Source organism: Urocitellus parryii, chromosome 10, assembly GCF_045843805.1.
Source record: "Urocitellus parryii isolate mUroPar1 chromosome 10, mUroPar1.hap1, whole genome shotgun sequence".
Classification (NCBI taxonomy): Eukaryota; Metazoa; Chordata; class Mammalia; order Rodentia; family Sciuridae; genus Urocitellus; species Urocitellus parryii.
In genome coordinates, this window is record NC_135540.1 from 28,645,666 (window position 1) to 28,717,754 (window position 72,089).

The 72,089-nt window shown below is 34.4% G+C and overlaps 1 protein-coding gene across 1 annotated transcript; it reads left to right on the forward strand.

Moving 5' to 3' along the window:
- Positions 1 to 17,981: 17,981 nt before the first annotated feature.
- On the forward strand, positions 17,982 to 51,367 carry Rbm46 (RNA binding motif protein 46). The gene is made up of 4 exons (XM_026384738.2): positions 17,982 to 18,132; positions 18,995 to 19,462; positions 20,162 to 20,944; positions 51,168 to 51,367. Exons 1-4 carry the CDS (start codon positions 17,982 to 17,984, stop codon positions 51,365 to 51,367), a joined length of 1,602 nt encoding a protein of 533 aa, XP_026240523.1.
- The last annotated feature ends 20,722 nt before the right edge of the window (positions 51,368 to 72,089 follow it).

Here is a 72,089-nt window from a genome sequence, read left to right on the forward strand (position 1 = left end):
CCTAATACTTTTTTGGGAGGGGTACCAGGGATTGAACCCAAGGTGCTTAACCACTGAGACACATCAGTTGTTGAGGTTTGTCTCAAACTTGCCATCCTCTTGCCTCAGCCTCCCACCTCAGCCTCTTGAACCACTGGGATTACAGGTGTATGCCACCATGCCCAGTAAGGATCCTAAATATTTTTAAAGTAGCCATTTACTTACATCCATTTATTTGCAAATTTGGCAATAGGTATCAATCACTCTCATGTACTCATTAAGTTGTTTTCAAAGAATACTTTTTGTCAGTCTTATTGCTCAAATGTTTGTTTAAAATAAATACTTAAGGTGTTGGGGCTATAGTTCAGTGTCACAGCACTTGCCTAGCAAGGTGAGGCACTGGGTTTAATGAACACTGGGTTCAATCCTTAGCACCACATAAACAAATAAAGGCATGCTGTCTATCTATAACTACAAAAGAATAAAATTTAAAAAAATAAATGCTTAAGGTAAAATCCTCCTTTCTCCTTTTGATTGGAATTAGCAAAGTAAGTGTGTACTGTAAAAAAGAATCTAGTATAAAATATTAAGTACCACACAATTCCCAGGCTGACCTCTTGTTAACCTTCCTGACAGTGCTTAACCCATAGGGAGAAGCTGACCTATCCATGGTGATTCTAGGTCTTGGTCTAAGCAGTCCTAAGAAATGTTTTTTTTTTTTTTAACCTTGTGCATATATATATACTACCAGGGTGTGTTCAGCCAAGATAAACTGTGCATAACCAATTTATCATCTAATCCTTATTAAAATTAAACTCAACACTTATTTTCTTTGGCTAATTATAAAATTATTTTTTTCTTAGCTTTATGGCAGATAAAGGCTTGTTTTATTGAGTTATTGATGTATATAAATGCCTAAACCACTATTGTACAAATAAGAGAGGATGATCTTTACTTCATGATCTTTTCCTCCTTGGACAAAACCTTGATTATCTCTTCCTTAGCCTGGGGTGGCTCTTCAGGATGATCTGGGATTCCTTGCTCTTAGTCCCACAGGCTACAGTCTGGTCAGCAGGGAGTTTCCTGGAGGCTTTCTCTGCCTTCAGTTTGTGGATGTGTTCCAGGTGAATCTCTTTGATATCTATCTGCTTGAAAGATAATGTAATCTTTAAGATAAAAATCATCTAAGTTGCTTTTCTTTGGGCACTTCAGCCCCAACCACATGTATTGCTTCAGGCCTCTGAATAGGCTGGCTTCCAGCATCCTCTGCTGTGACATGAATGCTTGGTAGGATCCAAATGGGACCAATCCAACAGTCAATGCCAGCTCCAGTCACCAGATCTGGAAGCAGATCAAAGAAGAGTGGATCATTTGCCAGCCTACGATTATCTATTCCTAGGAAAAGGGGCAGGCATGTTCGGTGTAGGTAAGCATGCAGATCCTTCAGATGCTGAAATGTCTGAAAAAGTAACATGCATGAAGAGGATGAGGACTCTATTCTGGCTTCTTAAAAAGATAATGCAATCAAAGACTGATCGCCACCTGTATCACAGCATGTACCTGGAAAACACATGTGTCAGTTTAGAATCTAGCATGTACTTGCCCACATGGGATCTTCTAGAGTCTCCTTTTTGTTTATCATAGTAATTTGCAATGTAATAAAAAGTAGTGCTCCATCAGTCTGGGTTCCTGATTAAAGAGCTAAAGGAAGACTGTGCAATAGCAGAGCCACCGTTACTACAGATCAAGAGAGAAATAAGCTTTTATTGTTTTAAGCTTAGATTTTGTAGAATTGTTGGTTATTACAACATGACCCAGAATATACTGACTGACAGAGTACCTTAGTTGCTCCAGACAACAAACATACAAGGTATGTAATATTTCTATAAATTTAATTAATGTGTAAATGGAGACTTTGGGAGGTTACTTATTTCCAAAGCCAGCATTTGGATGATCTCATGCAAAATTCCTGTGTATTTACACATTGTCTTTCTGACTCAAAGAAAGTTTTGAAGTAAAATTCATTAGACTCCCTCACATGCTTAGAAATATGTAGATGATACACAAAATTGTGTTGAACAATGTTGCACATGCCTTTGGATCACTCTTCCAGTGATCTTGAGATTAGTAAAAAAATAGTCCTCTACAATACCAGCAAAGAACACTTCTAGAGACTAGAGAGAAGGCTGGCTTTGAAATCTGCAGGAATTTAAGCTTCAACATAATATCAATTAAGAGGTAAATGAACAAATATAGCATAAATTGTCTAAAACCTAATTTTAAAGTCATACAGCCCAAATTTTCAAAATACTTCAGCCACAACTTATCTAAATCATGGTTACTGTTAGAATCATCACTTACAGTTTTAAAATAAATATTCTATTTTTTTTGTAGACGCAGGGAGATAGAAAAGATATCTATGTTTTCAATTTGGGAGACCATATAGGAATCACACTTTCATTTATTAGGTCATTTTAGGCATTAAAATTTAAGAAGAAAATATATGTTCTAATTTTTATCTTTTCTTTATTCATTCATTTGAAAAATAATTATTATTATGGTAGGTACTGTACGTAAAGCAATTAATAACTTAGACAAAGATCTCTGCCCTTTTGGAATTTATATTTTAGTTGGGGAGACAGATAATAACAAGGTAAAATACAGAGTTAGAAGCACAATGGAGAAAAATGCTATAATGGGAAAAAAAGAATGCAATTAACATACTATGCCAGGCTGGGGATGTGGCTCAAGCAGTAACACGCTCGCCTGGCATTCGTGGGGTGCTGGGTTCGATTCTCAGCACCACATACAAATAAAGATGTTGTGTGTGCCAAAAAAACTAGAAAATAAATATCAAAAAATTCTCTCTCTCTCTCTTTTTTTAAAAAAACATACTATGCCCACAAGTGAGGCACATTGTACATTTTTGTTAATTTCCAAAATGATAGGTCTTATTGAGAAAGTGCAAGGTCTTACTGAGAAAGTGAAATTTGAAGAAAGCCTTATATATGGTGAACTAGCCAGCTACTTAGCTATCTGGAGGAAGAATGTTACAGAATCATGGAATGCCAACAGTAATGGCCCTAGGGTGGCAGTATAGCTCAGGAGATAACATGCTCAGCATGCAGTAGACTCTGGGTTCAATTTTCAATCAACAAAATGAAACAAAAAACAACAATAACAACAAAAAACCCACAATGACTCTGCGGCAGCATTTTGCCTGGTATAATTAGGAAAAAAAAAAAAGCTAGATCATTGTAGCTAGTAGAAAGTGAGGACAAGGCCTTCTATCTTGTTCACCATAAATCTCCATCCTAGCAATTAGCATAAGTGCCTGGTACTTAGTACGCTCTGTAAATATATGTCAAATAAAGGAACCAACCTATGGACAAAAGGAGTGAATGGCTTTAGGGCTGCCTGGTCAAAGAGGATGCTAACTGTATTGTATGTATGTGTATAGTTTTCTTTAAATTGAAAAGAATTAAGTCAATGTGACTAAATGCTAAGAGTGACAATTTTGTGTTGTAAGAAAGCACACTGCACTTTGTTTGGTTAATTTCCAAGATGATGGTGATCATCCAATTCAAGAGATGGTACCAAAAATTCCACACCCTACAAATGAAGTGGCTAGAAGGGGTGTAACATTTCCACTTGCTGTTTCATGTTATCCTACACATCTCTGAGAGTAGGTGCTACTCTCTCCTTTTTTCATCTGTGGAAACTAAATCTCAGAAAGCTTATGTGAGTTGACTAAGGTTTTGTACAACTAGGAAAAATAAGAGATAAAATTTCTTTATAGGCTTTTCTGACTCTAATTCCAGCATTTGTTTTTCATATAACACTATCAGGCATATCACATGAGAACCAGCAGGAATGATAAAATATATTTAACCTGTTTGTTACATCTAGTAAGTCATAAGAAAAGAAAATCAAGCTGGGTACAATTTTAGTATCATTTTATGCTATTAATATTTTTTATTAATAACTTAGAATTTACAACTTATAATAATTCTACCCCCTTCTTGCCTCTCATACCTCCAACTGACTTATTCCCTGCTCATGCAATTCTTCACCAACTGTGTTAGTTTTCCAATGCTATGTCAAAATAACTTGATAAAATCAACTTAAAGGAAGGAAGGTTTATTTTGGCTCATAGTTTGAGAGGTTTTAGTCCATGGTCAGCTGGCTCCATTGCTTTTAGGCCTGAGGCAAGAAAGGGAATCATGGAGGAAAGTTGCTCAGATCAAGGCAGCCAAGAAGGAGAGACAGAGAAGGGGTGGGGTCGGGGGAGAGAGAGAAAGGGAGAGCAAGCATGTTCATGCCGAGGGGTAGTAGGAGACGCATACCAGGGTCAAGATACACGCTTACAGGGCACACCTCTAGGGACCTCCTTTCTCTAAGTAGGCTCCAATTCCTATAGTTTCTGCCACCTACCAATAGTCCATTTAATTATGAACCTATGAATGAATGAATGAATGATCCCATTGATGGGATTAGAGACCTCATGACCCAATCACCTCCCAGAAACCCAACTCAATGCTGCTGTACTGGGGACCAAGCTTTCATTACATAAGCCTTTGAGGGCACACTCCAGATCTAAATCATAACACCATCTAAGCACATACTTACTCTACTCATATCTATTTATGGAACCAAGGACCTATATCTGGGTTACACAGAGCTACTAGACTGAACTAGAGAGGAAGGCCCAATTCAGTCTAGTTAGCCTGTCCTATAAATACAGGAACAAAAAATAGTCCTGATGAAAATCAGAATTACAGATTATAGCTATTCTGACAAATTTACATTTAAATAAATTATTTTGACAGAATGAGATTGCCTCTTTTTTTTTTTTTTTTGTCACTGGGCTTAGTAATTCAGTAGTATTAGGATACAAGTTGACCAAAAATGTATCTTGTCTACAATGACAATTATAATTGAGACAATGACAATTGTAGAATGAGAAGTTTGAAATGGTATATGTAAAAGCTGGCAAAAGACAGTGATTTTAGGAATGCCCTAGAGACTGTGCATATAAGCTGACTGATGCAAATTGAGCTGGATTTTAAATATTTATAAGGACTTCCCATTGTTTTTCTTCCATTTTGGGGAAGGTATTTATAGAAGGTATAGAAAGATCAAATACCTTAATTTAAGAACAAATTGTATGGTGGAGAATAATGGCACTCTTTCCTGTTTCAGAGTTTCATGAACTTTATGTCCTGAATTGAGAAAATGGAAGCAAAGCACAGTGACAAATGACAGAATTGGACAGTCAGAGCTGGAATCATCTAGGACTTCACCCATATAATGCAAAGAAAAAAATGTCATTACCAAGAAACTGCCTCACCTCAAACATTCTTTATGGGGAATTGCACTAACATCCCTGAACTAAAGCTGACCCTGCTGTCCTTAGCCAAAATAATTTTTCTCATCAGATATATTTATGATAGCTTCAAAAAAAACAACAATTTGCCAGTCAGAGTGTTGCATGCCTCTAATCCCAGTGATTTGGGAAGCTGAGGTAGGAGGATCACAAGTTCACGCCAGTCTCAGGAGCTTGGCAAGACCTTGTCTGAAAATAAAAAATAAAAAGGGCTGGGGATGTGCTCAGTAGTTAAGTGCCCCTCAGATAAATCCTCAGTACCAAAAGAAACAAACAAACAAAAAAAAACATCACCACCAAAACCATCCAACCTGAAATACAATTCAAAACCTTCTGAGAAAGCCACTGGAGCAAATTAGAAGAAAGGAGTTGGAGACTCAGACTAGTTGCTAACTGGCTCTGTGATTTGGGGCAAATTATGTCATCTTTCCAAGCTAACTGGCTGTTAAGGTATGTTTCAGCTCTAATTTCCTTGTAACTTATTACCCAGGGAAGCATACTATGAAGTTCTCCAGTGATATAAGACAGAAAATATTTAATAACAACAAAATATTTACTTTTTAATCAGTCTTCATGATCAGAAAGGTCTTTTTTATAACATATGTTAGTTTCCCCCATGTTTTAGGTAAAGCCTAATCATCATAGAGGAGGAAAAAAACCCCTTATTTCCAGTATCCCCTAATGCTATCACTAATATTGTAGTTTATTACTTTTAATAACTGGATGACTGAACTCTGATGATAAATACCTACTAACACAAAGAAAAAGGCTGGCTTCATCGATACTCCCTTTAGTTTGTACTTATGTTAAAGCCTGGGCCATGGGTTGGATTCCTATATAGGACTCTAGGCTACATACAAAAATCTCCATATTTGTTTTGTTGTCCTGTAAAATGATGTTGTTAATTGAAGATACAAAGATGGTTCATCAATACAACTAAGAAAGCAGAGCTAAAGTGCCTCTCTTACCTTAGAGTCATCTTGGTGCTGATGCTCACTGTCCACCAAAATAAAAAGTTCAAAAGAATCTGTTGAAGAAAGTGGCAAACCACAGTGAGAAAGAAAGGGTCAGTAGATTGGAATAAAACATATTTACTATCAGCATAAAAAAACAAAACCCAAGACTCCTTACTTTGGAAGGATATGACACGTAAATTCTACTGGAGTCACCATGTCAAAGAGCTATGTACTCTCTCCTGAGCTCTGTGCACACAAGTAGCTGTCACGTTTTGGGTAGATCTGTATGGTCATTGCCAGATTATGAACAAAAGAAGCTCCAACATGTGGAAAATAAACTAGACTACAATACACTGTTCTTTTATGGGGAACATTTCATATCTCATTATTTTTATCAAATGTAAGCTGGATTTTCAACATTTATAAGGACTTTCCATTGCTTTTCTTCCCTTTTGGGGGGTTTGTATTTTACAGAAGGCATATGACACTAATTTCCACATAGTCCAAAAAGCTTGTGTTTCATATGGGAAAAAACACTGTTTTAACCAACTATATTTTGCATAGCACTTCCATTGCTAACTTTTCTTCCCATGTCTTAAAGACAGTATTATTTCCCTTTCTGGTATTCATAGAGCTCTTCCTCACCAACAAAAGTCCCCAAGTCGTCTTTTCACTTAAAAACAGTTCTACATCACTTATCTTCAATCTTATTCATTTGGGTCTCCTTTTTCTATAAACCTGTAACAAATCCTAATTTAGTGTCTATTCCTGAAGAAGGATGCTAGCTGGCAAAACTCCCTTAGATTTCTTTTTCTAGGAGCCTTGAGCAACAAATATACCACTTACAGTAACTTTCAAGTGGAAAATGTAATTTTTATACAATTTGAAAAATATGCCTATAAAAAAACTTTGAATAATAAAAACCTCAGAAGGAATCTGACCTAAAGGACAAAGAATTTAAGTGGGGGAAGAGTCTTTAAACAATACTGTCTCATCTAATGAAAGGTTCTATGACCTGACTCTCATGCTTATTAAGAAACCCTTGTTTTTTCAGTTTTCCTTATATTTGGGGGAAATGGCCAGGCAAAGGGAAAAATCAAGGAAATTAAAAATGTTAAATAACAACTCCTCAGTCTGCTTTTAAGAACTTTCACACCTCAAAAGCTATCTCCACCCAATGACTGAAGGATCCTACAGCAAATTTTTGAAATTCTTATTTGTTTTAGCACCATTTTAGTTAGTTTAACCTTAAACACACTTGTATTTAAAATTAACTACTAGGAACTGAGAAGACATCAAGAAAATGAAGAATGTGGTGAGTCCTTTTCTGGAGAAATAAAAAAAAACAAAACAAATATTAATCAATATGATATAACTGTTATTAACCCCAGTTCTTGAGGTAGAGGATGGCATGTTTAAAAAAAAAAAGAGGTTTGGAGTTATAGCTCAGTAGTAGAGCACTTGCCTATCATGTGTGAGGCACTGGGTTCGATCTTCAGCACCACATAAAACTAAATAAATAAAATAAAGGTATTGTGTTATACTTTTATTTTATTTATTTAGAAAAAAAATTTTAAAAAAGAAAAGACAGCCAAGTAGTTCTACCACTGTAGTTGCTTTATTTTGTATGCATATAGCCTTCATAAAATGAGATTGGTATTCACTGACCAAAGGCAGAGAGCTCAAGAAAAAATATTTGTTGAGCTTCCAATGTGCTTATCTTCAATCTTGTTTTTTTTTTTTTGCCAAGTGTTCTTGTTTCTGGAAATATAGTGGTTATATCTGCAGGTTTTAGAGCTAAACTGGGTTCACTTAATTGCTGTAAAATCTTAGGCAAACTGCTTAATCCATTAAGGCCCATTGTTCTAGACACAGGGCAACTATAAAAACTTAAATTGAGCAACAAATATACTACTTACAGTAACTTTCAAAATAATCATTGTTTGTAAGAGTTCTATTCTTTTGAAAAAATAGGTGAATGACTAGAGCTTTTAAAAATATACATTTCATATATATATATATATATATATATATATGCATATATAAAGGCTATATAAACTCTAGATTATTATTTCCAACCTAGTTTAGAGCTCCCGCGTCAATTCTGTTGAAATTCTCAAAGAATTGAAAGCTTAAGACTTAATGAATTAAGCTTTCTAAATCTCAATTTCCCAATCTGTGGGGATAGTACTTTTATCAAATTTTGGTATTATTCATCATCGGATCCTCACAATCTCTATTTTGAACAGGAATTCAAGTAAGTTAAGTAGCTTTTTAAAAATTATTTATATGAGGAAGCGGAATGCATTACAATTCTTTTTACACATATAGAGCACAATTTTTCATATCTCTGGTTGTATACAAAGTATATTCATACCAATTTGTTTCTTTATAAATGTACTTTGGATAATAATGATCATCACATTCCACCATCATTTCTAACCTCATGCCCCCTCTCTTTCCCTCCCACCCCTCTACCCTATCTAGAGTTGTCTATTCTTCTCAATCCCACTATGAATCAGCTTCCTTATAAGTCACCTACTCCAGCCCTTCTTTTAAAAGGTCCACAGTTAAATATATGACTTTTTCGACATGCTAGTAATTTAAGACTTATAAATTCCTTCAAACAAGAAAAAGAAACTTCACGAAGTATGTATATTTCCCTAAGTAAGCAAGGTATATAAATTCAAATTACAAACTTTTTAGTGCCTTTAGATATGTGAGACTTTCATTTGTCATTGCCCCAGGCCCGTCCACACCCTAAATATTGCTTTTCTCGCCTCAATTGACTGCCGAGCTTGCGTGCGTGTCACTCCAAACACTCACACCTCTCCCAAGAACCTCCTAATTGATTTAAGCCTTGGTCCAGCCCACTCCTCCTTGCTCCTCCCCGAGGAGCTGCTGATTGGTCGAGGCACCCCGCCGCGTGGGGCTGTCTAGGCCACCTCGCGCAGCGCCCGCTGGGAGCCTAGCCAAGGCGCGAGGACTAGCGCGAGCTCCTCCTGGTGGGCCCCCTCCCCCTGAGACGACCCCCGCCCCTCCGCCCGACTGGTCCCCGAAACGGTGGTGGTGGCGGCGGTTTGTGGTCGTTGGTCCCAGGGATTTAGGACCAACCTTTGAAGACCCAAAGGGGTGAGGAAAGGATGGGGACAGTGGGTTTACTGCCAACTCACTTACCGCAATTAACGGCTGGAGACCCTGCCCCTTGGCCGCAAAAAGTCCGGTCCCACTCACTGTCACGCTGAACAGGCAGCAGGGATCTTGCCCCGCCAAAGGCGGTCGCTGTGGGCTCATCCCGCCCTCCCCAGGGCCACCCAAGTCAGCTATTGGACAAGTCCCTCCCTGGCCCAGGGGCATCTTGAGGCCAGACAGTGTCTGGAGCCCGCTCTCGCGCCGCCCGTCCCCGCCATCGGGCCTCTGCTGCTCCTTCCGCCCAGCGGCGCCCGGCCCTCTCTCCGCCTTATTTCCGCTCTCCCTGGCCGCCTTCCGGCTGCTTCCCGTCTGCTGCCTTCCATGTTCTCTCCTTGACCCTCTTCCTGCGTCGACTGCAGCAGGTCTGGGCCGCCCGCCTTCCCCTCCGGCAGTTGTCGCGCCCGCGCGTCTCTTCCAGAGCCTTTGAGACGACGCCTAGGGGCGTCCAGACTGCGGGGTGAGATTTAGCAATCACGTCGTGCCTCCCTCGAGTACTGAGAATGAGCCTCGAACTTTCCTCCTGCTGTAACTCCTTCCTGTCTCTTCCCCAAGCCCTCTCTTGCGTGTTGAGTAGTGGAAGGTTGCGGGTGGACCGGGAAGACCAGTGACCCCTCTCACCCGCGTACGCCTTGGGTAGCTGGACGCGCCACCACAGTACCATCACGGTTTCCTTACACTTGATGGCTTTAATGGCTAATTTTAAAATGTTTCCTGGAGGAGAACTAGGGAGTTCCTAGAATCTGGAAATTGGGGGTTTTACCTTAGCGTTAATACAAATGCTGAGAACCTTGGGTTGGCTGGGGCACCGCCTTCCTCCTCTGTAGATTTAATTTGGCTCACGTTGAAGTTCCTTTAAGCTTTGACTCTCTTTACACTCGTGGTAAATAGGCTCTACTCTTTACGTGATGTAAATCGTGTCTTAAAAAAAAAAAATCTGCCCCACGTTGTTTGGGAATGGCGTTATAAAGCAGGAAGCAGGATGCCCTGAAAGTAGACATTAATTCACGTGTGGGCAGAGATTTGCTTATTGAAATGATCGGGAGATATTTTCAAGAATGAACAAAACAGAAAGTTGAGGAATTAGACATATTTGGAGCTTTTCAGATTTAAATTTCTTATGAACCCTGATGATAGACTTATTCAAACCATTCCATTTTAATACTTATTTGCAACTGTGTGTCTTTATAGACATAAAGGTGACTGCAGTTCCTGCATATTAACAGTGCCTTGTGTTCTGCTTAAGATACTGCTTTAAATGCCGATTTCCACGTCAGGGGGAAGTAGTAAACTTGAATATTGCTAAAGATAATAATGTAGTTTAATACTTAAAACGTAAACATGTATTTTGGGATATATTATGACTTAAAGATTAAGAATATACCCAGTTTATGGATTGAAATTTAAGCCTCATGTTTCACAGTGTCATTTTTTTGTCTGATGACACCAGACATACTTAAGAAAGAGTTGTGAATAGAAATCAGTGAGTTGGCTTAAAAAGTTGGACATTTTAATGCTGGCTATTGTTTACCATTTTATTTTAACTACCTAGTGGTTGGTTAAGTTAGATAAGGAAATGTGGGAAGAAAATATGGTCTCGGTTATAGAAGAAATTTAAGAATAGAGGTATACTTAATTTGGACAATAATATGTGGATATATTTGTCTTGCATTCAAAGGGTGTATATACTTTTGTGTTAAAAAATATCTTAAAAGTTTCTTGAAAGTTGTAAATTAGTTTTTAAATTTTTGTTTTATGCAAAATTTAAATCTCTCTGCAGTAATTCTAGGTGCATGAAACACTACATTACATTTATTTTACTTTTTGCAACAAAATGTGCTGACTCTTTAAAATTTTAAATGGAATTCAGCTGATTCATCTGTGCACTTTTATTTTGAAATAATCTTAGATGCACCTATCTTCACAAGTCTTATTAATCCTTCTTATTTTCCAAACAAGTTGCTCTAGTGTATTCTGTCACTAAAATGAATTGCTGCTGAAAATCTCCACTGAATTGGCAGCCATGGTCTCACTATACCGTAGTGTATAACTGAACTGTAACGTATCAGGAATTTAACATCTACTTTTAAGAATTCCATAAATATCTAATTGCTTTCTTTAAAAGTTTTGATATCTTAAAATGTTTTCATTGTTACATTTAATTTTTAAAATCGCAAAAGATGGGACTGGAGTTATGACTCAGTGTAATGCACTTGCCTAGCATGCATGAGGCACTGGGTTTGATTCTCAGCACCACATACAAATAAATAAAATAAAGGTACAGAAACAACTAAAAAATATTTTTAAAAAATCGCAAAAGACCTGTTCACTTTCAAATTACTATTTGTTTTGTAGAAATTTGGAAGAAGTTTTAATTTAAATTGATGAAACCAACTTCCTTAGATAAATTGTGTTGTCCATTTATATTTTACTAAAATTGTATTTGTCTATTTTTTATTAATGTTTAATATATTTCCTTTTTTGTAAGACAATGAAAATCTGAAAAACGTATTTGTTAACGAAAGGTGCTTGAAATTAAGATGTAGTTAACAAAGCTAAAGATTTGGTGGAATTGTTGTATATCTGTTCTGTGATTAGCTATGTTGTCCTGTCCTTTTCATAATTTATTGAGTTTTTTCATTTTTTCAAAATTAAACTAGAGGTGAAAATATTTATCTCTGAAAGTGTGGTAAATATGGCAAAAGAACATTTATTTATTTTTGTAGGGAATATTTATTGGTTATTTTTTTCATATTTTTCATTGGTGCATTGGGTAAAACAACTTTTAATCTACTATTTCTACTTTTTTTCTTTCTTTTTCATAAACCATTTGTGTCATTCTCTTGCCCAGGAACCCTCCTTTTCCTACTCTATTCCTTGGGTCTGCAGAATAAAGAAAAAAATTGGTAGAATACTTCGGAGTTTGAATCCACAGCTGAAAGTAAAGAGGAAAGAGTGAGCCTGGAACCCTCAATTGGTATGTCAGCTTTGTCTTGATGATTAGGGCTGCTATGCTTCCTTAGACATTTAGGTTAGATCTCAGATTGATTCTGGAATGTTTTAGAATGAATATTTTAGATCTGAGTATAATTCTCTGGCTCTGAATCTTGAATTTTGGTTCTTTTAGAGATATAATTTGGTTAATAGTGTGTTAAATTTAGGCACTTGTAAACTTTCTTAATTGTGCATTATACATATATATTTGTGTGTGTATATATATATATATATATATATATATATTTTTTTTTTTTTTTTTGGAGATTTTAAGAACAGATACCTTTTTAGGAGCTCCAGTGGCGCAATCCGTTAGCGAGAGGTACTTATAAGAACAGATACCTTTTTAAAGAGATGATGGGATTGGTGACTCTCCTGTGTGTCTTAAATTTCTGTAATTTCAAGTTTTTGCAATATTTTGATTGAAATTTCTTGAACTGTACAAAGTCTTGCATATATTTCTTGTCATTCTCTAGTAAAAGGAGTGGGTGAAGATTAGATGGTAGGTAGGGAGAACTGGCAGTCAAATCTAATAAGAAAAAATTTAGCTGATTGTAAAATCTGGTTACTTAGTATATAGGTCAGGACAGATTTCTTTTTTTTTTTTTGATAGATATAACTCATTTGAACCAATAATTTTATGCAACTCTATTGGACACTAATGTGATCTTTCTCTGCACTAGTAACTTTTTAATTTTGGCTACCACACTTTTAAAGGAAATAGGATAGTGAGAGAACATGATGGTACAGCATATAAGAAACAGTTAAAGTAGCATTTTCCAAATGGTTCTATAGGAAATAAATAGTTTGCCAAGGGAAATTAGGAGATCATGCTGAAATAAATTTGGTAAACAGTGGAATTAATCAAAGATGAAAGTTCATTTTAACTGAAACTTTTAATGGCCTTAAGTATGCTTATGTTCATTATTATAGTTTGAGGAGGGAGGTATAGTGATTCTTTGAGACATAATTAGATGTGGAATACTTATACCCTGGAAAAGTGTTCTGAGGAACAGAACATCTTTCTCCCTTAAAAAAAAAAAAAAAAAGCTGTTTTTACTATATTTACCATACTTTAGGAAACCAATTTGGGAAATGTTGTTTTAAAGAAACTGAATATTTAGCCTGGAGAAGAGGAGAATTATCTTTTAGATGCAACTGTATGAAATTGGATAGGAGGGTAAATCAGGATCAATATTGAAATTTATAGAGAAAAAGATTATAATGCATTGAAAGAAAGATCTCAGTTAACCAAAGATACAGTGCTCTAGATGATAGTCCATGTAAGAATCATGAATAAAATGGGTATCTGCTGTCTATGGGTGTTACAAAAGAGGATGTAGATTTCACATGGGTAAATTTGATATTTAAGGTCTCTAATAATTCTGAAATTATTTTACTAGAGGTTTTTCCAAGAAGCTTTTGTTGCTAGACTTTCTCCTTAATATAGTTTTGAGTGTTTTTTAATCATGGTATAAGTTTTCAAAGTCAATGAATAACTGACTAGATGTTTTACTTTTTTAATTTTTTAAATATTTATTTTTTTAGTTGTAGTTGGACACAATACTTTTATTTATTTATTTTCATGTGGTGCTGAGGATTGAACCCAGGGCCCCACCCTTGCTAGGCAAGGGCTCTACCACTGGGCCACAACCCCAGCCCTTGACTAGATGTTTTAATCGTTTGAAAAATTCTGTAGTGAAAAAATCTGAATTCAGGTATTGGTACCACTATGTTATATGATTGCAGGTAAATCACATTTTTTTTTCATAGCTTTTAGCTTTTAAAATATTTAAAGTGAAGGTAATATAAAATAAAGGTTAGGAGCCCAAAATTTGGGCAGACAAACCTCTGAATTGAATATATGCCTCTCCAATTCTATGATTTTTATCCCAGATTAACTTTGTTTTTCAAATGGAAAAGAATAGTATTAATCTCGCAGGATTGTTGCAAGTACTATATACTGTGTTTGTCATTCTGTATGGCATTTAATTATGTTAAATATATACAGAAGTAAGCATAAACTGGAATTTCACTAATTAAGAAAGTAAAGGTCATAGTTATAAAGTGATTTGACAGAAGTGTTGACCAGTGACTGAAATTCAGGTCTTTTCTCATACAAGTTCATTATTTTCATTTCAATAATGATGTACCTCCTGTCCTGAATCATTCATATAACATTTATCATAGGCCAAGGAGTTTACATGGTGTTAGAGATATAAAAGACTAGACTCTCTTGAATGTCTCGTGGGTTTGAGGAAGGGAACAAGTGGAGGTGTAGGTGAAGAAGAGGGAGACTGACCTTCTTAGGTTCTGTGATTGTAGTGGATACAAAGGAATACCTAAAATTTAGAATTGAGAGAAGGAGAGTGGGGGTGGAGAAGGATTCCCAGAGAATACTAGGAATGAAAAACGCCAAAAAAAGTAGGGAGGAAATGTGTAAAAAAATCTAGGTAAAGTCTAGTATATGAGAAGATGCGTATTTGAGAATTTATAAATAGGTACCTGCTGTTGGCATATAATAAGAAATGAATAATAAGTAGACTGATTAAAATATATATATGTGTGTGTGTGTATGAGTAGACATATATATATATATATAGTGCTTATATGCAATGGAATTCTTCAGATCTTTGTGATCAGTTAGCCATAAGTCAAAGGAAAGCCTCTGGGATAACTCCTAGATTTCTAGCTTTGACACTTTGAAGAAGAAGTATATTTGTTTTGGTGCCCTGTATTCATTGAAAGAGTTGAGATAAGATAAAGTAACAAGTAACAGGTTTGGAAGATAGAATGGCATTCAGTTTTTTTTAATATTTATTTTTTAGTTTTAGGTGGACACAATATCTTTATTTTACATTTATGTGGTTCTGAGGATTGAACCCAGAGCCTCATGCATACTAGGCAAACACTCTACCATTGAGCCACAACCCCAGCCCTGGCGTTCAGTTTTTGATATGTTGAATTTGAGATGCCTAATGATATCTAATTTTCAGCACATATCCATTAGGCTGTTTGGTAAATGAATCTTAGCTTAGGAAAGAAGGCTGGTCCCGAAAGAGTAACTTTAAGGAAATAAGATAGATGGCACATAGAAACTATGAAGTGCATGAGTTACTTTCCTGGAAAGCAACTTTAAAAGGAGAGTGTGCTTACATATATGCATGTGCATGGAGAGAGGAGAGAGATGCTATGCCATCATTCATCACTCAGAAAAATTTAGATAATATAAAAGTAGGAAGTACTTAAGAGTTCACAAAATTTAGCTATGTCAATTTCTGAATATTTCATTTGCATGAAAGTCAATTTAGGGGTCTTCCTTGTTTTTCAGGGGACTTAAGGTAAAATTGTGGCAGAAAGTATAACAGAATAATTTTCTTGGCAGGAATGGGTAGTGTTTGAGATCAAACAGACCTGGTTATGAATCTGTCTATGCCACTTTCTGGCTCTTATGATCTTGGGTAGTATAATTCTCTCTCAATCTGTTAAGTGGAAATAATAGTTTTCTTTTAGTAAGGTTGATACTTGCCTCTAGTAGTTGTAGTGATCAGCAGTAACATGTAGAAATTTCCTGATATTTATAGTACACCCACAGAATTAAACCAAACCTCTTATGATTTTATTATCAGATTATTATTCTGTTTCTGTCTGGTATCACAGTTTTGTTTTGAAGCCAATTATTCTATAGATAATTGAATAATGGGATTTCAGGCTATAGTTATTTGTAGATGCCTAGTGGTTTGAAAGGTTTCAATATATGCATAAAATTTTGTGGTTGAGTAGTATTTTTATTGTTTAAAGCCAAAAAATGAATCCTAAAGGCTTTTTTAACGTTGATTTATTCTTCATAAAAATTTGTGAGACTAGGAAGTATTATTTCTGCATATGATAGATGAGGAAATTGAGATACACTGGAGCTAATAAATAACTTAAAATTATATAGTTAGTAAGTGAAAAGAAAGGTTATGAGTCCAGGTAATACTAGGGAGGATGGCTGCAGGGACAGTTCAATGCTCTGGAGCAGATCCTTTGGTGATATCACTTCAATCCCATCCCACTTACTGTAGAGATGTGGATATTCTTCTGTAGCTATGTGTCTGTCATATCACACTCACTTCTTACTTTTGAGAAAATGAAATATGTTTCTGAAAAAAGCATGTCTGTGTCAGCAGAGTTGGTGCAAAAAAAAGTAAGATGTACTGTTAGTCTCATATTTATCAAAGCTAGCCTTTATTTGATATTGTGGAATTTTGGCAATCTTTTTACATACCTTGTCTTATTCAGTCTTAAAAGCAACCATGTTATAAGGTTATCCCATTTTTAAGTGAAGAGACTGAAGGGTGAAGAAATTGAATAAATTGTCTAAGATTGCACAATAAGGAAACCTGAAATTGAGGTGCTGTGGCTCAGAATTTCATATTTTAAAATGCTTTGCCCCAGTGACTTTGTTTCCATTTATAATTAGGAAGGTTCTATTGGAAATTGAAAAAGCTTTCACAGTGTATTCTTTCTCCACGCTGTGAATTTTAATTTTTGTATTTATTCATGATAACATTGAATGAACAACATAAATTAATTAATAAGCCACAGCATTGATATTAGGAAAAATCCTAAAGAATATAGTAATTAAAGTACATTTTTAATGATAAGTGAGTTCTCAGCTCTTTTGCCTTAGCTCCTGCCCACCTGTTTTATTTCTTAAGCTGCAGCTAGTAGGAAATTATAGTAGCTCTTGTTTTTGCTCAGATGACCAGAGGTTGTATTCTCTCATCTCTCTAGTAACTTCTAGTAGATAGGTTCAGGGACTGACTTGAATCTCTTATTCCAGTTATTGGGTTTTGGATTCTGGTGAAGCTGTTTGGGATTGCTGACAAAATAAGCAATATTGGCAGAAGCCTACTTATACTTGGTCACAGAAAGATTGAGTGGCCTATATAATAAAGTGATTTAAATCTTGCGCTATGAAGATTAACAATGATTATGTATTCTTTGATGGCAGTATGTTTTGTTTTCTTGCTCCTTTTGCTGTGTGTGTGTGTGTGTGTGTGTGTGTGTGTGTGTGTGTGTGGTGGTGGGGATTGAACCCAGGACCTTATGTATGGGACACAAGCATTCTACCAACTGAGCTATGCCCCCAGCCCTTGTTTTATTTTTTTCCTTCTCTCTCTTGTTCTTTTTTTTTTTTTAATCATTACTGGTTTTATTTATCTTTTTTCACTTTTTCTGTCCCTTTAGAAGGCTCAGGCTTTCTAAAGATACTGCTTAATTAAACAGTAATAAAAGAAGTTTCCAGTTTCTATTGTAGGGAAGAACTCTTGATGCAGAACTAAAGGGAACAAACAGCAAAGAGTAATCACCCAACATGGCAGCCACAACTGTCCTTGGTTTCTTGTACAAAGGAATGCTTCATAGATTATGGGTTCTATGACATAAATTTAAGCATTTTTAAATTGAACTTCATTTTAGGTATTACAGCCATGAATGAAGAAAATATAGATGGAACAAATGGATGTGGTAAAGTTCGAACTGGCACTCAGAATGAAGCGGCATTACTTGCTTTGATGGAAAAGACTGGTTACAACATGGTTCAAGAAAATGGGCAAAGGAAATTTGGTGGTCCACCTCCAGGTGGGGATTTGTTTATATTCTTTTAAATTAGATCTTTAGTCATTTAGATGATGTGTATGTTTCTGCAAGTACCCCAAATAGTAGCTCTCTCCTTGTAACTGCTTTAAGACCTCACCAGTCATTTTAAGGGGAAGGGATATATGCTGTGCTCGTCTTACTCCCCCACCTCCCACCTCCCTTTTCCCCCAGCTCTGCTCTTGGTTTGAGAAGTAGTTGAGAAAGAAGTCTGGATTGGTACAATGTGAAAAAGTGTACTTTTGGTATTAAAGGGGAAGTTGTTTGGGAGAGAATTTGAAAGCAATGAGTAGAAAATTGCTATTTATAGAAGAAAATCAGATTCAAACAGATATAGTATTTTATTTTCCTATCAGTGGCAGTGCAGCTACTTTGTTCAGAGCCCTCCAGTTAGCTTTATTATATCTAAAGTTCTTGCTTCCAATGACCTCAGTGACTGTATCACTAAATACTTTGCTTGACCCTCAAGCATGCTGTAGCCATTTAGACCTTTATGCTATTTTGCTCTAACATCTAAAACTCTTGTTTTTTTCTTCTTCCCGAATGCTCTTCTCTGAGAGATTCCTCATGGCTCATTCCCTTATTTGTACTTAAACATCACAAGCTCAGAGCTTTACCATGTCACTATTGAATGCATCATCCCTTTCATGGCTTGCTTTTTCCTTCATAACACTTACCATTCACTTATTGTCTTTCTTGTCTTTTGAATATCAGCCATTGTATCTCCAACACCTAGAATAGTGCTTGGCACATCAGAGGCTCACAGCAAGTTTGTTGAATGAATAAATGATTCAGTAATGAATAAATGTTTTTAGATTTTTTTTTTTTTTTTTTTTTGGTCTTTCAGGTTGGGAAGGTCCACCTCCACCAAGAGGCTGTGAAGTTTTTGTAGGAAAAATACCTCGTGATATGTATGAAGATGAGTTAGTTCCTGTATTTGAAAGAGCTGGAAAGATATATGAATTTCGACTTATGATGGAATTTAGTGGTGAAAATCGAGGTTATGCTTTTGTGATGTACACTACAAAAGAAGAAGCCCAGTTAGCCATCAGAATTCTTAATAATTATGAGATTAGACCAGGGAAGTTTATTGGTGTGTGTGTGAGCTTGGATAATTGCAGATTATTTATTGGAGCTATTCCTAAGGAAAAGAAGAAAGAAGAAATTTTGGATGAAATGAAGAAAGTTACTGAAGGAGTTGTAGATGTCATTGTCTATCCAAGTGCAACTGATAAGACCAAAAATCGTGGTTTTGCATTTGTTGAATATGAATCTCACAGAGCTGCTGCTATGGCTAGGAGAAAACTAATTCCAGGTAAACTGATCTTTTAAAGGTTATTTTTCCATATTAACTTTATTATTACAAACATGGAAAAATAACAGTACATCATAGATCATTATTAACAAAATATGTAATGCCGCTTAACAGGAATAAAGAATTGTTTGAGTAAGGGAAGTAAAATAAACGATTCTAAAAGACAAGAAAATATTCCTATAAAAATTTATCATGTTTATGATAATTATCAATTACTGAATTGTATACTTTAGTTGAGGTGTTAATTATTAATAAAAATCCAAAGAGAATTAATTCTTCTAATGGAGACCTAGCTTTAAAGAATATTTGTCATATTTACTTAAATAAATTTCATTGTCAGGTGCTTGCCTGTAATCCAAGCTACTTGAGAGGCTGAGGTATTAGGATCCCAAGTTTGAGGCCTTCTTGGTCAACTTAGCAAGACCCTGTCTCAAAATTGAAAAAGGTCCGGGGATATAGCTAAGTGCTAAAGCATCCCTGTGTTCAGTTCCCCGTATCGGATACAGAGGGGATTCTGTTAAATTCTGATTATGTTTGCTTTAATAAAAAGTTTTTATGTGAGTAGGAAATGAAGGCTTAACCAAATATAATGATATGTGCTTGAGTTTCTGCTTCTTTGAAGAAATAGTTTTACTTAATATTTTAAACTTTTGTTTTTTGTTCTGATTGTCTTCAAATTAATATAATTCTTTTATACAGGAACATTCCAACTATGGGGCCACACCATACAGGTAGATTGGGCTGATCCAGAGAAAGAAGTTGATGAGGAAACCATGCAGAGAGTTAAAGTTCTCTATGTAAGAAATTTAATGATATCAACTACAGAGGAAACTATTAAAGCAGAATTCAATAAATTCAAGCCTGGTGCAGTTGAACGAGTAAAGAAACTTAGAGACTATGCTTTTGTTCACTTTTTCAATCGAGAAGATGCAGTGGCTGCTATGTCTGTTATGAATGGAAAATGCATTGATGGAGCAAGTATTGAGGTAACACTGGCAAAACCAGTAAATAAAGAAAACACTTGGCGACAGCATCTTAATGGTCAGATTAGCCCCAATTCTGAAAACCTGATTGTGTATGCTAACAAAGAAGAGAGCCACCCAAAAACTCTAGGCAAGCCACCAACTCTTCCTGCTCGTCTTAATGGTCAGCATAGTCCAAGCCCCCCTGAAATTGAGAGATGCACTTACCCTTTTTTTCCTGGAACAAAGCTTACTCCAATTAGTATGTATTCTTTAAAATCCAATCATTTTAATTCTGCAGTAATGCATTTGGATTATTACTGCAACAAGAATAATTGGGCACCACCAGAATATTATTTATATTCAACAACCAGTCAGGATGGGAAAGTACTCTTGGTATATAAAATAGTTATTCCTGCTATTGCAAATGGATCCCAGAGTTACTTCATGCCAGACAAACTCTGTACTACGTTAGAAGATGCGAAGGAACTGGCAGCCCAGTTTACATTACTTCATTTGGGTAAGTTTAAAAATATTTAAATAATGTTGAATATGAAGTTATGAATATAATGAAAGACTGTTTATAAATGTGTTTATTTTGAATTCTTAACATTAGTGCAGAGCATTTAATATTAATTTTATCTGTTTTATGAATTCATGATAAACTGTTGAAAGTTGTCTCCTATATAATATTCCTACATATAGCTTTTTAAGCATTTCTTGCTTAGAAGAAAATTTGGTTTTGATTTAGACCCTGTTTCATTTACTTTATTATTTTTATAATGACAAATCCTAATTTGATAAAAATTTGTTTGTTACAGAATTTATGATGTAAACCAACTTATAATTCTGCCTCTACATCTTTGGTAAAGTCTACACAGTGATCTTTTTGAGATACAGGAGTAGGGAGTTCTTTGAGAGACATTTCATGTGGGTTATGTATTGAGCCAGCCTTATGCTCACCAATCTGGAAATTTGTCATTATTACTCATGAAAGGAAAAAAAAAGCATCATTAAGAGGTGTTTATTACCATCCTCTCTTAATAATTTGTACATTTATAAAGTAAGTTTACAGTGTTTGAGGGATAATTAATAAGGCTATGGTGCTAATATAAAGATATTCTAACTAAATATTTGACATTTGTAAAGGAAGACATGTCACTCTGGTGGTGTCCTACTTCTTTCATTTGTGTAATTTTTTAATGCATCTATGGAATTCAATTGGTGATTCCTCTCCGTCCAGAATGACATTTACTAGAAGAGTAGTGGTTTCTTGGTCAGCAATAAGAGAGAAAGATCTACTACTGAGGATTACAGTTTTTTCTAGATTATAATTGTCAAACTTTTAGCTTATATGGTTTCAGAACCATACTAATGAAGCTTTTATCTATATAAAATTAGTATTCTCAAATTTACTCAAGAGAAGGAATCAAGAAGAAAAATATTATCATAATGGAGAGTAAATTTAATACATTGTGAAACTTACCCATACTTCTGTTTTGAATATTTTCAGGAGAGTTTGGTTTGGATATCTCATCAAAACTTTAGGGCTAAATATAGGAGACTCCTTCAAAGAAACTTTTCAGTAGTGTCCTTCATTAATAGTTTGGAAATGTTAGGAATTTAATAGTCACAGAAGATAAATTCTTAGATATTACTCTGTTTACACAAAATAGAAACTTTCTTTTTCTTTAAACAAAGATCATCTAAATTTATAATAGCAAATCATTCAAATTCAAATTCTTAGACAAAAATGGGTTAAAATTTTTTTTGGAGTTGGGTATAGGTAATTAGCTGCTGAGCAAGGATTTCCCTTGTGTCTGATCTACCATGGTAATGCTGACACATTTTAAAATTTTTGTCCCTATTCATTCCCTTACAAATTTACTTAAATGTCTAAGATTCTTGGAACGCGGCAGGTTTTTACGTAGACATGGTTTGCCCATATGTTTATCCCATAAAGAAGATTAGATTTGGAGGTTTTTCATCAACTTTAACTTTCTTATTAGGATACTTTTAACTTGAGTCCTAGGGCCTTAGTTAACTGTTATTGACCTGGAGTTCCTAAGAAAACTCTTACAGATATGTGTAACTTGATTTTGGTTAATTAATGATAAAATTAGCTTTAAGAAATTAAATACTTAGAGGGTTACATGCGGTTTCCTTTTTATCAACCTTGTATCAAAGCTGCTGTTAATAAAAAGTTGAATGATTTTATTTTATGTATTTACTCAGTGTATTTATTATCAGGGTGAAGAACTAATAAATTTAAGCAAGATCCAGATATAAAAATATTTAAAAAATTAGATTAAATCCTAGGGCCTATTTGAGCACAATACCTAAGACCTAGGCCTTGACTAGAGACAGTAATAGAAAAATCCATATTACACTTGAATAATAAATATAACTGAAGTTTGCTCAGGTAGAGATAGGAGCTATTACATTTAGGCAAATGAAGAGTAGGAAAGAAAGAATTTAGGGAAGCAGAAAAGCCAGAGATCCAAGAAACTTCGATCCTTAAAAAAAAAAAAAAGCAAATATCAGGCCTTCAGAGGTCATTGAAGCAGGGTCAGGAGCTATGGACAGCCAGGAGGTTACATGTTACCACATAGTGGATTAGGAATAGACTGAATATTGCTTGAGCAATGTTTTAGTTCACTTTTTTTCTTTTAAAAATATTGGAGCCTCTGATTACAACATTTAAAGTGTTGATCCTATTTTAGATGCACCTCCTGTAGAGTTTCATTGGGTAGTTCAGGGTTGAAATAAATTAATGGTAGTAGTATGTTTTTGGAGGGGAAGGGGTAGTGTATTTATATTCTGCTAAATGTTTCAAGGATTGAATTTTTCTGAAGTCTTACAAAGTTGTTATTGGCTCTTGGATTCTCTCAAATAGAATTCCTTGTGTGTTAAATCATCTTTTGGCTCCATTTAAAAAATAGAAACTAATTTTTTTTATTTCATTTTTAACTGCTATTTTAAGATATTTTCTTTGAATGTGATAATTTTTTAAAATTTTTGTCTGGATATTCTTCTGTGAATCCTTTCAGTTTCATTCTTTTTTCAGGTATTGTTATCTGATCTTACTTTAATTAGTTTTACTATTGTATGTAATACAAATAATCGTTTACCTTTTTATTTCAGCTCATTTTGAAGGTATTTCTAATACCTCCTAATCCACATAATTTTGGAATTACCATCCTCATATTTTGAGTTTGAAAACTAAAAGAGGAAAAGAAAATTAGACTTTATGTACTTAAATGATCATCATTAATGTTATGAAAAACAGATATACCTTTTGAGAACTAACAAGCAACTAAATGAATATTAGAAATATGGGAGTTTAATTCTGGTGACCATTTAGTGATCTTACCCGAATCCAAAAAGTTCTTGTTTTAAAGCATATAAACTTTTAGAATTAATCTCTGTCTCTCTTCCCAACCTCTCTCCCTACTCCCTCCTCCTGTCCCCCCCTCCCCTCCCCCACTTTCTCTCTTTCTCTCTCACAGGTTCCTTCCAAATGAGTTCTATTTTAAGCCAAATACCCTTAAATAGAAGTAAAGCTGAAAGTATATTTTTTTGCTTCAAAATTATAAACTGTCTCCATTTTCATAATATCAGAGAATAACCTTCCTTTATGTCATTTGGAGATGATCACCTGTCCACCAGGATAAGAAATTGTGTATTTGCCTGGCTATTTTTTAGGAACCTGTAATAAATATGATCTTCAGTGAGTCTAATAGGTGTAGACTTGAGGGTTAGGATGGATAAGTTCTGTCCTAAATGTATAGTTTATAGAGATATCATTCAGTATCACTTTTAAATAAGTTTTTTTTTTTAATTTTGCATCTCTTTAGTAGTGGGTCAGAATGATCATGTGAGTAAGAATCCTGCTTTTCTTAAAGATTAATTCTGTTTTGGATCTGGACGTTTCAGTAGTTATCACTGCTTTTCTCTGGAGGACTCTCTTGTAGGAGTGGAATAAACAAAATCAAGGAGATAAAGGAAAGTTCTGAGGAGTTAAAAAATTGAAAAGTCCTGGAGAGTACTTGGTGGAAGGGAAGAAGGAGTCTTCTTTGTGTTGATATGAATTTTCCTTATTAAATAATTTATTAACAATAAGTGTAGGCAAGGCATTCCTGCTTATTACTGTGTAATGCTCACTGATGGTAGTGGTTGTTTTTTCTTGACCACGTGAAACTTTAGTTTTTAAAAACAGGGATGAGAACCTCTCTATCACAAACTAGCTTGTGCTTTTGATTTAATTATACCTGATTTGTGTACTGTTGTTCTGGCCATGGTATGATGAAGTTTAACTAAAGAAGACATCTTTTTTGAATACCTCTTGTGAGATAAATGTGCTTTCTTAAGCACTTCAGAGATAAAGATAAATAAAACTTGTTTTTCTCTTAAGAAGTCATGGGCTAATGAAGGCAGCACAAATGTATGCATAGGCAATTTTGGTAGTATGAGGGAGGGGCTAGCTTTCTACCTGATCCAAGCTGTAAATCTTGAGAGAATATAATTAAAGAGAGGCACACAACACCAGCAAATTTCTTTAAGAAAATAGTATTGTGGTAGGTTAGTGACTGGCAGTTGTATATAGTGTTTGCTTTGGAAATTTCAGTCAGATTTTAAGAATTAAAAAAGTTGAAAAGATGTGGATGTTAACTGAACTTTTATTAGTCCTTCTGTTTAAAACTTTCCAAGTATTGTTTTTAGTACTACTGTGTTGGATGTACTTGGGGTTTCCTTGATGCATTTAGTTTTTCAAGATTAACCTATCCTGATTTCTGTGGACCACTTTATATATAAGTGTCATTTTTACTGGCTTTTTTTGTCTGACTTGTATGTTGCTTATAATTTGATTTGAAACAGCATCAGCATACTCTTTATTTTTTCTAGTCATTTATTTATTAAAATATTTAGTGTATGTATTTGTATTGTTTGCTATCAGTATCATTAAATTTAGTCTTTTATTTTCTGTTTTCACTTGTAACTTTCAAGAGTTATGAAATAGCAAGGTGAAAGTCATGTTGAGAAGTTTTCATCTTAAAACTAATTGGTGCTTTTTTCTTATGAACTATTATTTCCAGATTGATGGGCAGAAGTGCAAAAATAAAAAAAATTAGATTTAAAATTTTGGCAATAAATTGTTTTGAAATAAAGAGAAACTTTTTCCCAGAGTTTTAAATTTTAATAAGTAATTTTAGTAGATATTTGAGTTAAATATAAAATGATGGTTACTTTAATTATAAGTAGAAAGCTATTCTTTCCAGTTTTAATTGCACCTGTGATGATGCTGTCTCAAACTGATACTTCAAAGAATAAAAATAATTTGATTTAAAAATCACCTAGTTAAGTGTTAGGTTTTGTATGATGACATATACTTGCTTTTTCGTTATTTTCTTCTGAATTAGTCAAAACCAAGATTTTTAAGATTTATATAAAACAAATTTTACACATTTGTTTTCATATGATCAAATGGTGAGATCAAAATTCCATTAACTCAACTATGTGTCTTTGACCCTCCCAAGAGGGAACAGTCCTCATGAAAGTGCATATATATTCCTTTTGACATTTTTTTCTCAAGACCTTTTGAATGATCATCTAGTATTATTCATAATTCTCATATTATGGACCATAAATAATACAGCATTAGTTCTATAAGAGAAGCAGCTTAATAGAGTAATGAGTACTAAAATAAAAATATAAGAATCTGCAGTTTTAGCCACCAACAAAAGGTGTGACCTAAGTTGGCAAATGAATTGGTCTTTGTGTGGACTTCAGAGCCTTTACCTCTAAAATGTGACAGTTTTATTTGGTGAGCTCTAAGCAGTCTTTTGTCTCAAAAATTGGTGGTTTTGTTTAAAGTACATGTTCAAAAATCACAAAAATGATATTTTAATATATTTTCTGTTTGCCAAAATACATTTGAATTCAAGTAATTTAAAATCAAGAACTTTTTCTAATTAATTCTTCACCAGTTTATCATTCCTTTCATTGTAAAATTCAAAGCTTATTTTTGCCTTTTACATAGCAGAACAACTGGATATAATATTAAAAATTTAGTCAGCCAACTGTTTTGTGTGATGACATATACTTGCTTTTTTATTATTCTCTGAATTAGTCAAAAAACAAGATTTAAGATTCTTAAGAAATAAGTTTATCACTTCAAAGTTTTTAAACTAGTTTTTTATTTTTTTAACAGAGGATCAAGGAAAACAATGATGGTATTAAAACATATGACCAGTATTTGTTCCATAGTTATATTTACTAGCTAAAGTGATAAATTCTGATTTTATTTATTTTATAATAAATAAAATTAATAAATACTTATTTAATCATACTTAATTCTTTACCCTAAAATTTATTAATCTTTGGCTAATACATTCCTAAAATACTTGTTCTAATACAATGACTTTAACAGTAGCTATTGTTGTATTAATAAATTTAACATCTCATTGTGTCAATTCATGATTTTAAAAAAATGGTTTTAAAATTTTTCTCTCCTATCAAATGCATATAAGTTCCATTCTGAGATATCAGCAGCAGTTCATAATTTTGCCACATGGTGTCGCCTAAATATATTTTTTAATGTGGCTTTAAAAGGAATTTTAATGTTATATTGATTTTTAGCTCCTTTGTTGCTTACCTTCTTTTTTTGTTTTTGTTTTTGAATCAGGAAAATCTGTGTGAGAAGCTGAACTCAGTCTTCTTCAACCTGTTATGCCTTCATTTCTGCTTCATATTTAGTATTTAGTATAGACAATAATAGTTTATGCTGTAGCAATGTAAGTTAGTGAATGGACTAGTGAATGGAAACAGATATTCTACATTGATGACTTTACTGCAATAAAGTTATTTGTGCTTTTAATCACTTTAAAATTATTCCATGTCCGTTGCTTCCAGACTTTTTGTTTAAAATCAAATGTACTCTTACCAGTTAATATCTGACATATCAACAATCCTAGAGTAATTCATTCTCTATCCTAGAGCATCACATCTTCTATCCAGGACCTTATGGTATGTTACCTCCAAGAATGGTACACTTCCCTGTGGATTTTTAAAACAAAAGGAAACAAAAACATTAGTCTCCCCAACTAATTAGAAGTTTTAAGCTACCAGAATATTAGTAATTACTTGAATTCTCTTGCTCCTTAAATTGATAGTTTTTAGGTAGAGAATATTAATTATATGTGGACCATTATTTTTCTGCAAGTGATATTTGAGCTGTACCAATGACCTGCATGTGGATTTTTATATACATATTTTAAAAGTAAGAAAATAATGTTTGGGTAAAAAAAAATTAGTTTATTTCTGCATTACTTTGATTCAGTAAATGTAGTCTTTATGCCACACTGATAGTATAATGATTTATATTGCTATTCTGTCTGTAAGTTTAGTTTAAAAAGTACATAGGACGGTGTGGGGAGAGGACCCTGGGGGTGTATCTCAGTGGTTAGAGCACATGCCTGATAATGTGCAAGGCCCTGGGCTCAGTCCCCAGCAAACATACACACACACACACACACACAGTTTGCAGGCCTGAAATCATTAGATTATAAGTCTTTTGTAATTATATTGCCTGATAATTTTGTGAGTATACTCTGGAACTACTCTTGGTTGTGCTTTTAAACAGTAAAACTTAATCCTTGTATAATAATTAATTCAAGGGATTGGCACTTTAATAAATAAGATAATAAAAAAATGTAAACCAAGATAGAAAACTCCAGCTTCTTTTATAAAGATCTATGCTAACCTTTACTTTTTCTTTTGCACATTTTGATTGTCCCTTGTTATGTTTTATAAAGATGTTAATACTACTTTTCTTCTTTAAACTTTTTTTGTAATCCTGTTTTGTTTGTGAATTGTTACAACTCTATAATCCTGTTAACTTAATTTTTTTCTTGTTAACTTTGTTTCAGCAATACATGTTCCAGTCTGCTTGTATACTGCCCAGTCTCTGGGATAAACAAATGTCTATAAATTTGCAACATGTACGCTATATATGGATACCTCTCCCCCTTTTTTTTTTTCTTGTTGCTGCTCTGTTAATTTTTGGTTCTGGGGTGATCAAAGTTGTAGTTACAATTTTATAAAAATATTGGATTATTTGGAGCATAACATTTATAAGTTACACTGTGAGTCATAATGAATCTTTAAAAAACAAATTTAAAATTGATTTCTGTACTATAAGGTTATAACTTTTGCCAGAAGTAAAAACAAATAATTCAAGTAGAAAAATATTCATTAACTTGAAGGAGTCTTATCTTTATATATGATGTGTTTACACATGTTTCATTGAGTAATTAAAAATCCTTGAAGGATTCCTTTATGAAATTTTGGTATACAAGTATGGAAGTAAGTGTTGATACCAAGTATTGGAATTTTTTTTTCTCTTAAGAATCAGAATATTCTAAGCAGAAAAATACAATGACTTACTCTATGTAAAACTACTCATTTGGCTTCTGAGGATGATTTATAGACAGGATGAAATTTTCCCACTTTATTTCTTAATTTTTTCTTTTGTAATAGACTTAAGATTTTTAAGTTTTTCTCTTAAAATATAGGTAGTTTGCTGCTCACTTCTCTTGATTTTTAAGTCATCATAGTTTTATTTATTCTTATGGTTTATATTTACAAGCAGAGAGCTGCTACATTAAATAATATGACTCGGAAAGAGAGATTGCTAGACTTCTCTTCAGTCTTCTGTGGGGCAGTGTGTGTGCCAGGGATTGAACTCGGGCACTCAACCACTGAGGCACATTCCCCAGGCGAATTTTGTACTTTATTTAGAGGCAGAGTCTCACTGAGGTGCTTAGCACCTCACTTGTTACTGAAGCTGGCTTTGAACTCAAGATCCTCCTGCTTCAGCATCCCAAGCTGCTGGGATTACAGGCATGTGCCACGGCACCCAACTTCATCAGTCTTTTGAGGTCTCAGAAAGTAGCTTAGCAGTGTGAAGTATGCTTTCATTTGAATTAGAATTATTTCATTGCCTTAAGATTGCATTTGAATTTTTATATAATAGTAATGATTTTTATTCTCAGTTCAATTTGAAACTTTATGATAGGCGTTTTCTATGACAAGAAAGATTTCTATAGTTCAACTCGAAAGTATATATACTTAGGTCTGAGGCATGAATACATTGAAACTAAATAATCAAATATAACTGGCTTATTTATTATATTTTTTCATGCAACCTGGGATGCTTTTTAATTGTATGGTATCTCAATTCAGGAAATTTACATAATACTAAAAACCCTATTGTAAAACACAACTTTTAGGAGAGGTTAGAAAGATGTTCAATTTCCCCTTGGCCCATTTTCTTACCGAAGAGAGATGACAATCTCTCATATTGATGCATTGCAGTGTGACCTAAGAATATTAATATGCCCTCTTATCTTTTCTGTATCCTTTTTACTGGCAATGGATTCACTTTAATCTCTGCCTTATTCCACAAAACATTTGCAGTGCTTTTTATAAAGATGTAAAAACAAAAGAATGAAATTTTTAAAATGAAGGAATTTAGGAAGTGGGAAATTATGATTAAGAAAATAAAACCAAGCAAAACTTAACAATATATTGTTTATGGGTATATAAATATAAAACTTTAAAAATGTAGGGAATGATTAACATCTGAAAAATTAGAATTGTGTTTACTTTAAAGGTTAGAGGAAGAATTTAGGAAGAATGCAAAATAAACTTCTAAGGCAATTTTCTATTTTTACACATGGGTGGTGAATACATGTTTTTATTTTTTAAAAATTAGCTGTCCATCTGTATTATGTACATTCCTCAGTTTGTATATTTTTGTTATATAAATAAGCCGGCATAGAATGAAAGCCAGCAAACCAAGAGTAAGAATTTAAAAGTAATTCTACTCTTATAAAGATTCTTAATTTAATATAATTCAAGGCAAAATAGGAAAGTTACATAGTGTCCAGGACAAATAATTCTGTTCTGCTCAGACTCTGATGTTTGCTTTTTGGTACTACAGTTTAATTAAGACTTGACAACTAGGGAAGGCTTGGAAATGCTGTAATATGAAGTATGGCAGTGAACACATGAAATGTTTGGGGCTTCATAACCTGTAAATACGGATAAGTATACTGAGGGATCATGATCGCTGGTTTCAAATGTCTGAAGGGCTGGCACATAAAACAAAGACTACGAAGCGCCAGGAAATAGAAGTATGTCTGATGGGAATGTTTCAGGGAGGTACATTATGACAGCAAACCAGGACTATCTAAGCCCAAACTCCATATCCTTCAGTGAACACCAAACAATTTTGTACTTTATATTTAGAGGCTTAGCACCTCACTTGTTACTGAAGCCGGCTTGATTTTTTAAGATTTATTTAAAATCTGTATTTGCAAAGGATAAATGTATAGGGAAGGAGAGTTTTTTCTAGACTCTTGGAGGTCAGAATGATTTTCCCTAGCAGTACTTCCATTGCCATTTGGAAGCCCACTGAAAAATTTAACAAAATATGATTCAGGGTGCCACAGTCTGGCTGGGCACAAATAACCGAGCCGCCACAAAGCCTTGTGGGTTCAAACAGCAATTCTTTATTCCCCAACTCTCACTGGCACTGCACACACACTACTTGGGAACACACTCCTTCCACTGGGCTCCGACCATTGCGAGAACTGCACAGGAACTCCAAAGTAGTTGGTCCCCTAGGCAGATTCCCGTGCCCTATTCCTGGAGCAGGGAATAACTCAATCAATCCAGCATCACAGCAATTATATACAGCTTAACTCAAATCATCATCTCAATGGTTTGCTGGCATCACCTTTCAACCATTGCCTCTGGCAATATGCCAAGTGTCATTCTGACTAGGCTGTGGCTCTCAACATCAGGAAACATTGATTTGGGCATCCTTGTTCTTGTACAAATACTACTTTGTTTTTTATCATTCATTGCTTTAGGCCTTCTGTTTTCATTTTCTGTTTATTAGCTGGCAGGAAACTGTTTAATTAATTCTTGTTAAAATAGGTTTACTTAGTAAATACTTATTCAATACTGTGCTTTGTATGGAGATCACTGTAGTGAATCAGATACATTTGCTGCAGTTATAAAGCTTTCCTTCTGTTGACGGAGACTGCTATTCAGTTACAGTTCCGATAAATGCTCTGAAGAAGTACAGGGTGTTATGAAAATATATGATTGGTGACCCTACCTAATCTGGAATGATAAGCCAAGACATGGTACATTGCATTTTAGAAAGAATTACAGCAAAAGGAAACCCAGTACTTAAAATTTAGTATAGCATATAGACAATGCATATAGACAAAAGAGTATAGGAGCATAGCTTTTGAAGCTGGATGTTCTGTGTTCACATTCCAGCTTTGTTGCTTGGAAAATTTTTTTCTCTGTACTTGCATCTCTCTCATGTGTAAAATGGGAGTGAGAACATTTTATGTCATAGGGAAATTACAAGTATTAAGTGAGTTTAAGTTATTTCTAATTTATATTTCTAATTTATAAATTTATATTATGCTCATAATTATTCAGAAAACATCCATTTCCCATTACATGTAACAACAAATATTAGTAATGATAAGAGTTAAGATTCTTTGAGCACTTATTATGTATTAGATATTCTGCTAAATGCCTTTATAGTTCATTGTTCTCACAACTTACTGAGGTAGATATTATTTTAATATTGACACTTTATTTTTAATACATGAAGAAACAGACATTGGCAGGTGAACTTGCGTCAGATTCCAGTTAGCTAAGAAGCTGTGCTCTTAACTGTTACTCTTTGTACCTTCTTCACATAATTTCAATTTCAGTTTTAACATTTGTCTAATGTTAAACATTTGATAACAGACTGTGAACTTAACTGAATATTATTGAAAGTTATTCTTCTAAAAATTAAAATATTATGAGACAGGCTTTTTTGTCTCTGCTTTATTTGGTCTTCAGAGACCATTTTGGCCTTATCAGTCCAAATCAGAGTTATTCATGAGTATCTCTATTATTATTCTTCCTTTAGGCTTTCTGTTCTCATTTTCTGTTTATTAACTGTCATCATCTGTCAACTTGACACATATGATATTGGTTGGCAATGATTATCCTACAATAAAGTTTAAAATCCCAAAGGTAAATACCTTTGTAGATGCCTACAAAGGTATCTTATAAATAAGATGTGTTCACAAGATCTTTTCTAAGTTGAAAATTAATTAAAATAATTATTAAAATTATTTCCTTAGGATTTAGCCAGATGTCCCAGGTCCACACTACACTGAAGTGATCTGGTATTAGGGCTTGTAGGACAGCAAAATTTCAAACAGGCAAGGTTTGTTTTTATTTATCTCCTGGTCCCTTGTTTCTTGGTACTCTCAGTTTACTCTGATTATATTCAAAACATTTCAACACACAGTTCAGCCATGTTTTAATCGTGATAATTTATCAGTCCAGATATGTTTTTTTCATTATTTTCTTGCTTAGGGATCTACAATAGCTTGCTGTTGTAGTATAATCAGATACACTGAACTCCATATTCTGAATGCTCTATTGTTCCCATCTTACCTAACCTTAGGTATGTATCTTCTGCTTTGATCATCTGTACATAATCCTGTTCATAGATAGTTACAGACACTTCTTGGTGCTCTTCATTCTGCTTAAAATATTGTTTTCTTGGGAAAACAAGAGTAATCCTAAATGACTTGTTCTTTATAATATTACTCAATGGTTTAGTATTTTTTATATTGTACTTTATTAGAACAATTTTTTATATCTTTATTTGTTTCTTATGTGGTGCTGAGGATTGAAACCAGTGTGTCACATATGCTAAGCAAGTACTCTGCCACTGAGCTACAATCCCAGCCCTTAGCACAATATTAATCCATCAAGATTTATAAAACCAAGGGACTTTGTATACATATAATTTGTTGTTGCTATGCCCTGCATTATATTATGTGAGTACCATGTCCTTGAGTACTCCTTTAGTAGTAGTTTTAGATAAAGTGATCTGCTTGCTATACGGTTAAAAGATAGAGGTGAAGGAAAAATAAATTTTGACTGTGCTTTGAGCAGAAAGAAGAAAGGATTGGAAAGGATGTAAGTTATGGAGTTGGCAGGTTGGCAGGAACAATTAAATTATAAATGGTGGTTAATGGCATGAGATGTACATCTATTTCAAGGAAGTAGAAATTAACTAATATATAATTTTCAAGATTCTCATGAAATGGAAGTTTTAAAATGGTAGATACTCTGGAAGCATAGACTGAGGTATACGAAGGAATTTATATTGGATAAATATGCGTTGTATATGTATGTCTATATTTATAAAATAGAATAAGAGATTATGATTGTAGTAGTTTTTATTTTTGTTTATATATTCTGTTTTTGTGGTACTGGGGATCGAGTACAAGTCCTCACACATCTTAGGCAAGTGCTCTACCATTGAGCTATATCCTCAGCCCGTAGTAGTTGTTTTTAAAGCATTAGAGGAAGACTTGTTTTTATCTGTATCAATAAAATATAATGTAGACTGTAACGGATCATATTATATATGTTTTATAATTTTTCTTAAATTCATATCCACAATTTTATAGTTGGAATACTAACATCTGTAATATTAAAGCTTCACAAATGGGAAGTATTTGGCAATAGCTTATGTTATTTCTTTCTAATTTAAGTTTATACTAGCATTGCATTTCTTCAGGGTGTTCTTCTACACAGGTACAGGACTGAGAAGATAGTATTGTACCTTTCAGTGTAGTATGCCAATCTGGCAGGTTTATTTGGGATACACTGGAATCCTATACATTCAATTATTTTTTTTGTCCTCAAGAGAATAAATAGATGTGTAACATATCTGAGAGTCTGTAAAATAGTTTTCATTTATCATACCAATTACTTTAAAAATTATATGGATTTTTTCCTCTGATCAAAGAGCAGTAAAATCTTCAAATATACAGAATGTGTTTGTACAGTTTTAAATGACTTAAAATTTCTTGTTACACTTTCATAAAAGTCATGTCTGCAATATTATTATATCTCATGGAAATTAATGAATTAAGATCCTAATTAGGAATTTTTTACCTAGTTCATCTTTCTTCTGTTTTTCTCTTATTCCTACATAATAGAAAACTAAAAATAATACATAAAGTGATTCCCATTTTATAGAAAGCAGGTTAAAATCCTGTTTCTGATCTTTGTGAAGTATAATTTATTCTTATTCTGGACTTTTTGACAAGCCTTTCCCAAGTTTTCTTTTTTTAATTCTCTTGATTAAACCCTTATTGTCTGAACAATCCCTTTTGAAATAATTTCTCATAATATATTGTTAGAAATTTATTTTAAAAATAAATGACATTAGTAAAATGGCTAATTAAATTGTACCAACATACTTTTACTAACCTTGTGTTTGACACTACAGTGAGACTCTGCTTATAGTTTTGCCTTTGCTCTGACAATTATCACCATTCCTTATATGCTCAATATTACTAAATAAGACATAAAATTATAATCTTAATGAAGTTTAGTTATCATAAATTGATCATTTAAATTCCAGCATTGTTCCCTGTTAAACTTGATAACATTAAGATTAAAAATTAACAGGAAAACTAAGTGGTAGGTAGTGAAGACATTATGAAGAAAAGACCTGTTCCATATTTAAGAGTATTTCCATTTAATATCTCTACTGAAAAGTCACTATCATAGTTTAAAAATTAGTTTAAATTGTTTTTATTTTTGTATATTTTTCTGTTATGATAGTAACTAATAATCAGGGATTTTGTATTTTATTGTATTATATATTATCCTCTTCTTCATCATGTGTATCCTTGGCAGGTGTTTTAGTCCCCTTTTTTATCCCTCATTTTTACTTCTTAAGTTATAACATCATGTGTAAACAGGAAGTGCACAAATCACAAGTGTCAGCCAATGAATTACCACAAAGGACTCTATCTAGTAGTCCCAGATGAAGACAAAATACCGCCCTCCAAGAAGGCCTTTGTGTATTTCCTGCTAGACATTAGCCTACCTCCTTTCCAAATGAAGCCATTTTTTTCACTAATTCTGTGTACTTTTGAAATTTCATAACCTTTTATATACTCTTCTGGCTTCTTTCAACATTGTAAGAGTGATCCATGTTGTTTCTAAATGAAATAATTTATTTGCTGTTTCTGTTGATGGAAATACAAAGTGCTTTAGTTCGGGGCTATTTTAATAATGAGGTTATGCAGATTCTTATACTTTCTTGGTTTTTGTTTTTATGTTTATTTTTATGCATTTTATTGCATTTCAGTACATTTGGTAGGGTTTTATTTTTAAAACTTAAGTATGTAGTGCCAAACAGTTTTCCAAAGTGATTAATTTATGCCTCTGCAGCAATATATGGGAGCTGTAGTTGTTCTTTGTTCTTGCTGATACTTAGGTAGCAATATTTTTAGATGTGGACATTTTGGCTGCCATATATTGCTGTCTCATTAAGATTATAATTTTATATCACTGTTTTCTAATATTGAACATCTTCTAATGGTGCATTAGACTCTCTTTTTGAAGAACTGTGTTATCTTAAGTCTCTTGTCCCATTATTCTAATGCTTTGTCTGGGTTTTTTCCTTTGTTACTTAATATACACAAAGAATCACAACTTCTTTGTGTGATTATATTTTGCAAATACTTTTTTTTCCACTTTTTTTTCTTTTTACTGTCTTCATGGTATTTCTGTCAAAATTTTAATTTTAATGTGACTTAATTTGTTAATGTTTTAGTGCCATTTGTGTCCTGCATAAGAAATCTTCATTTACTTCAAGGTCATAAAGTATTCTCCTATATTATCTTTTAGAAACTTTTAAAAATCTTCTAAATTTAGTGAAGGTTTAAGTAAAGCAAAAGTCAAAGCTTTCCCCCACCAATATGTACGTTCACTTACTTAGCGATACTTATTGAAGACTCATTTTCCCATGGCTCTGCAGTTCCACTTTAGCATAAACCAAGTGTATTTGTATACATACAACATACATATATGTACATACATATCTTATGGATTCTCTATTGTATTGCTCCAGTCCTTACATTAATGCTCCATTATCTTATTGCAAATTTTATGAAATGTTTAATATTTGGAAAGGAATATTTTCCTACTTTAATTTCCTTCACATTTATTTTAGCTGCTCTTAGTTCTTCCATTTTAATAGGAATTTTAGAGTCATCTTTATAAAAAGCAATCCTACTGGAATTTTGAATGCAATTGAATTCTGTAGATTGGTTTGGAAACTAATAATATTTTAATAGTATCAGGCCCTGTGATTAATGAACATGATTCATGATCCATTTATTTAGGCTTTCTTAAATTTCTCTCAAACATTTAGTAGTTTATTGTATAAATATCTTTCTTCATTTTTCATTATTTTATTCCTAGTATTTTTCAGTGCCATTGTAAAAGATACCTTCTTTTACTTTTGATTTCTGATTGTTTCTACTTTATATAAATATAATTTATTTTTTAACATTAAATAAAACTATTTATTTGATTCTAATGGTTTGACTCTATAGTGTCAGCTACATCAGTTGAGTTTTTCCTGCTTTTCTGTTCATATACTTTTTGCACTGGCTAGAACTGCTGTCCAGACAGCCTTATAAACTTTTAAAATATTTCTTCATTAAGGTAGGATGTCTGCTATAGCTTTTATTTATAGAAGCCTTTTATCACTTAATAGATAGTTCCTTCTGTTCTCAGGTTTTATTTTTTATCACGAATGGACGAAGAATTTTATCATACTTTTTTGTATGTATATAGATTGTTATAACATTATTGTTATGTTTTTTTAATTTTTAGTTGTTGATAAACCTTTATTTTATTTATTTATTTATATGTGGTGCTCAGGATTGAGCCCAGTGCCTCACACATGCCAGACAAGCACTCTACCACTGAGTCACAACCCCAAATGTAGCAAATTGCCATTGATACCAGAATGTTCAACTTTGTACTTCGTACTTAGGAATAAACCAACTTTGGTCATAGTGCATTATCTCTTTTATATTTTCTATATTTTATTTTTTATATTGTCTTTAGAATTTTTATTATCTATGTTTATAAGTGAGATTGGCCCATAGTTTCCTCATAAAAATAGTTCAGAAATTTCTTCTCTTTATCTCTGGGAGAGTTTGTGTATGTCTGATATTATATCTTCTTTGATTTTATATACATATTGCTTAAGGAGCCATCCAAGTTTAACATTTTTAGCCTTTTAAAAAATCATACTATGTGCACTTAAAGGCTGTAAATTTTCCTCTTAAGTGTGGTAAAAACTATTTCTATAACTGTTTTATGTGTTTCATTTTTGTCAGCATTTTAAAATATTGTGTTTTGATTTTTTTTCTTGACCCATGGGTATTAATTTCGACATATGAAAACTGTTGTAGTCATAATTTTGGTACTCATTTTGCAATAATTAGAAGGTATATTCTGTATTGTTTTATTTATTTTTTTTAAAAAAATGTGTTTGCAACTGGTGATTGCAGTATTATCAATATCCTTATGGCTGCTGGGGCAAATTACCACAAACTGAATGGCTTATAAACAACAGAAATTAATTTTCCCGTGTTCTGGAGGCTACAGATCATAAATCAAGGTGTTCAATGATCATGTTCCTTCTGAAGCCTACAGGAGAGCTTGTAGTATTTGCCAGCAGTCCTTGAATTCCCTTTGTCTACACATGCATCATTCTGGTCTCCGTCTCTGTAATAATATGGCTCTTTCCTCTTTGTGTCTTTGTGTCTGCACATGAAATTCTCTTATTTCTCTACTCTTATCTGTCATTCACATTAGATTAAGGGTTTACCCCACTTCTGTGTGACCTCATTTAAATTAATTACATCTATAGTGCACTTATTTCCAAAGAGGGGGGTTACATTCTGAGGTACTGTGTGTTTAGATTTCAACATAACTTTTTGGGAACACAATTTAGCCTATAACCACTACATGTACTATTTAGGTGAAGTTTTGTTAGTCCAAATTTCTTTTTCATAGTTTTACAAAAGAAATCATTCTTAGTGCTGGGGATATAGCTCAGTTGTTAGAGTACTTGCCTCTTATGCACAAGGCCCTGGATTCAGTCCCCAGCACCACCAAAAAACAAAACAACAACAAAAAACATTCCTTTTCTTTAGAGAGGGTTATGAAAATCACCCATTATAAATATAGACTTATTTTTCTCTCTTTAAGTTCTGTCAATTTTTGCTTTATATATTTGGTTATGCATTAGGTACATAGAAATTTAGAATTTTGTTTTTGGTGAAGTGAACCCTTTATCATATTTTGTGTCACACTGTCTCTGTAATGCATTTCTTCCATAAGGGATACTTTCTCTGATATGGTAATAACTTTTTTTGGTGAAAGTTTGTATATTATATATTTTCCCGTCTTTTCAGATTTCCTGTTTCTTAGCATTGAGATGCCCCAATATGCGGTTAGGATTTTTTGTTGTTGTTTGTTCAAAGTCTATCCTTGCAGTATTTGGTCAGCTTGCATTTAATGTATATGTTGATGTGTTTGGGATTAAATCTCTCATCTTGCCATTTGTTTATATTTTTTCATATTGTCTCTTTGCATTCTTTTCTTTAGTATTACTAATTCTACCTGGACTGTTCTTTTAGTGATTACTCTGTAAATTACAACATTGATTCTTTAAAGAACTTTTTTTTTAGTTGTAGATGGACACAATACTTTTATTTTATTTGTTTTTATGTGGTGCTGTGAGGGTTGAACTCAATGCCTCACTACAACCTCAACCCCACAACATGCATAACTTATTTAAGTTTAATGTTAGTACTTTTCTTATAGTCTAGACAATACAAGGAACTTAAGTTCTTTTCATTTTTTCTTCCAATTTAAATATTTTAATTGATATCTCTATGTAGTTTACCCCTTAGTATTTTAAACCCCACAATAACTAATTTATAGTAGTTTTTAGACTTAATATATGTTTATATTTATTTATGCATTTATTATTTCCTTTGCCCTTCATTTCTTTCTATGTCTCCATGCTTCTACCAGAATGGTTTATTTACTTTGCTCAAGAACATGTGCCCATATTTCCTTTTAAATGGGGATGCTGATGATAAATTATCTTAGTTTTTGGTTGTCTGGTTGTATTTTTTGATTGAAAGGATATTTTTGCTAGGTTAGCAGTCCTTTTTTTTTGTTTTAGAAAGGTAAATTTTTTCTGTTTTCAAATATTGCTTTTGTCCCATTTTCTTTTTTCTTTCTTTACAGTATCCCAGTTATGCATATGTTAGACCTTCTTACTCTGTCCCACATAATGGATTATATTCATTCTATATTTTCTATTCATAATTTAGTCTGTCTTCTTATGTTATTTGGTTCATGAATTATTTTTTTCATCTGTGTCTAACATGCTGACAAAACCATTTATTTGGATTTGTTTTTCAGTTCTATGATTTCATTCAACTCTTTATGATTTCCATTGTCTTCCAAAATTTTTAGTCTTTTATTCCCTGAGTATATTAGGCACAGTTTTTTAAAAAATATTTTTTAGTTGTAGATGGACACAATATTTATGTGTTTATTTTTATGTGGTGCTGAGGATCAAACCCAGTGCCTCACACATGCTACTTGAGCACTCTACTACTGAGCCAAAGCCCCCACCCCTAGGCACAATGCTTTTAATAATTAGTTATAAAACTTTGTTATCTGTACACCTTGGAGGTCTTTTACCGGTGACAGCTGTGTTTAGTGCAGGTTTTCTTTCCTGATATACTTGATCATTTTTTTTATTGAATGCCAGATACTGCATGTGAAAAATTATAGAGATGATATGAAGGTGAACCTAATGTTATCTTTATTCAGAAAGCATTTATTTTGGCTTAAGACTGACAATCCTATATTCTAGGCAGAAATTAAGAAGATACAAAGGTGAATTTAGTATGTTAAAGTGGGACAACTTCTGACTTAGTTTTATACTCTGGGTTCTAGTCATGCCTCATCATAGCTCTTTAGCTCTTTTTTTTGTCATCCTAGTCTTAAAAACTTGTCTTTTGTCACCTTTTGCTTTTAATCTCCCTCTTGGGACTTGGCCAACCCTTGAAGGGAAAACGTGCAGCACCCTTCAAGTCATGACCCTGTAAATTGTCACAGGCTTGCTTTCAAACAGATGCTGTTTTTAATGATTAAAAACAAAGTTTATTAATGTAATCTAGTTCATTGTATGAAAACAAGATATTGTTAATTTTTTTTGTGCTGATTATAATCTTTAAATGGTTCCTTAAAATCTACAAAAGTTTTTTGTAGAACTTCAAACTTGTTTATGTTTATGCATGCACATTGTTTTTTAAAATTTATTTATTTATTCTAATTAGGTATATATGACAGCAGAATGCATTTTTATTCATCGTACACAATTGCAGCACATCTTTTCATTTCTTTGGTTATAAACAATGTATCGTCACACCATATATGCAGTCACACATGTACCCAGAGCAATAATGTCCATCTCATTCCAACATCTTTCTTTCGTCATGCCCCCTTGCCTCCCTTCCCTTTGCCCAATCACTGTTCCTCCATTTTTTCCATGTTCCTGCTCCCATTATGGATCAGAATCCACTTATTAGAACATTCAGCCTTTGGATTTTGGGGATTGGCTTAGTTCGCTTACCATGATATCCTCCAACTCCATCCATTTACCTGCAAATGCCATAATTTTATTCTCTTTTAATACTGAGTAATATTCCATTGTGTATATATACCACAATTTCTTTATCCATTCATCTACTGAAGGGCATTTAGGTTGGTTCCATAGTTTAGCTATTTCGAATTGAGCTGCTATAAACATTGATGTGGCTGTGTTACTATAGTATGCTGATTTTAAGTCCTTTAGATATCAACCGAGGAGTCAAATGGTTGTTCCATTTCAAGTATTCTGAGGAGTCTCCATACTGCTTTCCAGATTTGTTGCACCAATTTGCAGTCCCACCAGCAATGTATGAGTGTGCCTTTTCCCCCACATCCTCGCCAACACTTATTGTTTGTATTTTAATAACTTATACACAGTGTTTTTTTAGTATGTAATTCGATGTATATCCTTGACAGAAAGCTTTAAGGAATATAAAAAAGAAATAACCACTAAAATAGATGGATGCCCACAGTGTGCTATATATGGTTAACTTAGGTTTTAAGTAAATTTTGCTTAGATTCTTTGGCTCTTATAAATTAGGTAATCTCATTTATATTTTTAAAATCCTTTCTTTACCTGAATAGAGTAGTATTTCTTGGAAAGTCCAAGAAATTAAGTTCTAGTAAGATAAATATAAGTTCTTAGAAAGATAAATATATTTTGATATATTAGCTGTAATTTTCATTTAGATATAAGAATAGTGTTCTCTGCTCATCTTTACAAAACTTCAGAAGTTATAACTATTTGCCACTTGTTTCTTTTTCTCTAAATTTATTTTCTTATATAATGATCAAAAGTTTTTAACTAAAGCTATCAAGGATTCCATGCACTTCCAAGATAGGGATAACATCACTCTAAAGACAATTCTTTTCTGTCTCCACTGCTTACAGACAGGGAACACAATCTCTTCAGCCTGGACCTGTGTAGAAGAATATGGAGAAAATAAACAGGTAAGAGAAAGTCTCTTAGGATTATTATGATATATCTAGTTTTCAGAAAACCAGTTTTAAGTTGTTCTTTTGGATATAAGAAATATTCAGAATTGTCTAATAAAACCTTGTGGGCTGTTTTGTTTTTACTAGTTCTATTACTTGCTGGTTCATTAATCAAAATTTTAAAGTTAAACTTTTATTTTCAAAACTTTGAACTTATTGTGTACACTAAACCACTGAGATCATAAACATTATTGTAAATTAGAGATGGAGTGAGCCTGTTATATTTTTATATGTTATATTTTATATATTATCTAGTATTTCTCAAAATTGTCAGAAAATGGGAGTCTAAGATTTTTCAATCTTATCAAGCCAAAATCTTATTAGATCAATTTACAATAAAATTAATATTTATTAGAATTCACCAAGCTACTGGGAAAGATAAACTGCAGTAAGAAGTTAAAGGTAATTTGTGGCTTGAGTGAGGATTATTACTGTTGAGACTCCTTTATATATGTAGAGGCAAAGAAAATAGTATCCTGGTAAACAATGCATGTGCTGTTTCTGTGTGCTTGTGTAAGTTAATTCTCCTTTTTGTACTTCCATTTTCTCATTGTCAAAGGGGTTGAGAAAGAGTATTTATGAATCTATGTAAGGATTCAGTTGTACTGAATGGTTATTTTGGCACTTATTAAGTCCTCATTAACTATTAATTATTATAATTAATATAATCTAGAGATATATACTACAAAAAGAAATTTATTATTATTTTTGAGACTTGTAACTTTATTTTTATAAATATTAAATTTTAGCTCAAAATTCAAATATATGATACTGGTCTCAGAACTACTATCTTTACAACTTTTTATAGTTTAAATTTTGATTTATGAGGACTGATTTTGCTGATAGAAATGAAACTTGAAAAGTTTCTAAGGCTTTCTATCTTCTCCTCATTTGTGCCCATAATTTATTTAGTGAGTCACAATTTGTTCTGAGTTTTAAAGCCTAGATTGCCATTGCACAAGTCATGATTTTTCCTCTCCTAAGCTGCTTGTACTATTCTCTTTCTATATGTTTAGAAACTAACATTAAAAGGAGTTTGCCTTAATTATCTCAGTACCAAGGTATCAAACTTGAAACTCTAGACATGATTTGTTTGGTGTCTTTAGTTATTTGAAAGGAAAGCAGTTAGACTTAGTTTCAATAGAAATAGTCATTTTTTGTTTCATATTTGGCCCTCTTTGATTCTTGTTGTTGTTGTTGTAGAGGTGTCAAGTCTTGACCTCTATAGAGTGATTTGAGTTTGTAATTGCTATGTTTTAACATATTTGAAGAATTTTTCAGTTTTATTTTTAATGTTTTCTCATTATACATTAATCCCCATTAGAATTCTTCCCATGTTGATTTTCCAAGTTGTTCAGTGAAATAACTGTAAGGTCAAAGAAGTTTGGGGAAAGCTATACTACATATGCCCCTTAGAAAATTATCATGAGTATTATCGTATTAAATAATTAAGGTAGAAACCTTTTCTTTTTTCAAGTTTTTTTTTTTCTCTTAAACGTTTCCCAAGATGATTTTGCTGAGGGATTTTTCTTTTAGGGATGCTTATTCTTGAATTGTATGGGATGTAATTTGGAAACAGTGAAACTAACCCAAAATACTTTGGGTTTTGTTTCTTTGTGTGTTTGTAACTTTATTGAGGTTTAATTGAAATACAATAAAATGTACCTAATTGAAGTATACACTTTGGTTCTTTTTGATTAATGTATATATGTCTGTAAAATGACAATACAATCAATAAAATAAACATTTCCATCTTCCTTAAAAGGTACTGCAAGCCCATTTGTATTCTATTCTTCCGTCTTTTCTTGTCAACCACTTAGTTTGCATTTTTTAGAATTTCACACCCTTGCTTTTAAAGATTTAAATTTTAATCCGTAGATAACTTAGAATAAAATAGCTGTAATTCTTAAAATAAAGGTACAATATCTGACAAATATGTGTGTTTATGCTAGTTGTTACACACTGGCAAAATTTCACAGGAAGATTTTAAAGCTGAAATCATTACTTTTGAATATATTGTAAATTGAAAAAATAATTTTGGTTTAAAAACAAAAGCCAATGATTTTTTTCCACTAAAACAATTTGAAAAGTAATAGAGAACTAAGCAGAACTTTATAAGGAAGCAGTTAGGTATGGTTAACTTTATTTCCTCTTCAACCATTTATTACTAAGATTACACTATTCAGTCACTTTTAAAATCATCTTAAACAGAAATTCATAAGCTACTCTGTGAGTCTAGTCTTAGAAAAATGTATTGGTCCCTTTAAGTCTGCTACTTGCCTTTTGCTGTTAGTAGCCTGATAGGGAACATTAAGTGGAGAGTAAATTAAAAAGAAGTTGATTGTAATAGGGCAAATGAGATTTTTTAAATGCCAGTAAATTTGGTATATATATTTCTCAGCCAAAAGTATACTTAAAATTTTCTAATTCATGATTTTCAAAATCTTACAGGTTATAAAATGCTTAAAATCAGCAACCTGGAGAAATTTTTTTCTGTGCTTTATAGTTAGCTCTTGGTTTTCTATACTAGAATGGGAAGTACAAAATATTTTTTAAAATGTGGTTTGTATTCCAGTATAGAATTTTTTATCTCTGTATTTTTCCACAATATTTAGTATTTCAGTTAAAGTTATTCAGTTATGATTATTGAGTGTTAGAAATTGAAATTATAAAATGGTAAAATGAGGAAGTTTTTTAAAATTTCAATACAGAGCCACAGAAATTTAAAAGAAATGTTTAATATATGTATTAAAGGCCTGAGAAATGTATTTCATAGACAAAAGAACGTAGTTGAGTTTTTGGAAAATATAGGATTTGAAATTTTGGTCTTTAATATGTGTACATAGTTATTACAGTCATCCTCATACATGCTGGTAAGAGTGCAAAATGGTTTAGCCACATTGGAAAAATTTGGTAGTTCTTAAAAAATTGAGACAGATTTATCAATACAACTTAGCAGTTCTGTGCCTATGTATTTACTCAAGAGAATTGAAAACAAATCCACTCAGAAATTTATACATACTACTACTTAATAGCATTATTTTTAATAGCCCAAAGGTAGAAGAAACAAATAATGAAAGGATAAATTAAATGTAGTCTATCCATACAATGGAATATTATTCAACCATAAAAGGGATTGAAATACTGATAACATCCTATAATATGGATGAACCTTGAAAACATTATTCTAAGAGACTATTTCCAGAGACTATGGAAGTTGTATGATTTCACATAAATTTATGTGAAAAGTCCAGAATAGGCAAATATATATGTATAAATTAATGTTTGCTCAAAAAGAGGGAATGGGGACTGACTGCTAATGGGTACTGAGTTTCTGTTTAGGATGATAAAAATGTTCTGGAATTAGAATGGTGGTAGTTGTACAAACTTTGTGAATATATTGACAGTTGCTGAATTGTATACTAATGGTGCATCCAAAAGAGGGTGGATGTGGTGGTAGCACTAAGGTAGATAAACTAGAAGAAGAAAGAAACCAATTAAGAAATATAGGGCTGAGGTTGTGGCTCAAGTGGTAGCGCAGTCACCTAGCGTGCGTGAGGCACTGGGTTCGATTCTCAGCACCACATAAAAATAAAATAAAGATGTTGTGTCCACCTAAAACTAAAAAATAAATATTTAAAAAAGAAATATACTTTTTAATGGAAAATTAGTCTGAAGTGTAGTTAGAAATAAAAGATGAAGATAGCCAAAATTAATATGAGAGGACCCTTTGAATTCATGATTAAGGTTTTTTTGTTCGTTTTTAAAATACTTTTTTAGTTGTCACTGTACATTTTGTTTATTTTTTGTTATATGTGGTGTTGAGAATTGAATTCAGTGCCTCACACATGCTAGCTACACTGAGCTACAACCCCAGCCCTCATGTTCAAGTTTTTATTAAGGGGTTTCCTCATTTTTAATACAGAGAAGCAGCTCCAGAAATAGTGCTTTGGTCCAAACGTGCAGTATGGAATTAGATATAAAATGAGAAACATTGAATAAATTAGCATGTCTGTTCCTTATATTTTCACTGAGAAACACATTGGTGATACTCACTACCAGATGGTCTTCGTGCTGGATGGAGAATACAATAGACCCAAATTGTAATAACTACATAAACGGTTATGTGTTAATGTACTGCCAGTCTCTACACTTGCTCCTGTGTCAGTTGTGGCTGCTTTCCTGTTCATTCCACATTCATCAACTGAAGCTCTGAATCCAGGGCTCTTATGAGCCATTACTGCTGGAATTGAATTGGAACTTAAGGTTAAGCCTATATGTTGTTATTCTTTTCCCATATATTTTTATTGGTGCATTGTAATTCTATATAAAGGTGGGATTCATTATTACATATTCATATATGCATAGGATATAACAATGATTTGATCAGTGTCAATCCTCTGCATATTTTCCCTTTCCCTCTTCTTCCTTCCCCTTCCCTATTTTCTACTCCAGTTCTGATCTGTCTCAGATTTTTATGAGACCCACATCTTTTCTTTTACTTATTCCTCTTTAGCTTCCACATATGAGAAAAAAACATGACATTTGACTTTCTGAGTTTGGCTTGTTTAGTCTTTATGTACATCAGAGTTGTTCTTTGAAAGTATTTGTATTCATTCAGAATATAAATATGAAATTGTAGAAAATTTGATTACAATACCATCTCTAACATAATATTAGAGCAGTTGTTCTTACATCTTTTCTTCAAATGAAATATTACACAAATTTAGCATATAAAACAAGGAAATGCAGGAGCTTCATGGGTTGAAATGGGAGGTGTGGAATGGGTAGGTAGGTGCAAGTAAAATCCAATTAGAGTAGCACTATCTGCTTTACTTCTGTTCTCCTGCCTATAATAATCTAAAATACTTTTCTTTTGAAAATCCTGTTTAAGAATATTGCCCAAGTGAAAAAGCTTGATCAAATGGAAATAATACTTCCTAGGAATCAGGATGCCTGATCTTATACTTACTCTTTCTCCATTCAGCTATGGGAATATAAATCAATCACTTACTCAAGTCATCTTCTGTCTCTTGTCATTCATATGGAAGAGGTCATTTGACTTAGAGACTTCTACTATCTCAGCCTATTTCTGGTCTGTTATTTAGGATCAAAGAATTTGATTAGTATCATCAATAAAAAGACAAAGCCAATAAAATTGAGCAAAAGGCTTGAGCAGATAACTTTACCAAAGATGTCCAAGTGCTCAATAGCCACATTACTAGTCATAAGGGAAATCAAAATTAAAATTTCACAATGAGATAAAATTTCACATGCACTAGAATGACTATAATTAAAAATGCTGGCAATGCCAAATGTTAGGATATGGAGTAATTAACTAGAGGTCTTACATTTTGCTAGTGTATATATAAAATGGGCACAGTGGAGAATTCTTAAAACATTCTCTTTTATGTGACCCAGCAGTCCCATTCCCAGTTATTTACCCAAAACATATATTCATAAAAATAAATGAAAACATATATCTATGAAATATTTGTATAAGAAGGTTCATAGCAACTTTATTCATAATACTCAAAAACAACTCAAGTATTCTATCAATAAAAACAACTCAAGTATTCTATCAATAGGTGAACAAAGAAATTGTTATATATTTTTATACAATGGAATAATAACAAAAGAAAGCAAATTACTATATGACATGAATGAATGTTAGAGATTATATTGAAAAAATCTAGGATAAAAAACTTTAAAATTAATAAAATCCAAAACCAATAAAGCTAATCTGTGATGATAGAAATCAGAAAGTGGTTGCTTCCGACAGAAAGGCTCATGACTGAAGAGGGGCACAGGAAACTTCTGGATTGATGGATATGTTTTTGGGGGGTTTGGATTACATGATTTATACAGTTATCAAAACTCATTGAAATGAACACATAGGGTTTATGCATCTTATTTTGTGCCAGTTGTACCTCAGTTTGAAGCATTAAGACAGTTGAATAATATGAAGTATAAGTTAAATTCTGAAGTTGGCTCTGTGTCATTCCTTAAGAAGGGGCAAAGGGAATACAGATCCCTTTCTGAGGCCGAAACAGTGGGAAGAGTTAAGGATGTTAATTGGGAAGAAAAACCAGGGTGGGCAAATATGTGCTAGGAATTTTAACTCACATTAGTTTTTCCATAAACATTAAAGGGATTTTCTGATGTTTTCTGTAATGTGCAAATTATATGTTAGAGCTAAATAAAATGTGATTTTACTTCTAGGTTTAGGCCACTAGTTAAGTATTTTGAGTTTATATTTCATCCATCATCTTATTTGATATGTATTTTATTTTCTGATCACCCAGAAGTTTTTCTGAATATATTTAGATTCTTAGTGGTTTTAGGAGTAAAATTTATTTTTGATGTGCTTATAAAACTGTATCCAACTTTTTTGTTGCCTAATTTTTGTAGGATTTGGAGGGAAAGTTTTTTTCTCGACTTATTCTTTTTTTAAAAATCAAGTTGGCATTTTTTATTGATTTTTTAAAAAATAAATAACAGTGGAATGCATTACAGTTCTTGTTACACATATAGAGCTCATTTTTTCATATCTCTGGTTGTATGTAAAGTATATTCACATCAATTCATGTCTTCATACATGTATTTTTTTGGATAATGATGTCCATTACATTCCACCATCCTTGCTAACTCCCTGCCGCCTCCTTTCCCCTTCCTTCTCTCTGCCCTATCTAGAGTTTGTCTATTCCTCCCATGCTCCCCCTCCTTATCCCTGCAAATGCCATAATTTTATTCTCTTTTATTGCTGAGTAAAATTCCATTGTGTATATATGCCACATTTTTTTTTTTTAATCCATGAGTGAAGGGCATCTAGGTTGGTTCCACAGTTTAACTATTGTGAATTGTGCTGCTATAAACATTGATGTGGCTGTGTCCCTGTAGTATGCTGTTTTTAAATCCTTTGGGTATAGACCCAGGAGAGGGATAGCTGGGTCAAATGGTGGTTCCATTCCCAGATTTACAAGAAATCTCCATACTGCTTTCCATATTGGCTGCACCAGTTTGCAGTCCTACCAGCAATGTATAGAGTGTACCTTTTCCCCACATCCTCTCCAACATTTATTGTTGTTTGTCTTCATAATAGCTGCCATTTTGACTGGAATGAGATGATATCTTAGAATAGTTTTGATTTGCATTTCTCTAATTGCTAGAGATGATGAACATTTTTTTGGTTATATTTGTTGATTGATTGTATATCCTCTTCTGAGAAGTGTCTGTTTAGGTCTTTGTCCCATTTATTGATTGGGTTATTTATTTATTTATTTATTGGTGTTTAGCTTCTTCACTTATTCTATATGAATTAATACATGAGAATCAACATATAATTTTATATTTAATTTAGTTTCCCTAAAAATATGGGAATACACCAGTTGATTAGTGTTTAAGTTAAAGATTTACAGTAGCAGACTGTCAAATGCAGATATGCTAATGAGCATTGTGCTAGTAGCCAGCTATTTGTTTAGCTTCTTTTTGAGTCTTCTGAAAACATCTCTGTGTGCATATTTCATGAATAGGCTGCAATACCTACCTCTTGAATAGATGTAAACCTAAAACAAAAGTGGTTTCTCTTTGAAAACTATATTTCCCTATCTGCAGAAGTCTTCTCTTTTGATTTATGTTGTAGATGACCTCATTGGTAAAATTTAAAGAGCTAGGTGCATCATAGTATATGGCTAGTAAGGAACTGACTGATTTAGTACTTTTCAAAAATGCAGTTACAATATAGGAACATTGTTTCAGTATTTTAAACACTCCTGCATAGTGAATTCTTTAAAAAAAAAAAGAAAAAAATATTTGAAACCTGGAGTCATGCTACTTCAGAGGTGATGAAACAAAGTAATTCCTTATCCAGTTTCAAAATACTGAAAATATTTTGAACTGTATATGTTATATGTATTCATGTTTTTCTCAAGCTGCTTATTGATCTTTTTATAAAATTTAAAAGGTTATGAAAGTATTTTGAGTTTTACAATGCTAGAAGTTAAACCTGTATTTAACTGATTTTTATTTTTTCCATTTTTTCTTAACTAGGTCCTTTCTGATGTTGCTTGAGCTTATTCTTCTGCAGTTGATCTCATTCCTGTTGGCTAAACATTAAGTCCCCTGACAACATTAAGTTAATGCTCATGTGTTTTAGGCCTCATTTATAGTACCACGATAGTATTATAGAAAAGAAAAACTTTACATTTTAGATGACCTAATTCATTTTTTTCTATTTCTAGAAACATGATAACTTTTATAAATAGTCATTGTCACACTTTGGCTTATCTACACTAAAGAACATAGTTGAGTTTTTGGAAACTACAGGATTTGAAAATTTGGTCTTTAGTATACACATATAATTATTACAATTAATGAAGCAGGAAATTATTGGTGCATAAGATGGATATTTATTGTGTAACAATAATATTTCAATATAATTGTTTTTTAAATAATTTGGGTTAATTTTTGAATATTTTTCTATACTATAAGTTGATAATGGTTTCTTAAAAGTTTATTTTATCAACATGATTCATTTTACTATTTTGTGGTACCAGTAGGACTCTAATGTTAAATTGGTATGTTGAGTTTATAAATGTTTATATTAGCATTTAAATAATGAAATATTGGACAGTTAGTTTCTACCAAATGTTTCTGAAATCCAGAGGTAAATGTTTCTATTGGTTTGATGCCTAATACAGTTTCAAAAAAAGCAACTATGAATTTTCTGTTTTTTTTTTATCTTTTCTTCATGAACTGCCCCTTAGTGTCAGAACAGGAGAAGAGAAATCAGAGGTTCTCTTTTTCTATGTTAAAAAAATTATATAAATAAAGACAAGGAGTACATTCTAGTAAGATCTCTGAAATGCACTGTGTCAGTGAAGGCAACATTAATACTGACTTGATAAAACTAAGGACTTGAATTGCAGTGAATATGGAAATAATCTTTACCACCAGTACAGTATCATCAGGATTTTAAAATGTTAGAACATTATGTTAAAATGTGATTATAATTTTAATGCTTTATCTCTTTGAATTAAATTTGTGTCCATAAAGATGTGCAGCATAATTGTTCATGTATTTATTTACAGACTACAATTTCCGTCGCAGCTCAATAAATAGTCTTTCCCCTGTTAGTGCTACCCTCTCTTCTGGGACTCCCAGCGTGCTTCCTTATACTTCAAGGCCTTATTCTTATCCAAGTTATCCCTTGTCACCAACAATATCTCTTGCTAATGGCAGCCATGTTGGACAACGACTATATATCTCCAATCAGGCCTCATTCTTCTGAAGAAAATCTGTAAACATTAGTATGAAAATTTCTTGTGAAAAGCATGCAAATTAAAATATTGTTTTATTTTAGAATCGGGTTTGCACATTTGGCTTCAAAAATGATATGTTTATGCTAACATAATAAACATCTGCTATAATTCAAAGAATAACATAGAGTTGCAAAATTTATAAAAATGGAAAGTTTAAAAAGTTATTCAGTGGTTTAGCAAGCTACTATTCTTTTTAAACTTTTGAGATTTTCTTAATTCCTTAGTGGGTAATAGATCCCAGTAATTTGTTAATTTTTTTTTGTATAACTTTGCAGTATAGCATTTCACAAATGTAAACCACTTGAAGACAATGTTATACTAGATTGATGACCAAGGATCTCTATCTGTATTGGAAATTGGAACACTTATATAACCAGAAGCATCTAGCTATTATGTAGAAAGAAATGATGAGGCAAAAAGATTAATATGCAAATTTTATGCAGTACTAAAGAAAAAGCAATCTAACATTGTGGTCCTTGAAAATAACTAAATATTTTAGTTAATAATTATTTGTTACAAAAATTGTAATTTTGCTGTTAATATATTTAAGGTTTTTATAGTTATGCTTCATTTGTGTTTTTGATATTTGCTGTATTGTTTGAATAAGAAGTGTTATGGTTTTTTAATGTTGAAATCATGTGTTGTTTAATTTTTGTACTTGAATTCAAACTTTGACATTAAATATGTGATGCTTCTCATACATGTGTTTTATTTTTTTTTTAAAGAGAGAGAGAGAGAGAGAGAGAGAGAGAGAGAGAGAGAGAATTTTTAATATTTATTTTTTTGTTCTCGGCGGACACAACATCTTTGTTGGTATGTGGTGCTGAGGATCGAACCCGGGCCGCACGCATGCCAGGCGAGCGCGCTACCGCTGAGCCACATCTCCAGCCCACATGTGTTTTATTTTAATTAGAATGCACATACACAAAAATTAGGTCTCACAATCATTGTGATCTTGGAGAACAGTTTTCCTTACTTGGTTATATATAGTTATAGGGTCATTGGTGCAGTGTCTTTATGAAACGAAATCATGGAATTATATAGGGAGAAAATTGTTAGCTTTGTGATACAGTAACAAAAACATTTTCAGGGGCAATAGAAATATTGTTTAGACTCACTGAAGTTTTTCCCATTTACTTAAAAATAATTCAGTGAATTCAGATCATTTTGACTATTCATTGGTTTAGTAATGTACATTCATAATGATTTATAATGACATTTTCATAATTGATGTCAATGATGAAAATCTTAGATATCAAACATTACCTTTGTTGATTAGCTCACTCCACCTGTACAGACCTAACATATGCATATAATTTGAAATGGTTGCAGATAACTTTTCTACCAACTTGAGTTTGTAATAGAAGGTATGTGAATAGTAAATTCGTCTTTTAATTCTCTAAAGGTGGTTTATTACACATAAGTCATACTTAACTTTTTTACAATTTAAATGAGCATGGGCACTAAATCAGCACTATTTTTTCCCTACACAGCTGTGTCTGAATTGCATAGATTTTGCTGTTTAATTGCCATATGTTCACAGTTGTGTATCACTCATTCAGCAGACATACGGTGTTCTATTTTTTTTGTTGGCTGGTGATAGCCTTGTCATACACAGGTGACTCAGGCTTTAAGACAGAAGAAAATCAGACACAATTAGTTTTTTATAAAAATGTTTGGAATGACCCAAATTACAAGTTTCCACATATATTTTTTTTTTTTTCATTTTGGAAAAAAAAATTTGAGCGAGCTTACCAACAACACCAAGTGTTTGGTGATCTGTGTTAAAACAGTGGAAAATGTGTAACTAAGCTTTGGTATCACATTGAATTACCACTTCTGCCATTAACAGCTCTTTGAACTTGGATTTTTTTTTTAAGTGTTGAGAATGGAACTTGCAGTCTGTGCAAATGCTCTACCACTGAGCCATACCCACAACCCCTGGCTTTGACAGTTCTTAATCTGTTTCATACCTTTCACCTTTGTAAAATTGTGATACATTCATTATGAAGTTAAAACATCTGGCAAGTGAAATATACTCAAATGATAGCTAATGTTTGGGTATAATTATATGAAGATGGTAGTACTCTTTTGCAGTCTTCTCATCACTTCACAGGAATATAGAAATCAGTATATTTGTGAAGCACTATTCCTTTTTGTGATGTTATGGATGAGCAATTAATCTTATATTGTATGAAATTTCATTTGATTTGTGAACATTAATTATTTGCTGCCTTAATGTTTATACAATAGATTATATAGGCCATTTCTCTAAATGAAGTCTTCCCTAGTAGTTGAACACAAGCTATTGATAAATCTTGGTCATGATATATCTCATTGGGCAGGGAAACGTTTCTAAAGACAGGTTATATCAGAATTTGTGTGCCACTTTTTGCAAAGAACTCTGGCTAATATGTGGGAGTGTGACCTATTATGGAGCCATGTACCATTTTGCTTAATGTCCCCTCTAAACAAAAAGGTATGCAGAAAGTTTAATTAACTTTATCTCTCTCCTTTGTTTTTATGTTAAAGTGGGAAAGGTTTCTGTAGCAACAACTCAAAATTTTAGAAACCATAATAGAAAAGATTGATAAATCCAACTTAAAAAGAAGAACCTAGCCGGGTATGGTGGTACACACCTGTAATCCCAGCAACTTGGGAGACTGAGGCAGGAGGATTGTGAATTCAAAGCCAGCCTCAGCAATTTAGAGAGGCCCTGTCTCTAAATAAAATTTAAAAATGGGCTGGGGATGTTGCTCAGTGGTTATGTGCCCCTGGGTTCAATTCCTGGTACAAACAAACAAACAAAAAACACCAAACCAAACAACAACAACAAAAAAACAGCCCTGCATGGCAAGAAAGAACTATAAGTTGTTATTAAGTTACATCAAAAGAAAACTGGAGAAATACTTAGATTATTTCACAAAGGCCCAATCTCTAATTTTGAGGTACTGATGTGTTAAAAAATCAATAACTCAATGGAAAAATGGATAAAAAGTCTGACCAGACTGATGTCAGATGTCATATAAAGAGATACTTTATCATTAAAATAAATAAAAGTTTAGATAAAATTGAAAGTTCTATAAATTTTAGGTGAATCTTTATTGTCATACATTGCCAATGCAATTATAAATTGCTTAGTTCACCTAGAGAATAACTTGACAGCTATTGATATTGCAAATACATCTTTGGATCCAGCAGTCATACTTTTTTGAGATATACTTGTGTGTGTGTAATGATATATGTGAGGCTATTCATCATTGGGGAACTGCTTTAGGAATACATTTATCAGTACACACTAAGACATGTACAAAAGTCAAAATTCTCTATTCCTGAAAGAGATAATGTTAAGCAAAAGACTGTTAAAAAAGGTACAGAAATGTATGTGTAATAATTCAGTATGCTATTTTTGGGTAAAGAAGAGGGAAAGAACAATTGTATATGCCTACAGTGCACATAAAACCCTGGAAGGATAAACAGAAAACAAGTATTCTCGACAGGAATAGATGAAGTCACCCTGCAGAAGTTCCTTTTATTTTTAGACAGTGCAGTGGTAAATAATTTCAACCAAAAAGACACAATTTTTCTTATAAACAAAATGGAAGATCTTTTTGTAAACAGTAATCCAAACAGAAACACATTAGGACAAGCTGCACTGATCTGTTTACTGAATATTCAGAAATTTTGAGTAGAACCCCAGGGTAAAATAAAACTCTCCAGGAGATTAACAATATACAAGCACTATATATACTTCACTAGTTTTGACTCATTGGGTCCAGTGGACTTGAAATGTATGTCACTAATTATCCTGTGTATGGGCATGAAGCATTTTCAACTTCTGATGAGAAAAATCGCTTTGAAGATCTCTAGGATTTGGAGCAAAGCCCTGATCTTTTAGTTTCCTTTTGAGAAGTAGTCCTTATTTAATGATTAGGCCTTAATAGAAACTGACTATAGGATACCAAATAAAGTGAGTTGCCCATCATGAATTGGATGTTACCAAATTCATGAGGCTGAGAATGTCTAACATCGAAAGGGTTTGTGGTGACAAATTTGAGGCTTCTTTCTGCCATAGCGCCAGACCTTAGTCTGTTGTATCATGGAGGGTTCCTAAGATCAGTTGTGCTCATTTTAGGAATAAGTCAAGAATATATTATCCTAAGGATAATAATGAAAGTTGCCATCATGTTCATTCATAAGAAGTAAAAAGAGCTATGGGTAAATGGCAGATCTCAGTGTCTCAGTGGAGATAAGGGAGCAGGTAGCAGGGGAGGGGAAGGAGAGGTAGTGGGGACTGAATTAGCACAAGATATGCTCCATATTTTTTTTGGTACCAGGGATTGAACCCAGGGCTGCTCAACCATTGAGCCACATCCCCAGCCCTTTTAAATATTTTATTTAGTGGTCTTGCTGTGTTGCTTAGGTGCTTGCTGAGTTTTTTTGCTGAGGCTGGCTTTGAATTTGTGATCCTCCTGTCTCCGTCTCCTAAGCTTCTGGGATTATGGGCATGTGCCACCTCTCCTGACCATTTTCATGCTTTTATAATTATGTCAAAATAGATTCCACTGTCATATGTAACTAAAAAGAACCAATAAAAAGGAAAGTTGCCAAAACCAAAAATCTCTACACATCCTATAGAAACTATACAAAGCTAAAACAAAAACAAACCATACATTACCCACCTCTTCAACATAACAAGAGAACACTATAATTTTCAAATTACTTGTAAATAAATATATAAATACCAAATTCTAGCAGAGTAATTTTTTCTCAAGTTCTTGTATAAGCCTTTGTGGAGAATAAGGGCTCATGAGTCTGGAAAACTAGAAAACAGGAGAGGAGAGAGCCTAAGGTAAGCTAACAGAATATCCCTAGTGTGAAAACACTATAAAATTATCCTGATGTATACAAGAATTGACTAAAGGAAGAGGACTTAGAATTGTGTGGCTCTGAGAGGACAGTCTTGGAAAGATATCCCAGTTGGGAGAAAATAGTTAAAAAAAAAAAAAAAAAGAACTGGGATATACCTTTTAGATGTGACTGGTGACGGGGTTAAAGAAGGGGGAGAGGATTCACAGTCCTGTAAGAGAAATAAGAACCAGAAAAAAATAAGGTGGATGACATCAGCAAGATGGTGGAACAGGATTTCCTAGACCTGCTAAATCCCAGGGAGACATGGATTTAAAAGACATGACCAAATTGAAGCCAGTAGGGAAATTGGTGGCATTATCAGCAGAGCCCCTATCTTTGGCATGGTTTGGTTGGATTGAGAGAAATACCCACTCCTGTATTTAATCTAGAGAGAAAAGAGTAAAACGTAGGTCCAACATTCTGACTTTTAGAGAACTTTACCAGAGGAGCCAGTTTCTATCTTGCTTGAATTCTATCACTGACAGAAATGGGATACTAATTTGCAGATCTTAGAATGAAGTACATTTGAGTCTGCAATAATACATACAAACACCAGAGGGAGCTCCTGTACTGTAGCCCACTACAGCCCCAGAGACACTGCAGCATCCCTTACAGACCTTGAATAGAAACTGGTAAACTTCTTGGATTAGGAGATTGCACACACAGGAAAGGATGCATCATCAGAAAAGTCTTGAGAGGTGTCTGGAATTTCTAGGTGGGCTAAGTGGAGAAAGTCCTCTCTGAAACCAGATCACAAAATCTGGGAGTAGTGGCTGATTCTTTATGGAGCAAAAATCCGTGCCCCACACCAAATACAAAGAAACAGATAAACATGGCATTTTAGAGGGATACATAAAATCTCCAGAAACCAACCCTCAAAGAAATAGAGAAATATGAATTATCAAAGAATTAGAAATTACCAGTGTAAGAATGCTCAATAAGTTGAAAGCACAGGCCTCTACAGTAGTTGACTCACATAATCCCCCGTTTCAGGATGCCCACTCTCATAACAAAGAGGGGGGAATGTTGGGAGTCACCCTGGCTCCAAAGACTAACTTCCCCATCCCCCAAGAAGAGCTGTCCAATGGTGAGCCCTGCTGGCTCACATGATCCTGCTGTCCAATGGTGATTCAACGTGAAATCAGGAAAATTATATGAATAGAATGGAAATATCACCAAAGAGAAACTACGAAGAAGAACCAAATAGGAATTTTGGAAATGAAAAGTACAATAACTGAATTGATAAGTTCAATTGAGCAAACTTGTCCAGCCAGAAGAAAGCATCAGCAAACTCTAAAGGCAGAATTTTGATAACATAGAGATTAGTTGTGGCTAGTAGCACAGAAAACTTAATGGTTTGTTCTGTAGTCAGTATGTCATATGTAAAAGTGATATTTTATACCCCAACATAAAGATTTAAGGAATTTTTACATAAGCTAAACATCTCTGCGTTTGAACATTCATTATGTTCTTCTTTTATACCATAATACAATTCCAAAATAAGCAATAGGAGCAATTTGCAGGAAATATGGAAGCAGCTGGTTACAAGTTACTTCTTACCCCTAATTTGAAAGATTTCATCCTTAAGGAGCTCATGTGTTCAGTCAGTAAACTCCTTATTCATCCACCAGATAATTCAATTTATGTTCACTGTAATCCACATTGTAATTAGTGGTGGACATATAATGAGTGTACACTGTTCCTATTTTTATAGGGAGAACTACTGATCAATATATAAATTCCTCCTTCAGGCCAAAGCTTCTGAATTTCTTATTAACAAAGATGTTACTAAAAACTACAAGTGCCCACACCATTGTGTAGATCTCAATAAAAAATAAACATCAGGGTTGCATGAATTCCATATAGCAAAGATGTTAAGGTAAAGTATTACAGCTCCCTTTATTTAAATACACATTACAAAAGGCTCTTTGGGATGTTTCTCAACAATAGATAAAGCTTTAAAGGTAATATTCAGAGACCATTGGAGTGAAGAATGCACACCAAACTGCCATCCACTGAAGGGTATTTGACCCTTGAACTGGGAGTGTAGTTTATCTTATCCCCATTTCATTTGAGTATCAGACGTCTCGTTTTTTGAATTATTCAATACAACCAATGAAGTTAATTATTTTGGATGTCAGTAAATAATTCGGGATAATATGCTGTGTGAACTCACAAAAATTGTTCTCTAAGCAGAGAAGGGGGCATAGTATTCCAGCTAGAAAAGTAATATATGCAATGGGGGCATTATGCATCACATGAATAGAGAATCAGAAGTGCAGATGGGGCAGAAGTTGCAGAACTAGACGAGGTTGTGAGAATGAATCAGACACAAGCTTGGAAAGGAAAGTAGAGATCAGGTCATGAAGGGCTTACTAGGGAACTTGTGCTTACTCCATAGTTCATGGGAAAACCAATTAGAAGCTTAAATAGAGAAAAGAAATTATCGCCTTCAAGTTTCTGAAACACTTTAGTTCCCAAAGCAGGACTTTTAGAAGGCAAATTGAGTGAGGCCTTAAGGACAGAAGCCCAGTTAGGAAGCTGTTACTGTCATATGGACAACAGGTAACCAGTCTGAACTTTGACATCGCAATTGAGCCAGAAGGAAAAGGGTAAATTTAAAACATATGGGTGGATATAGAAGCTCACTGTTTCAGAGGCAACTTTTTGTTGCTGTAATCAAAATACCCAATACATGACAAGAATAATTTAGAGACGGAGAAGTTTATTTTGGCTCATGGTTTCAGAGGTTCAGTCCATGCATCCAATGGAGTTGCCATTGCCAACTCCACTGCTCTGGATCCAAGATGGGGCAGAACATCACAGTGCAAGGGCATGGTGGAGGGAAAAAAAGGTCAGACCATGGCAACCAGGAAACAGAGTGAGCCGTACTTACCAGGGACAAACTATAAACCCCAAAGACCTACTCTCCAGGGATCTACCACCTCCAGCTATATCCTACCTGCCTGCCTACAATTACCACCCAGTCAATTCATATCAGTGGATTAATTCACTGATCAGGTTACAGCTCTCATAATCATTTCCCTCTCTGAAAATTCTTGCATTGTTTCACACATGAGCTTTTGGGGAACACCTCATATCTAAACCATGATGTTGAGGAAGAGGGCAGAATACTGGGAAGTTCAAGCATTGTCACTTATATTGAAGCTGATTTTAATATTTCATGCTAGGCATGAAATATTAAAATCAGCTTCATTTCTTCTGTTCTTTAAAATTCCTCGTGTATTATAAGTATTGGAAAATTGAAAACTGCTTTTTTCAGATTCCTGTGCATCTGTGATTCTGTATTTGATTTAGGTTCTGCTAATATGGTGTGCTCACAGGAAGTTTGAAATTTGGAGTTGAGATAGAGACCATATTGCCACTCCAGTGCTTTCTGGCAAGAAAAGTTAGGTGCATGTGAGTGTTTTCAGTGTTAGACATCAATTTCTAGTGGCTAGTCACCATCTTTGTGTGTGTGAGGCACTTGTCCTGGCAGCAGCTGTAGTAAAGACAGCACAACTACTATCTGATCTCTGAATCACCACTGAGGGGCGGGGACCCTAAAACCTAAATTGTCCAACAGTGGGCTCTTGACTTACGTTGACTTAAGTTTTTAACTACTCAATTTCCTGTGTTAAATACCCTTCTGCAAGAAAAGCCTAGAATGTTTTCTATTCCTGCAGGGGGAAACATCCCCCAGTTTAAGAGGAAAAAACAATATTAAGAACCACAGTGTCAGCAATTTGATTTAATACGAACCATACTCTTTTAAAACAAACGTTGCAACATGTGTGTGCTTGGTTCCTATTCTGTTTGTCTTGGGTGAAGAGTCTATCCTCATGTATTGTTTTAATAAAAAAGGATTTCAAAAGAATGTGTGTCATCTCAAGTAACTCCTGATTGACCTTTGTGTAATATATATTTCATATTCAGTTCTTGGATAGACTTTACCATCCAAGAACATAACTGGCTCTCTATTGTAATTTGTTGGTATGTATACAGAGATGGAGCTACCAGAACAAGGGATAATGGCTAAAGAAATAAAGTGAGCTATTAAGAAAGGAATAAAATAGGAATATTCCATTCTTTAAAGAATTCCATTCATTGAAATTTATTGACTATCATCCATGTGGGCGGCACTCTGCTATGGGCTATGGATAGAAAAGTGAAGAGTCTGATGATTTGACTTTTAATTCAAAGTGAAAAATAATTAATGTTTGGCAATAAATCATTTTAAACATTTCAATTTCTTGTCTTCATTTGTTTGCTTTTTAGTGTGGTGCTGTGGATGAAACTTGGGGGTGCCCTATTGCTAAGTTATATCACCAACACTTTTTATTTTTTATTTTGGGAGAGGGTCTCGCTACGTTGCCAATGTTGGCCTTGAACTCAGCCTCTGGATTCGCTGGCATTACAGATGTACACCACCATGTCCAGCTTCATTCTGATTTTTAAAACATTTCTCAGAAAGATAAATGGGATGCTTTTGTCTTTGGATTTTACTTTTGAGACTAGAGAGTTCACTTTTACTCTGACATTTCACTTTGTTCGCAACTGCCTAATGGTTACACCCAGAGGTCTTCGCCAGATCTTGACTGCCTTTAACTTTCCTAAATCATTTAATTCCTAGAAGGCTTCACATGTGTTTGACCTGAAAGGTAATTTCACATGTACTATTTTCTTTAATCCTCCTTCATACACTCTAATGTTAGCACTTCAGTTAAATCATGTGAATTGATAAAGATCTCTTTTTTCTCTCCACACCTCAGTACAATACCAAAGGTTTTGTTATTGTTTTTGTTATTTGGACATTTTTCTTTTCAGGATGCTCTAAATGCCCCTGAGTATCAAAAATTCAACAGCTATAGCCCAGTTAAGCCAATCATTTTCCCCAACCTTCTCTATTAACAGTTTTTATTCTTCCTCTTTCTCCTGACAGATGCAAAGTCAGTCCCAAAGCTCACTGTTTTATTGCCAAACGTTTCTTTTTTTTCCCATTCTGTTTATCTGCTGCCAACACACCCTAGAGTATGAATGAAGATATAATTAACAACCATAAAATACACTGTCCAGTAAGTGGTATGAAGAAAAAGACAAAGGAAAGTGAGTGAAGGGCCATTCTCTGTAGAAGGAGCATGGCACTGGAGAAGATGATCGAATAAGTACTGAGGTCCAGAGATGGATCAAGGCAGAAGCTTCAGGTACATCCATTTCAATCCAAAGAAGGACCATACCAGGGGCCACTGGTGTCAGAACTTCCTGTGGAGCTGGCTAAGGAGGGCAGACCTGCGTAGAACAACTTCTCCCTCCATTCCTTTCCCTCCCTCCCATAGGCAGAGATCCCAAGGGCACTCCTAAATAAATATGCTAAACTCTGTGACTGTTGGTGCCCAGAGTCTGCAGAGCAAGCAAGTGATAAGGTGGTCCTGCAGTTTCAAAAACTTACACTAGTGGTGAATCAAGATGGTATGTCAGCGAAAAGCAGTGTCCTAGCTGGCGCAATGTATCATGTGTTTGAAAGGTAGGGAGATGTGCAAGGCCCTGGTTCAATCCCCAGGACAAAAAAAAAAAAAAAAAAAAAAGAAGAAGAAGAAGAAGAAAGAAAGAAAAGGGGGTGGGATAAATACTAACTTTAAGAAAAATATTTGATGTCTACAGGTAAGTTTGATGGATTCTCTACAAAACGATAATGAAAGGCTGAGGGCATTTAATAGGCATTGAAAACCAAATGTAGAAACTGTAGGGCCTAGGTAGCTTACAAGGAAGCTCTCATCCACTGCAGAGGGAGATCAGAGAAAGCTGTGGGCCTTCCTGGGACTTAAGTGGTAGAGTAGCTCAGTTCCAGAAAGTATGGAACTCCAAGAGCTAGGGAGCTAGCTCCCCGGTAGATAGCTAGCTTAATGTGTATAAGGCCCTGAGCACCACAAAGAAAACAAAAAACTCCCCTCCCAAATGTGTGACTGCACAAAGGTTAGAGCCAAAGTGGAGAAAGAACGGGACCCTGACACATACATAATGGTAACATCTGAGTGGATTCTCTCCATCTCCAAATCTTGAGTTACCTGATCCTTTGAACTAGCCCTCCTCTCCCTATTTCTGGCTAGCACCCTCCTGTGGCTGAAGACAAAGCAGAGGCACCTCTTCTGAATGACAACAAGATCACCCCTTTCCCCTCATGAACTTCCCCCTCCCCTCCTGGCCTGAAGGCCTAGATCTGGGATTAAGGCTCAGCATAACGCAGCAGCTGGGGAGTAAGTGGTGGGCCTGTGGAAGGAATGGAAGGTTCCTCACAGGTGCTGCAAGACTTGGCATGTACCAGCAGGAGTCACAAAAGGATGAATGGGACTGGATTCTTCTGTCATTCTTGAAGCCAAGGAGGACAGTAAAACACCAAGTTTTCTTCATTACAAATAGCCTTGCCAAGTTAAGGGGAAAATGAGAGTGAGTCTGGGTCAGAATATCTGGATATATATTACCTCAAAGGGCACTGGATTTTTCTCATGTATGCTGAAAGTTAGTGTTATCTGCAAAATGATGTTTTCTTGCACACATGCCAAGTTCCTTAGGATACTCATCATCCAATGGGACAAGTTAAGCTAGTGAAGTAACTGATATAGAACATAGCACAATGGAGAGGAAAGTGCTTGTCCATTTCACTCTTTATGACTGAATAGAGCTCCATGGTGTATATATACCACACTTTCTTTATCCATTCATCCACTGATGGATCTACACTGATTTCATGATTTTGCTACTGTGAATCTTGTATGGCACTGATATCAAGACAAAGAAGCCTTTACAACTTATAAATCACTTGATTGGTAAAGCTGCAATTCCTAGGAGAATTAACATACACATTACCATGGACTGAATTCTGTATCTGCCATATTTATATGTTGGAGCCTATTATGGTTTAGATATTGAGGTATCCCCCAAAAGCTCATGTGGGAGATAATGCAAAAATGTTCAGAAGTGAGTTGATTTATATCCTTTATAAATGTTCTGTGCTAATGAAGTGAAGGAGGCAAATTAAGAATAAGTACATTGTTTGCTGGTTGTTCTGTCCTAGGTTATAGGCTTCATCCACAAGTTCAAAATTGATTTGTTGCCTTATCTACTTTCCTATTTGAAGGAAAGAGAAAGGAGCCGAAGTCCTGGGAAGGAAGTTTGTTTATAAAAAGGAGATGACCTGAGAATTGTAAATGGCCCTTTCTCTTACATCTCATTTGTCTAAACGGAGTCACATGGTCACACTGGCTGTAAAAAGCCTGGAGATGAAGCCTTCAGCCATGTGCCCAGAGAGAGGGAAGAACAGGTTTGTTGGGTTCTGTCAACAGTCTTCCACATTTGGTGTGCCATTTAAAGCAGCATCAATAAGTTTTGTATCAAAATCCCTCAAAACAGTACACATTTTTTTAGAATGTAGTAGAACCTTTTAGTGTATCAAAAGAATCTCAAGTCGGATGACAGTATAGAACAGAACTCAGAGTAGACTAGTGAATGAGAAACAAACAAACCATTTCATTTAAACTGCTGTGGGTGGGGGGATTTCTCTGTTAGAACAATTTAGTCTTTATTCAGAAATAGATACCTGGGGATGGTGCACTGCCATAAAAAAAATTCTATGGTCTGTTGCAAATTAGTGGTCAAGTGGGTGATAAAGAGAAAAAACGTCTCCATCTGTAATGGGTTGTCCATTGTATAATAAAACATTTGGTAAAGCTGTGTCCTGATACAATCTTTTGGCCAACTAGAAACAGAAGGTGGTTTTCTTATTGTCCAAAATAACTATAATATGAAGATATCATTTGCAAAAGCATCAAAAATACAAAGTATTTTGGAATACATCCAATAAAATGTGCATAAGTAATTCTTTAAATTATGTAAAAATGGGGAGACATTTATAAATGGAAGGCTAAATACTGTACCCAATAGTTCTCCCCAGTTCCATTTAGATAGTGTTACCTGAATCAAAGTCCACACAATGCTTTTTTGTAAATGGGAAGCTGATACTGAAGTTTGTACAGAATTTGTGGATACAGTTAACTAAAGGGGCTTGGTGCTACATGAGGATAGACAGATGAATGGAATGGACTAGAGAGCCCAGAGTCATATCTTCAATAATATGGATACTTGATATTTGAAGACTATAGATCCATGGAGAAGGGACACAATTTTTTTTTTAATAAATAGTGCTGAGACAATTAGGCACCCAGATGGGAGAAAAAGAAAACAACAACCCTGACTCTACTTCATACTGTGCACAAGCACATCTTAAACACTCAACCACCTCTGAAATACGGAGATTTTTAAAATCTGTTGCATGTCACAGTTTACTTAGCAACCATTTTTATTTTCTTGTTTTGGATAATAAAATGGTGGATCTTACATAGGATAATGACTTCAGTTTGATGTACAGTTTGGGTTTGATCAAGAAAATAAAAGTCAACTCGTTTGCCAAGAGTAATTCATTTTAATACACAGAATCAGAAGGCTTTGTGATCATTATGAGGACTATAGAAATAAAGAAGAGGAATGTTGGTATTGCTGATCTTGCCCAGGAGTGCGAGAGATCAGCAGTGAGGGTCTGTAAATCTCAGCAGCCTCCAGGAAGTCACTGACAACTCTGTTAACTTACTTCCTCAGAGACAGTGATGGTCACAAAGTTACCACCAGTGACTTTAAGTTTCTAGAGCACAAACACTGGTAAAAACACAAATCTGAATGTAGTTGTTGTCTCTCTGATGCTGGTAACAAGGTGTCATAAGAAAGGGAGGAGGGCTGGGGATGTAGCTTGGCGGTAGAGAACTTGCCTAGCATGCACAAGGCCCTGCATTCGGTTCCCAGCACTTCAAAAAAATAAAATTAAAAAGGAAAAGCTGGGTGCGGTGGCACATGCCCATAATCCTAGGGGCTCAGGAAGCTGAGGCAGGAGGATTGCGAGTTCAAAGTCAGCCTTGGCAACAGCCAGGCGCTAAGCAACTCAATGAGACAAAGGAGGTTTTAGAGAGATGAACCAGGGACTACACAAACCACTGACCTTCCAGTGCCTTTGCAATTGTTTCCCATTCCTTTTTCCAAAATGAAAATTTTAATTTGACTTATCGCTTTTTGGTTTGCAAATGGATTGTGTGTATTTGAGGAGAGATGAAGATGACATGTCTTAACTTCTCTTCAAATCTGCGCATTTCTAGATCAGGAGCCACTCTGAACCAGACAGAGAAGCTGCTCCTCACACTCTAGGGTCTGAATTTTGAGCTGGTTGTAGTAACTGGATGAGACCTTGAATATTTTTCCTTGGGGAAGATAGGGTGACTTTCATGTGTGGGGAGAATGGTGTGTGTAGGGTATTTTGATGGTTAGAAGGGCAGATGATAGCAGACTAATTGTTTCTTTTTTATTTAAAAAATTTTTGTTGTTGTCAATGGACTTTAATTTATTTATTTATATGCAGTGCTGAGAATTGAACCCAGTGCCTTACACATGCTAGTTAGTTCTACCACTGAACTACAAGCCCAGCCCTGCTAATTCACGGCTATATGACCGTCTGCAGAGAGATTACATTTCCCACTCTTCCTTGTTGCTAGGTGTGGCCATGTGACTAACAGTGGACTAAGGGAGATACGAGGGGAAGTTATGTATTCAACTTACAGTTCTTATCCACTTAAGGACTAGTGACATTTTCTAGACACCTGTGAACTCTAGCACAGACATATCACAGATATGTCTAGCAGTGCCCACGAAGTCAAGGCCAATGCTCTTGGGCATGACCATATTCAAGGTATGAGGGGGTGCACACGTGAATCTCAGGATGTCCATGTGAGCAGAGAGGTGCTGCCAACCTAGAACAACTGGACTATAATGCAATAGGGAAAGATTAATCTATATTATTTAGCCATTACATGGTGAGATAGTTTTCATCTAAGATATCAAAATTATAACCATCGATAAATGTTTATAATGAATGTCATTTGAAATAATATCCATGGTGGTTTTACCATATAATACATTTAATAGTAACCCTTTAACTCTGGAAGTCACTTTAAAATTAGCAAATTCAAAGCCTTACATTTGGAGTTTTTTGAAGTGTTAATTTGGCCTTAAATTTGAAGTTTCTGACTGAAGCCATTTTTTTTTAGCCTTAAAACTGTGGAACATTTTTCCACGATGATGCATATTAGATGCTATTTTTTTTCTAGTCATAAAAGCAATATTTAGCTATTATAACCCTTTTCTACACAACAGATAACATGAAGTTCATTTGCAGATCAGAATTTTGTATATTATCACGTCTTCCGGCATTTCCACCTCTTTGTTAAGTTCACTCCAGAATTTGCTAGACCAGGTGGTCAGTTCTGAAAGAACCAGCATTACAGCTAAATCAGGGCTCCATTTTGGTGATTATGAATTTGCTACCTAGCTCAGGGGCTAACTCAATCCTGCAAATGTAAAATAAAGCATGTTGGGGAAAAAATGGGAGAGAGCCCAATAAGTAGCCATTATTACTGCGTAGATGGCAAGGAGATGTCCAGTACATGTTAATTAACCCTTGGATTGATCATCACTCCAGGGTCCTGAATTTTGAACTGGCTGCAGCTCAAAATAAGTGCTGTCTTATCTTACATCTCTGCATCCACACCCTGATTTATACTCTTTTTTGGGGGGTGTGGGGTACCAGGGATAGAACTCAGGGCACTTGACCACTGAGCAACATCCCCAGCCCTATTTTGTGTTTTGTTTAGAAACAGGGTCTCACTGATTTGCTTAGTGCCTCACTTTTGCTGAGGCTGGTTTTGAACTTGTGATCCTTCTGTCTCAGCCTCCCTAGCTGCTAGGATTACAGGTGTATACTCATATCTCTTTATGTTAGTGGCTAATATTTATTAACCACTTAATGAGTACCGATGCTATTATAAGAACATAAATATTTTTATAATTATTAGGTATTTGAATTATCCCTGTTTTATGAGCAAATATTCTGAGGCATAGGACAATTTGTCAGGTCCATACAGGTCCAGTTAGTAAGTAGCTGGTAAATCAGTGTTCACACTCAGGAGTCCTCTTTCTGAGCCCGTGCTCTTAAATGCTGCTTTCTTAGGAGGTTATTACTCAGCCTCCTTTTTGGTGGTTCTCTGATGCCTACTGAATCTGCTTCTCTTGACAGTCAGCACTTCCCATAATCTGGCATCTTCTTGTTCTATTACATCTGCCAATATGCACTCTACTTCAGATACCATTCCACCAGAGGGTTTATTGCTCTTTTCACCTGTTTGGTCAGTGGTAATGTACTTTTCAAAATCCTTCATCAGACTCAGTGTGATTTTCAGGAGTGTGTTAATTAGTTTCACCCCACACAGGCAGTGGTTAGTTGCTTGAAGAGAAAAAGCATACTTTAGGGGTGGTGGTGTGGTTGGTATTTAATTAAAAGGGTACTCTGAGCAGCAAGAGCTCCTAGGACTTCCTCAACTGTCTTTAAGCTCTAATCAACTGGAGGCCATGTAACTTTAGCAAAATAAGTGTTAGAGTTTAAGTTTTACGAGTTGAAATGAATTCTGTTTAAGATATGTGGCTTGGAATGGACCTTGTATAAGAATCTAGCAGGCCTAGTGATGTGTTCTTTTTGGAATGGTGCCTGAGACTCCATTCCAAAATGTTGATGTGGGCGGCCTCATTTTCAGAAAAGTCTGGATGCCTCATGTTGAACACATGGCTGGTTGATTCTGTCTTTGGAATATTATTGCTTTTGTCTTTACCCTATTCCTCTTGCTAGTGGTGAGCAGAATGCCTAAATAGAGTTCGAACTGAACCTCATAAAACTCACTTCTGTTTATTTGCTTACTTAATGTTTACAGGTGTAGACAAATTTGGACTGAGACTTATTTTTATTGGAAACTGGTATTGAGATTGGGTGAGTGGGAGGCTCACCCGAGCTGTTATTTACCATTGAATTTTGTTACCTATTGGTGGTTAATGATATCTGCCATAACTTCTGGTAATTCTAGATGACCATACTGGCTCAATCAGTTTGCTGCCATATCCATTCCAGATCCATTTCTTACCTTTGAACTCTTCTCAAAAATACTGCTCCCTGTGGAGAGTAGGGTTTTCATTAGTACCTCTATAAGAACATTTTATCTTTTCATTTCATGGCCTAGTCTTAAAATTCTACCTCTTCATGAAGCCTTTGTTGACTCCTTCTTTCTGATCATGATTATGGACTCTTAAGACATTTAGGTTTTGCTAAGTTGACTGGTCAGGCCTGAACTTGTGATCTCCCTACAACATTTTCCTGAGTAGATGAGATTCTATATGTGCACCACTGAGCCTGGTCATGTCATTGTTCCTTTAAATGTTTTACAGACCTAAGAATTCACAGCAAGTTACCTCACAGTAACGCATGTTGACATACAAAATTTAAGAATACAAAGAGAAATTTCCCTGTTGACAGAGCTTTGTCAAACAATAGACTCAATAGAATCTCTATAAAATATAAATGGAGGGTAGATTTTCCAACATGCCATAGTTACTGTGGGCTCCACCACATTATCAGAAAGAGGTCATTTCATTTGTTTTACCTGATTTCATAAGTGATTGTATTGTTCCTATTTGCAGATATAAAACTGGAGTTTTGAGATAAAACCAGATTCCACACTTCTGCTGGCAGATGGGGTTTGTTCAGGCTGCAGGCCTCACTAATTCCCTTCTGGGTTCTTGTCTTATAAATTTGAAGAATAAAATCCTTGCACAACAACAAAAGGGAAGTGTGAACAGAGCAGGATTTATTTAAGTGAGAAGAGATTGAATTCCTGAGGGTGGACCTGATAGTGTTATGGGACTGGGGTCCTCTGGGAAACTGAGGCAGCCTGAAGACACCCCCTGTTTTAGTCAGTTTTTTTTTCTGCTATGACTAAAAGGAACCACCCAGAATAATTATAGAGGAGGAAAAGTTTACTTGAGGGCTCATGATTTTAGAGGTCTCAATCCACAGACAGCAGGCTCCGTTCCTAGTGCCCAAGGTGAGGCAGAACATCATGGTGGAGGGAGGCAGCTCACTTCATGATCAGAAAGCAGAGAGAGGCTCTACTCGCCAGATACAAATACATACCCAAAGCCAGGCCCCAATTCCCACCTCCTCCAGCCACACCCCACCACTTCAGTTACCACTCAGTTAATCCCTATCAAGGGATCAATTCACTGATTGGGTTAAGACTCTTACAACACAATCATTTCTCCACCGAACCTTCTTGGATTGTCTCAAATGTGAGCTTTTGGGGGGACATCTCACATCCAAACCATAGCACACTCCCTTAAAACCGTAAATCTTGTCATCAAGTCAGAAACATTTCAGACCTGTCTCTCAGAGTAACATTTGTACTGAGTTTATGGAAGGAATAGGAAAAGGAAAAAGAGGACACTAACAAGGGAGGGAGTGGGTTCTCTCAGAGAGGAGAGGGAAGGTATGACTTTCCTTCACTTCAGTTTCATTGGGGATCTCAGAGAAGTTTCCAGAGAGTCCTGCCCAGTCTACCTCTTGACACTGGACTGACAGCAGGATGACATCAGACTTTCAAGTCCTCACTTCCATGAAAACTCTAGGTCACCTTGGCCCATGTCGACTGGTTCTAATTGAAATCTTAACCATACATTTTTATGGGTTTTATGGTTTGGAGGAATTATCATCATTTCCCAGAACTCTGGGATCTGGTCTGTGAAAAGGGTCACAAAGGTCTCCCCCTCAGGATAACTGGTTTGTTCTTATCCAATTTATTCTATGCCTGTCTTCTCAGCAAATTACTTGTTCATTTGCTGAGGACTATGACATATCTTGTCCATTTAAGCCAGGTGGGGCTGCAGATAAATTGCTTCTTGGAAAAGAAAGTATATGGAGATTAGAACAGTGGGCCCATGTTGTAGAATTAATCTCTTAATATCATGTTGTATTCACACCACTCACATCTGTCAGCACCCTATTAGCTAGATGTAATGAAAAACAAAATATCCCTAATAATTTCTAACTGATGATGTAGGCTAAAGTACTTAATATCTCTAGATTTAACTTTCCACGTTTGTAAAATGGAAAAAAACACAATTCAATAAACCAATAAAACCACATACCATAAGACCACATATTAATGCATGTGAAAATATCTATCACTGTTCCTGAAAATATAACTAGCAATCAGCAATCCTATTTTTCTGGGTAACAAATTGAAATAATCTATTCAGAGACCTTCCCTCAAGTTGCATTAGATAACCAGTTACTAAATGGTAACTAGAAGCAGTTTTACATCATGAGTGCAAACCATCACCTACACCTGTGACCTTGGGTAAGGTATTTCAATTTTCAGCACTTCAGTTTCATTTCTTATAGATTGGAGATGATAAGACCTCCCTTGTGGGAAGGATTAAATCATTTATTGTACAGAGAGCATTTAGAATAGTGCTTGGCAATGGAAAACCCTCAATAAATTTCAGTGACTATTAAATTACATGCAAAGAACTGTGCTAGGACTTGTAGAGGGTAATAACTCTCAAAGATAAATGTGTTCCATTCTTTTCCCACGAGTTTACAATATTGTGTACAGTTAGAGGGAAGAGCTAGCCTTCATTCTACATGAACCAGTTCTTGGTACTATAGGCAAGATCCCCCTTACCTGATTCTGAGTTATCTTCCCATCCTCTTTATACACACATTTTCTAATGCCTCTGACCTTCCTTGAAAATAAGAATCAAATTCTTATTTTGAGAGTTATTATCCTCCACATCTCCTAGTATTATCATATTCTTCTTTGAGAGTTATTATCCTCCACATCTCCTAGTACAGAAGTATTCAACAAGAAGCTTTGAAGAGTTTATTATGAGCAGAATTAGGTGGTCTGCTTTTTGTTTAAGCTGCAAATCTGTGGTTGCAATATGTGGATAGAGGATGAAACAGATTGGAGAAAGGAAGAACAGTGGAACCTATCATAATTATCTCAGTGGGGCAGACTTTGTTGGTTGCTTGCCCAATATTTTAGTCTTGCTAAAAGAATTGTGATTTTTTCCAGGTATTTGTTGGGTTCCATCTGGATCCAGAGGTAAATTATGATTGGTTTGGAATAGCCATGAGACCTAGATATGGCCAAGGAGACACAGGATAGGCTTGGTGCGTGAGGCCCCTGGGTAATTTTTCCTAGCCCTAAAAAAGAGATTTATTTGGGGAGGTACATTTTCAAAGCTTTGATGTGGTACTCCAGCATGAACATCTATCTTGTGATCATGAGGACCCAGCCAAAGATAATAAGCTAAGATATTGGTTCCTGTATTTGTGCATGAACGGTTATTTACTGCCAAATGAGACAGAGCCCATCAACTATTCTATTCATATTATTCGCTCTAATGGATTTAAGTGCTGAGAAATGTGTTTATTTGTATATGTAGAGGGGAATGGAAGCTATTTGGTTTTGATGGTGTCTTATTTCTTTGAGCTCCTGAATAATTGCTCTAATATTGAAAAATTATTTTTGATGATTATCAGCTGACATTAGGTCCGACTTTAATTTTATTGAAAGCAAAGAATTGAAAGTTATCTAAATATAACAGTGGGGATTTTTAATGCAGTCAGAAGGGTCATTCACTTTCTAAGCCTGAAACCAGCATTCTAACCATCAGTTTGTCTTGGCATATGATCATTCTTAGCACTCCAAGGCTATGTTTCACTACAAATCTTGATGGATAGGAGGAATGTCTTTGTTTTATGAAGTAGAAGTGAGATTATGAAGAGAGGAATTGTGGTGA

Excerpts from the sequence above, each read along its gene's own strand:
- Rbm46 (XM_026384738.2), top strand. The coding sequence starts at position 17,982 with ATGAATGAAGAAAATATAGATGGAACAAATGGATGTGGTAAAGTTCGA. Across the intron at positions 18,133-18,994 it reads ATTTGGTGGTCCACCTCCAG|GTTGGGAAGGTCCACCTCCA; the intron begins GTGGGGATTTGT and ends TTGGTCTTTCAG. Across the intron at positions 20,945-51,167 it reads GTTTACATTACTTCATTTGG|ACTACAATTTCCGTCGCAGC; the intron begins GTAAGTTTAAAA and ends ATTTATTTACAG.